The following is a 72,089-nucleotide window of genomic DNA, read 5'->3' as shown; positions in this document are numbered from 1 at the left end:
AGCTCTCTAAATCTTTCAAGTTGAATTCCTCCAAATCAAAGCAAGATTTCATCTTAGGAAATTGAAAACTAGTTAGGAAAGGATTATAGTATTTGGTGCTTGATGTGTGGCTGATTATTGAAGCTTGGAGCTAGGATTTTAGTTGAGTTTTCTGGGCAATAAGGTATGTAATATACTCTATTCTTGTTAATTAAGTTATTCATGGAGAATTCCCTAGTTTAAAGTGAAGGGAATTATGTTATGAAGTCATAGATTAGTTGGCTGATATGGTTGCCTTGAGGGTTGTTTTTTATTGGAACTTTGAGAGATTTCTAGGTGCTTATATTGCTATATGAGGTTGTTGATATTGTTGTTGATGTTGTTGATAAGTTGTTGTTCTTAAATTTGAGAGAATAAAGTGTATAAAGATATTGTATACAAAGCGTATACCAGGCTGTTTTGTGCCGATATTTGGGGCTGTTTTATGTAATTTTGGTGGTTATTTTGTGACTATATTTTGGAGTTGTTTGGTATAATATTTGTGGTTGTTTTGCGATGATATTTTGGGGACTGTTTTATGGTCGTTATGGATTGTTTTGTGGGCTGGAATATCGGAGGATTGGCTGTAGTTGTTGTTGTTATATTATGGATATACGGAAATAAAGAAGTGTATACAAGCATTGGCATCCGAATGCATGTTGGGCTGTTTTGGGAGTAATTTAAGAATGGATTTAATCCTAGTTTGATATGAAATTGTTGGTATTGTTGTTGTTGGTATTTTGATTGATGTTTGGCTAAGTTGGAATTTCGAGGATTGTTAAGTTTACAGGGGAAATGCTGCCCAATTTTCTCTAGAATTTACGACGCGTTCTTATAGTCGATTAACTAATGTTAATACAAATTCTCCCGTGAAGGTAACTACGTGACATTGGGGGAGGGCAAGTGAACGATAACATAGCTAAACGACAAAGGTATGTGAGGCTAGTCCTTTCTTTCTAATGGCATGAATCATATATCCTATAGCATAAGTTCTTTTCCTCTTCATGAGTTCCTATTTTCCGGAAAGCTAGAAGCCTAAGTCCATAAATGTCTATATAAGATAAGAGATAAGAGATATGATATGATGATGCCATATTGATAATGATGCTATTTATTTCTTACACTCACCTTATGTATTAATTCCTTCAAGGTGAGACAGAATGTCAATAATTGCTCCATAATGAAATTGGGGGATCACGACCTTACGCCACCCCGACAGAGTATAGTTGATCTAGAGTCTTATGCATGTACTATGATAAGCATATTATTACAAGTATTTTTGATGAGCATGTCATGATCATATTACACCGCGCCTAGTTGGCCGGGCAGTCACCGCCAAGGCGGGCAGCTATATGGATACACCATGACCTTTTGGCATGGGCAGACACCACTAGTGGGCGGCATGAGATGGTACCCCGGACGCGGGAGGCCTGGACGCGGGCTAATGTTATTGATTATTACACCGTTCCGATATGGACGGGCAGCTTGCATATTATGCATATACGAAATTATGATGAGTATGAGTAAGACAACATGCATTACTTCTTTTATGATTGTCATTCAGATTCAGATTTTTCATATTAATGTTCACATTATATTAATGTCACGACCCAACCCCGTAGGCCGTGACTAGTGCCCGATCTGAGCACCCGAACCCATCTATTAAGTATTATCTCAAATTCCATCAACTCATTCTAGTATATGGCGGAAGCCGACAAGGCTTTATTTCCAATTTAAGTAATTTCCAGAAAAATTTCGGCAGAGTTTCCTTTGTTTTACGGACTATCCAATATACCCTGCACGCAGAAAATACCAACAAAAGCCACACAGGGCTAACCAAGCAAGATATAAACATATGCGGACCGGCCGCCTCGGCGTATAGGATCGCCCAAACAACATATGCGGACCGGCCGCCTCGGCGTATGGGATCACCCAAACGACATGTACATACATCCATACAGAAAGACCCTAACCCACAAACATGTCCACAGACCTCTAAACAGACCGACAGAATCATATGACGGGACAGGGCCCCGCCGTACCCATGAACGAATATATACAAATGCACTAATAAATATATATACCAAAAGTATAAGCTCCGGAAAGAGAGGAGCACTCCGAATAGCAGAAAGGGTGTCCTAAACAGGTGGATCACCAGGCTGTGCGTCTGTACCTGCGGGCATGAAACGCAGCCCCCGGAGAAGGGGGTCAGTACGAAATATGTACTGAGTATGCAAAGCAGAAGGTACAGAAATAAATCTGAATAATAATCGAATCAGATATATAGAAAATAATACATATCAAAATGTTTATTCCCAAAGTATAAATTATGCATAGGGCACTGGAAAATGTGGTCGCCCGCCTGTCGATGGCGCCACAACACAGCATAACACCAGAAAGTTTCAAATCTCCGAATCCCCGTCACACATCACAACACAGCATAACGCCAAACACAGCATAACGCCAAACATAAGTGGAACCCGGCCCTCGAGCAAGGAGCACGGTGAACCATAAACACAGCATAACACCGGAATATATCAAAAAGCGCACGACAACAGAACCGGCCCGGGAACCGGCGAACGATATCATAGTAGGCACGAGCGGAGTAGTGAGGAATCATATGCATAAAATCATTATTATAAATCCGAAGGATAAGTAAAATAGTCATATTTGAAATCGGAGTAATAATTATCACTTTTTGATTCAAAGTTGTCGAATTTACATAAAGGGCGTCGCGGGACCCACGGACGAGTATAGACCCGAACTGAGTCCGCCTATGAAAAACATACCCATTATACATCAAGCAAACTCCTATAAAAATTATTGGAGCGATCCGAGCCTCTATGCGAAAAATATGGCATTCAGAGATTACAAAATTCCTTAAAGCGAACATTTTCTATGCGAATTTCGGAAAGCGATTACTTCAAATACATCATGGTTCATATTTCATAAAAACATACATAAGAGTGCCAAAGAATATATATATATGGATCATAACATGCTCGGATCTCGAATTTGGAATTCCCTTAAAGCTCCAATCTAGCCTATGTGAAACTAAGGCATGCCAAAAGAAGGAAGGTTGCTTTACATACCTCAAACGCTCTCCAATATGATCCAACTCCAGCTAAGTCCAAACTATGATTCGGGCTGCCCAAGGTCTACAAACAAGCCATAAAATGCCAAACATTAGCTAAAGACTTTTTGGGCATTAAATTCCAATTTCGCCCTTAACTCTACGGAAATTTGGGCGGCATTTCCCCTGTAAATAGGCTACCCCGAGAATTTAACTCGGCCATATCAATCAACAACAACAGCAACAACCAACCTAACAACATCAACAACTAATTCGGAAAGCAATACAACAACAATAGCTTTCTTTTTCCACTATTCAACAACTTACATAAATTCAATTCGACAACTTACCTTCAAGCCAAAATCGACGCTTATACATTCACATACTAACCCATGCCCCTACCAACAATATTTAAGGACATTCTAAGCAATTCATACAACATTTCCAATAATCCAAATTTTTCTCCAGCTACCCGAAACAGCCCCCTAACCGAAACAGCCCCTCTAACTTTTTCTTCATTTACAAATTATGGTTTGTATTCACAATTCACCTTCTAACAATACTATCTCGCCCATATACCAATTACATTAAATATACAAAAGCCCCCAAATCAGTCCGCAACATCTACAACCTCAATTTGAACCAATGAACATTCATTTCCAGCATAAAATTCAAAGCGACGACGATTAAAACATTAAGCGATATTCATTCGCTCATTGTCATATAATGTGAACCATTTCAATCAACACTACACATACACATATATGGATGATTCCCAATTGTTCTTCACCTTACAATGATCATAATCAACTAACTAAACATTAATTCATAATTTCAATCACAACACAACAACACCCATCACACGCCCAACCCTCATACATATGGCATCCACTTCACCATTCTTTATTTCATGATTTTTAACCATAATAAGATACTACAACATGAATATAACCATCATAACACAAGAACAAGATCAAATCTTACCTTTTTATCTTCAACTTCCACAAGCCTAGGGTTTCCACAAGATGAGAAATAGTGGATTGATCGCTCCCACAATGCTTCCACGCTACTTAGGGACCTCAATATAGTTGATTTGTGCCAAAGAAATAATTTTTGGAAGGCTAGAATTGATCTTGATTTTTTTTTTCAACTTGGCCGTGAGGTTGGGGGTTTTCTCCTTCAACTTTTAGATATTTTTTTTTTTTTTGTGGGAAGTGAAAAAGATGAATACATGGTCATCTTTTAACTAATATGAAGTGCATTGTTGTCCCTTGGCCCACATTAAATGAGTTGGACCACTTAAAAGATGACACCAAATTGTGTGGGCACCACATGGAATTTGTGGATGACTTTCCACTTCTAATTTTATCACTTTTGGTCCCAAATTTTTCCTAATTGATCCATACCAATAAATTCATGCACAACTTATATCTCAAAATAAAATCGAAGGTCAAGAATCCCGACTTTGTATCCCGAAATAATTTTGTCCCTAACTTATCGTAATTAATCCAGATTATTCCACTGTACAAAAATACGGGTTCTAACAATTAACACTGTCTTTCTTTATTATTTATGCCTCTCGTACTCAGTACAATGTTCGTACTGACGTTCGTTTTCTTTGGACGCTGTGTTCATGCCCACAGGTAGACAGGGAGGTGAGCTTGGTCCAGACCCTTAGTAGCTGTCAGCTGATTAGCTGTCAGCTGATTAGCTGTCAGCTGATTGAGAGCACTCCATTGACCGGAGGTGCTTATGATTCTTCTTTTGGTATATATGCATATTTTGGGCACGACGGAGTCTTGTTTCGTCTATATGTTTAGTATGTCAGTAGAGGCTCGTAGATACGCAGTGTGGGTCAGATGGTCTCACAAGATGTTATTATTATGTATATATTATTTTGATGGCCGAGAGGCAAATGTATATAAGTATTTATGTTTCTATATAAAATATGATTTTCCTACAATTCGTGTATAAAATTGGTAAAAGGGCATTAAATGAGTAAGATGAGTATTAGAACGAGTGGTGCTCGGTGGCTAGCCCCGGGTACCCGTCACGGCCCCTAGTCGGGTCGTGACATTACCAAGCCGGAATGAGTTATGTGAATATTTCACTAACTAGCATATCAATACCTCCAAAGGCATACCATGTCAATACCAGAAAGGACATATATTGTGGGGGTTGACATAATACAATATTGTCAATAAGTCAACATTTTCTGATTCTATCGAAGTTTTATAATTTGTGAAGCAGAAACCATTATCCTTTACTATTAGTGGCATATCCTACGAAAACACGATTAATAGTTTTCGGTCCAATTTTTACCCTATTAGGTTTAGGAACTTACACTTTAGTCAAACACTCCCACACTTTGAAGTAATTCAAGTTGGCCATTTTTATATGGAATAAATTGTGTTTTCTATAGGCACTCGATTGAGTATTTTGGTAATCATAAGGATAGCTTCCCCCCACAAGTTCTACAGAGAAACAAGAACTTATTAACAAGACATTCATTTTATCAATGATTAATTGAATGTCATATTTATCAAACAACAGACAACGGGCAGCCTTTCACCAACATCGATGTCAATACAGATAATTGTATTTCAATAGACATATATTTTTATGAAAAGTCACGACATTTCTAGTGACACCCTTTCATGAAAGAAAATAACTTTTCTGAACAAGTATATAACAAATTATCAATTTGGTACTAGTTAATCTCAATGACCACCATATCAAAAATCCACTAAAGATTTTATTCGTTTGGCGTAATATACAAGAATGCCATCATTTTTCATATTTCTTGTTATTCCAAATTAAACACTCAGTCTAATATTGACTTTATCATAAGTCAGGAAGCCCTCACATTTCAAATAATTAAGTACTCTATTCTTGGCAACTCAAAATTAAAGGGCATATGAAGAATTTCTCTCCATAGCATCAAATCAAAATGCACATTAATGATTCTAAGTCAACATGCATATAAAAATAATGCCCTCAAACATTTTGGCGTTAGAATCTTATTAACCAAACTTCATACTAAGCAATCATTCTTAACTGGTGCCAAACTTTTTTTTTTCTTCAGAAAGCATCACAAAACACCCAACTTTTATTTCCATCAAGCCACTTCAGTTATCCTACAATTATACAAGACAAAGTATGACACAAAACAATTTTCTTATTACCAAACGTGGCTTGTGGTTTTAACAATCCCTTTGAAGTGTCTTATCTCGTGATTGATTTCATTTGCAAGATGATATGCAAGAATGACGTGACAGAGTTCTCCAGTTTCAAATGTCAAAACAACAGCTTGTCAAATTGGAACAATTAAATCAATTGCTAAAAGCATTTAGGCCATCATTTCTTTTTATGGTTCTGCCAACTAGGGCATGAGGCCATCATTTTTTTTTTTCTTCTTTTTTTTATGGTTTTACCAACTATAATTCAACCTTTCTATTTTATCAAATAGATTCAAGAAAATTCTTATATTACCCATATAAAAGTAAGGCAGAAACTTGTTAGAAAGTCACCAAAGTTTGCTAAAAATTGCATGATATATTTTTCATTCGACATGGTCAAAATACCCTTCACATTGACACATTTGGAATAGATAAAAAAGATATTACCCACTATCAGTATACTTAATTGAGATGGTAGCGTTAACATAAGTATGGAACATAATGTCTATTGTCCATTTAGCTTTTAATTGTCGCGGCAATTTTGTCAGACATATTCCATTTTTTCCATCGCGTATCCCTTTCTTCACATGTGATGAAATATTCTATCAATAGATATTCTCACCAACTACAAAGAGAGTGACTTTCTAGGAATCAAAGAAGATTTTTTTTTCTTCATCGTAACTAATAGTTCTGGACAGATTTCAAAATTTTAGCATACACCCAAAACAAAAATAATTTGTTTTACAAAGGATTTCCAGAGAAATTTATTTTGACCCAAAATAATACATACATATTATTTTCTTGATCTCAAGAAATACTTACAAGTATTAATGTAAGCCTAATTCATGTTTTACTCCCTTGAAAATAATATTCCACACACTTCGAGCACGCTACCATATCATATACCAACTAATTAATTTTATGGCACGCAAGTAAAATATACTTTAAGATCGTCAACTAATAAATGTGTATCCTAACATTTATAGAAAATTAAAGAATGAACAAAGTAAAGAAGTAGAACCTTATTTCGCCCTTCCTTCTTGGAAACTGCTTTGTTTTGTTTATTCCAATCTACTTATTGAGATGGAATTGTATTATCCTTATCCCTGGATTTTCTTTTCTTAATAAGCATGGACAGGTGCCTCTCGTTGGTTTAACTTTCAATTGACGCACGTTGAATTCAGATTTAACTATGTCTTTTGTAACAGTGAAATCATTTTACACCAGTAGAAGTGTAGAGCAATATGAGGGCTTCAACTTTTACTCATGTACCCACTCTATGTGTTTAAGTCTTGCTTATATTTTCTTTTCTAGTTGCCACACATAAGATTTTTTTCACTTATATTCTTAGCAACATACACCACAAGCCCAGTCAATTTCCAAGACACATTTTTTCACAAGAATTATACATCCTGAAACTGTAATGACTGAGCAAAACTAATTCCATGACAATAATGGAATGAAAAGGGTGGAAATTTTGTACACAACTTTGTTATCCATGATCCCTCTTCAACGATCGATCATATTTATTCCAAAATCATCAATCAAGAAAAGATTTCTCTCGATACAGATAAATCATGCGAATCTGGCCACTAAGAAATCCTCCTATCTAATATGATTTGTTGTCTTGTCATTGCAGACAACACGATATTGCTTCTAATAAAACGACGAAGTTTTTATATCTTCAAACCGAATACACAAGCAAACTTAATAAGACGGTGAAGTTTTTATATCTTCAAACCGAATAAACAACCAACGAAAATTTTATATCTTCAAGCCAATTAAAAGTTACTAAATCGGTAAAAATTTTATCTTCTTTAAACCGAATAGTAACTTGGAGTAGAAAATCACGCAGATTTTTATCTCCAAACAGGAGAGTAGAAAACCACAAAGGTTTTAGTCTCCAAAAAGAATATTGTTTTATCTTCTGAAAATAGTACTTTTTTTCCCCTCTGAAAATAGTACTTTTTCCTCTTCTGAAAAGAATAACTTTCTTCTTCCTGAAATGAGTAACTTTCTTCTCCAATGTTACCAAGGTTTAGTCGGCAAAACCGGGGTAGAAATCACTGAAAAAATACTTTTAAATCTGAAGGGATACTTTTATAACTCATAAAAGAGTACTTTTATTTCAGAAAAAAATTACTTTCTTCTTGGTCAAAAGAGTAAGATTCTAGTAGATTAACAGAATACAATATATATAAATTACTAATTTCCTGAAGACTGTTGTCAATCTATATTCGGAAAATAATTTAAAACTGAATCTGGAAAGAGAGGAAACAATCTAAAACATAATCTGAAAAGAAAGGAAAATAAATTCGAGCCCACTAAATTCACAGTGTTTCCTTAAGGAAATTATTCCCCTCAAGTACCCGAGGTTATGGAACATATCCTCCCAAGATAGAACGAATTAACTCACCAGCGTAGCGGTACCTCAAACCCCAGTGAACGGCGAACTCACTCGACGGCAGTAAATCATACAAGAATTTCAATGATGTGCAAGAAGAAGAGAGGAGAAATCAGAAAATTCGTAAGTAATATCTGAAGGACTGAACAGATTTATATAGCCATTGGTCTGGTTTAGTGAAAAGATGCAACTCAAAAGTTGCAACTTTTCAGTTTAGTTGCATCTTTTCAGAAATATTTCTCATTCAACTTAACTAAAACCCAACATTGATGCCTCCCAACTAAATCAAAGGTATCGTCTATCCTTAACTAAATCAAAGGTATCGTCTTCAAGTGCCGAATATGAAATTATTTTTATTAGGGAGCGATTTATTTTCACTATAAGACTTTTTTATGCGAATCTAAATTTAATTAGATCTCAATACGAATACCGAACACCAAATTAAAAATCAAAAAGAAAAAAAGGATGGCTTACCAAAATTTACATCAACGTATACACATCCCCTCGCACTGTCCACAACATCCAATCCCAAAAAGAAAAAGAAAAAAAAAACCATCATTCATGTGTTTGCTCTAATAAAATAAGCTTAATTTTGGTCCTTTTTTAATTCAAAGTCCAAAAAAGAACTTGGTGCCCAAGGCAATATGCTGGTCCCAGCAGCGAATTTTATCCCCAAATCCTTCCATTCAAGTTGCGTGCAAACAAAGAGTCTATTTTCATGGAGATGGATTCAGATTTTAATTAGGCCCACTGGGATAATATTTAGTTGAAGTTAAAAATTAAAAATATTAAGTTGAAGTTATTGTATCTAGATATGAATTTTACTATGAAAAAAGTTGAAGTTTGTAAGTGCAAACCATTAACTACTATGAAATATTCGACAAACATATTTTTCAAACTGATTGAAGTTGAAATAACTGATCTCATTCTAACAAACGAGGAAGGCGTTAATTCTTTTTCAAATTCTTCAATGCTCCAAAATATGATATAAACAACTCTCTAAAAAGTTTTTCCCATGTTCGCTTAATTTATGTCTACTAGAAATAGTTTAAGAGAGATAAAAGATAACTTAATTAGTCAAATAATTTTATAATTAATGTTATTAACTAATTTTCTTAATGTGTGTACCCAGTACCAAAACTGTAAAGTACACTTATTTTGACCTGAAAGAATAACTCATGACCAACATTTTTTGTAAGTAGCTATAATTTCAAAGTTAAAGACCATGTTGCAGTGACCAGCTTTATAGAATTCGAGGAGAGATTGATTATTTCTTTTGTCATGTCACTAACGTGTGAGACTCCCGCACCTTTACTGTTGTGGGAACTCTGTCAATTAGGTATTAAATAGACACATTTTAAAGATTAAAGAGTTTGAGGAGATATTGATTCTTTTTGTCATGTTACAACGTGTGAGACTCACACATTTCGTCGTTGTGGCTTCTGAGAGAATGTCAATTAGGCGTTAAATAGGCACATTCTCCATGTATATTAAATGCTCAATAGGTACCTTTTTAATTCGTGTATTTAAATGAAATTTTTTAACAAATTTAAGGAGTATTTAACCAAACTTTAAGGGTATGTTTGGAAAGCCACCTGGTAATTGGAATTGATGTAATTACTAGGTAATTATACAGTATTGTAATTACAATGACCTGTTTGTTTGTCATAATATAATTACAGTGTAATTACAAGCGTATTGTCTGGTTGCACAAGTGTAATTACACAGTTTGTTTAATTTAAAAATAAAATTTAATTATCAAAAATTTAAAATTAATATTGAAAAATATGTGCCTTTATAAATGATATTAAATTAGTTATTTAATAACACATTGTTTCTTGAAAATATATTAATTAATAATCATATATTTGTAACTAATGTTGTAAAAAATAATTGATATATATTTTTCAAATTAATAATATTTTAATTTTAATTTATTATAAAACTTAAAAGAAGACTTTTTTTGTTAGAACATCATGGATGGGATGTTTGACAAAACAAATAATATTTATAAATATAATGCCATAATATTATTCAAATGTTTGGAAAAAAAATCTATCAACTGTAAGTGAAAAATAAACAACATGCAATGTGAAATAACTAGTCAATAGTACTATAAATTAAAATCGAAAATATAACCTAAATTCAAATCCCAAAAACAAAGTTTAACATAATACTCTTATTTCAAATTATAACATTACATAAGTAAGTTCCAACATGACTAAGTAAATATAATTCAAAAGAAAAAAAAAAGTCTATAACCTCATTCATAATGAAATTCTACTTTAATAACATCACTCATTTTATGACAAGTTTGTTAATGACTCATTCTTTCTAATATTAAGAGGTGTAGTTTCAGAAGTTAGAATAATAGCATGGTTATGTTAAATTAATAAAATAAAATAAAAAAGAAAAATGCGAGCAATTACATGGAACCACAAGAAGTAAAGGTTGGGATTGAGAAGAAAGGAAATGAAAAATAAATAATATAAAATAAAAATATATTTTTTTTAAAAAAATAATTAAAAAGTAAAAATAAAAAAATATTTTTTTAAAAAAAATAATTAAAAAGTAAAAATAAAAAAGTAATTAAAATAATAGAAAAAATAAATTAAAATAAAACAAAAAAGAAAGAAACTAAAAATAACTGTGGAATTACATGGTGTAATTACACCAAATTCTCAGCCCCCCCCCCCCCCCCCCCCCTTCAGAATTGGAGAGTGTAATTATAACCTTTCAATTACGCCATTTCTCACCTAACTGTATAATTACTTGGTTAAACAAACAAACCAAACTGTGTAATTACACCCCAATTCCAATTACATGGGTGGCTTTCCAAATAGCCCCTAATGTTCTTCATGGCAACACTCCTTGATGAAATTTTTGCATGGATTCCCTTCAAACACATTGGTATTTAATTTTTGGCCCTCATATATGTGGTTTTTTAGTTTTTTCCCTCACTGCTCATTTAATGAAAATATCTAGACCTGCTTCGCTCTGCATAAGTTTGTAACATTTTTATCTTCGAAAACTGAACTTAAGCCTCGCTCGGCACAAGTTTTGTAGGAATTAAGTTATGCAGCATACGTTGTATAGTATTTTTCAGATTATGTTGAGTGTTGAATAACTTGTGGGATGTTATGATACATATGCGGAAGCTAAATGTAAACTTTGTCGAGCGAAATCTAAACTTTGTCGGTTTTCAGATTGTGTTGATCGAGGGTTGAAAGTTTTGCCTTGTCTAACATAACTTGTGAGATGTTACTATACATATGCAGTAGCTAAATGTAAACTTTGTCGAGCGAAATCTAAATTTTTGCCGCACCAAAAGTGCCGAAAAGCAAAAATTAAAGACCACAAATTTGAGGGGCAAAATCAATGACCACCCCAAACAGGGCATTTGTGCGAATGCCTTCCTTTGAGCATTGTTTCCTCATGGGCTTTATCAACTAAGCCCTTAGAAGAAGACTGGGTCATTTGCATGATTAACCTTCAAAGGCATTGGTCTTTAATTTTTGTTCTTCAAATTAGTGGTCTTTAATTTTTATTCTTCGCTTAATACCATGAGGTTTGAATTCCGGCACAGTAAAAAAAAAATTGCAAGGTAAAGTTTTGTAGCAAAGTTAGGCCTATTCGGGTCAAAGTGGCAGAGTTTTGCATTTAAAATTCTGCCTAAGGTAGAGTTTGTTGCATGCAAACCTCTGTCTTGCGAATCCAAACCTCTGCCTTGCTTCCTTTTTTTTTTTTTTTTAACTGAGCTGAGGTTCGAATCCAGAACTTTGGGGTATTAGGCGAAGGTCAAAAATTAAATACCACCAATTTGAGGGACAAAAATTAAAGACCAGTGCTTTTGAAGGCCAATCCACACAAAAAAATGCAGAGGACTGGACAATGTTTGGCAGTTTAGGCCCAAATGAAAAACATTCCCAACTCTAGCTGCCTGATGAGTGATGACAAATACTCTAGTTATATTCCTTGCTAGTTTGATTAAAGTCATCTTCATCATAGCTCCTAATTTAAAATATCGGACGAGTATTTAGATACCTTCAATAGACTAGGATGAATTATATCCCCTCCCCCAGAGCAATAGAAGAATTCTTCATCTTATTCTGTTGTCCATTGTTGATTATATTTGGCATGATTATAAAGATAACTGTTTAAAAATAAGTTCAGTTGCTCAACATTTTTAATTTGGGAAATTTGAGCCGGAAATTTGAGCCATATTTTAACTGTGTTAAAGAAATCTACATTAAGAAAACATATTATATTAAAGAAAGTAAAATGGTCCTATATTACTTGTTTTTGTAATGTATACTAGTAAAACTTTTTTGTTTATTATGGAAAAGAAAGCCATTGATAGCCAAAAAGAAAATAATGGGATCTCAGAAAAATATTACTAATATGCAGGTAAAAAATAAAAAAACGATAAACGAGCATGTAGACATGGTCAAATATCGGAAACTACTTGGTCTCCCAGTCCTTGCCGTTAAGGTAGACTTGACTCTATACTCTTCTTTAACTCTAATGCATTGGTACCAAAGAAATTATAAATATATGTGACATATAGAATTTAAGTTTTGTACGGTCAGTATACTCTTCTTTAACTCTAATGCATTGGTGCCAAAGAAATTATAAATATATGTGACATATAGAATTTAAGTTTTGTACGATCAGTATAAACAATTAATACTATCAGGTCTTTCGAAAAATATTTATATGTAAGTCTACTTAAAATGTGGATTGTAATCTATAAAGTTCGAAAAATATTTATATGTAAGTCTACTTAAAATGTGGATTGTAATCTATAAAGTAATATAGATTGTCTGCTACAACATATGAAGATGAACTGAACTCATAATGTAAAAATTCCTTATATTGATTGTATATAAAACTTAGAGCGATGATATAATTTCTTCACTTTCTTGAAGACATTGAAGAGTATATTACTGAAATTCATGTAATGCGGAAATTCCACAAGGAGAAGATGACAGAAACCGAAACAAGCAAGAAATAGTGGTTGTTGACTAGGATAAAATATGTTATGTGAGATGTTACTCTTGGTCTCTTGGATATGGAAGAAATTAATTGAAGTCTGGCTATTATTCCGTTATATACGGAGCAAACACACAACATGGGACTACAAATATGCCTAGCCCACACGTCTAATTAACTATTAGAGTTTAAATGATAAAAAAACAAGACAACCAATCATGAGCGCGATAAAGTATAACAAAAACAATTTCCAATATTTTGTTGGGATAAAAGAACTCTAATATTTTCGAAGTTCATCTAATGGGATTCTCTATCGTGAGTACTACTCAATTGGTTCTGTGAGAGAACTTTGAAATTAAGATTGCATCTACCTGACTAATTTTGTTGTCTTTGTGAAGATTGATTTAGATCTAGTCTAATGTAGTTTATATTTAGTCTTAGATGTAACGTTTAGGAAATTTGATGATCTTTGCTAAACTATCATTACCTAGTAGTAATTAAATTCATTTGCTTTTTATTATTAAAAAACACTTGCATAGTACTACTAGCATATTATAATTTTTGTTCCGTTTTAACAATATATGTATAACAATAATATGCATATGAGATACTAGTAACATATTTATCTCAAAAGACACGATTCCAAAATTTACCAAGCTAGTGTAAATTTGGTTAAAATCTGATCACATATTTGATTATTTAATTTGATAAGCTAAAGCAGTTGCTAATAACAGAGACATGAGTTATGCTTTTAAATTTACGAATTTGAATTCTAAAAAAGATAATTTACTGAATTTTAGATATTATTTATACAGATTTAATAATTTTTAAATACAACTATCAGATTTGAATCAAAACTATTGAACTCTATAGAATCCTCTAGCAAAAATTGTAGCTCCAAAAAAGTGTGGTGGTCCTGAGTGTGGTAATTAAGAGGTCTCCCCTTGAAGCAAAGGGCTCTAGAAATAGGCCTGATGAACCCTCACACCGCCATCAAAGGATGTGGTGTAGGAGATGAGGCTGGTTCTCTCTTAATCAGTTATTCGGAATTTGAGTTATGGATATGGAAAATAGGTAGGGAGCGCTTTCCCCATAAATGGGCCCTACCCGATGTGAATCCAAATATAGTCGGGTTCTAATACGGATATCGAACACTTAGTGGAAAATAAAATAAAAATAATAATAATAAATAAAAAAAACCTAACGCTAAAAGGTAAGATGGGGTTCACGCGATAGTTGAGACTTGAGAGTCATGAGATCACGTGAGGAGAAACATGTAAAGTTATAATTGGAGCATGACTCACTCACTGACTATGAATGAAATCTGGAAAATCTTGTCACTCCTTTTATATCCTTTCTCCTCCCCATGTAAGGGTGGTAACCGGTTTGGTCTTACCGGTTTTAACCGGTAACCGGACCGGTTAAACCGGAACCGGAACCGGAACCGGTAGCACCGGTTAACCGGTTCCGGTTAACCGTTTAATGGTTTACCGGTCCGGTTCCAATATTTTGGAAACCGGAACCGGTTAAACCGGTAAAACCGGAACCGGAACCGGTTAAACCGGTTAAACCGGTAAAAAATTAAAAAAAAAAAAAAAAACTAAAGTATATAAGTAAGTATATATAGTATATAGTACATATATATAAGTATATATAGTATATATATTAAGTTATACACATATATAAGTATATATAGTATATAAGTATATATAGTATATATAGTATATATATTAAGTATATATAGTATATAGTACATATTAAGTATATATAGTATATATAGTAGATATGTATATATAGTATATATATTAAGTTATACATATAGTATATATATTAAGTTATACATATATATAAGTATATAGAGTATATAGTACATATATATTAAGTATATACATATATATAAGTATATATATGTATATATAGTATATAGTACATATATATAAGTATGTATAGTATATATATTAAGTTATACATATATATAAGTATATAGAGTATATAGTACATATATATTAAGTATATATAGTATATATAGTAGATATGTATATATATTAAGTATATATAGTATATATAGTAGATATGTATATATATATATAGTATATATATTAAGTTATACATATATATAAGTATATATAGTATATTAAGTTATACATATATATAAGTATATGTAAGTTATACATATATATGTATACGAAAAACACTATTCTGTATTGTTGACTTGCTGTTAGGCTGTTAGTCAGTAAATATTTAAACTTTAATTATAAAGTTGTATAACATATGAAAATATAGCTACAATATACAAATAAATACTATAATATATATATATAATACAAAAAACAAAAAAAAAATAGATTTTAATCACTCCAAACCGGACCGGTTCCGGTTTGAGGTTTAAAACCGGTAAACCGGAACCGGTTAAACCGGAACCGGTTAGGCGGTTCCGGTTTTGGAACCGGAACCGGCCGGTTTCCTAACCGGTTCCATAACCGGTTCCGGTTCCAACCGGTTAACACCCTTATCCCCATGTGCAAAGTTAAACATACATAATACATAATACATTGTTTTCCACTCAAGTATGGAATGGAGGTGACCACTCCTGTACTGTTCCTCATTCATCCTTTTTCTTAGGTATAAAGTATTAGTGGAAATATGGGACAAAAGTTCTACCTATATCTCTAGCTAGCAAGTATATATTAACCACATGAGCTTAGGGTTTATGTACCGATAATATAAAGATCTTTTGCACAACTAAATTAAGTTGACCTACGGGCTATGACATGTAGTAACTTTTTCCTTATTAAGGCCGATAGATATAAGAAAATAGATTTTTAACCTGTTGTAACCGATTCAACTATATTAATCTATCCTGTAAAAATTCTTTGCACTATCAATTTATTTGAACTTTAGTGTTTGAGTCAATTTACGTGGGCTTTGACCAATTGTACAGAATGTTATCTTATATCAATACAAGTACTGAGTATTCTATCTATTAAAACTTGAACAGATAAAAAGAGACCACTTACAATTTTGCCTCTGTTAGAAAAATACTGTCAATATAGATTAGTTAGATTTCAATCACATAGCGACATGAAATTCAAATTGTTAGCCCCACAGTGGTGACTTTCTCACTTCCCAAATTTGTCCCATCTATTCGTCCTCAACTCCACTATTTATTACTCAAAGGAAAAAAATAAAAAATTGAATATATTACGTGAAATCCTCCTTTAAGACAAGGTTGTAGGAAGTCTTACAAATCTCTTCTTATCAACCATTCATCACGATTCACGAAGCATTTGAACAAAAAAAAAAAAAAAAACTGCGAAAATTTCACTGTTGAAGGTGTAGGAATGGGTAAAAAAATTGGATAATATTTGTAATGTCCATTCATTAATAAAAAATTATTTAATTAAACGGACTTTTTCTCTTAACAGGTTTTTCTATACAGCTAGATCTCTGTAATTCTTACTATGTCGCAATAGAAAAATCCTCAAAAACCGAAATGCAAGTTGGATAATACTTATAGTATTATCGTTCACCAATATATGGTAGAAGAAATTGGGACCCTAAAAGAGGGAAAACAAATATTAAAAGTACACTAAAATTCGGGTAACATGTTTTGGCAAAAAGCATATATCATCTAACTAGAGCCCAAGTTCATTATTGTTTGAAATAAACTTTTCTCTTCTGTTTTAATTGGTTAGTCGTTTCCTAAAAGATCATAGTTACATAAGAAAAGGTTTCATCAATAATACTTAAACATGACTTTTGTCATCTAAATGTTACTGCACTGTTAAACCACAACACAATAAGCAAATGGAAATTAATTAGGATAATGATGGTCTAAAATCATGTAAATAAACCGCGACTAATATTCTCCACCGAGCTTAGGTAAAAACTTATCCACACACGTTTTATACCAATTAAGTCAATAAATGCATGACATGTATTTGAATATAGATTTTTATAGCACTTAATCATGACTAATTAACATGCATTCTCACCTTATTAAGTAACCTAATAGTAAATTTATAAGGTAATTATCTGATGCAGGTAAATATTTACCCTTAACCAATATAGGTCTCTTACACCCATCAGATCCTCTTAATGCCTAAATTGGATATTGAAGCGTAAGTTTGACAATTATGTTGGATTAAGAAAATTAACCTTATTGGAAATGAGCTCTGAAGTCAGTGATGAATATGCCAGTGTTGACAGCGAAAGTCTCCATGATAATGAAAACGCATCCAGTGATGAGCATGCCAATATTTTAGTGGAATCTTTTTGCTCCCAAACACTGGTAGATGTGGATATTACAGACTTTGACAACGTAATTGACAAAATTCACCTATCTCCCAGAGGTAGAGGCAGAGGTAGAGGTAGAGGCAGAAGCAACAACAGAGGTGGTAGACAAAGCACAAGAGGAAGAGGTGGCAGGGGCACCTATCAAATACCTGTGGATAATACACAGGAAATGAATTTATCCAATTAGTTATGATGTTTAAGTCATTATTCTGGAATATCAGAAGCATTAGTTCTAATGGTGCTTTTGAGAGACTTCAACAAATTATTAGACTTCAAAATCCTCCTTTCATAGCTATCAGTGAGCCTTTCCACAAGGCTGATCAAATTGAAAAATACAAAAGACTTTTGGGCTACACTAATGCCTATGCCAACTGTAATAGCCAAATATGGCTACTTTGGAATGATCTGATTGATTGTAGAGTGGTGGAAGAAACCGATCAACAGGCTACTTGCTTGATCAACTGGATGGGTAATAATGTTCTTATCACTATTGTTTATGCTAAATGTGATGCTAATATTAGAGAAGCCTTATGGGAAAGCCTGAGAGCTTTATCCGTGAATTATAATTTACCTTGGTTAATTGCCGGTGATTTTAACTGCATTACTGATCCTGCTGAAAAACAAGGCGGTACTCCACACAGAATGTCTAAGAGTTTACCCTTTCTACAATGCATCATGGATTGTGATTTGATTGACCCTGGATATTCAGGATCTAATTTTACTTGGTGCAATGGATGGGCACCTGATAAGAGAGTATGGCAAAGACTCGACAGAGTGTTGATCAATCAGGAATGGTCAAACCTCTTTGAATCGACTAATGTCGATCATCTAATAAGGACAGGGTCAGATCACTCACCCCTTCTCACCATGGCTATTTCTAATCAGAGAAACTATGTCAAATACTTTAGATTTCTTGACCTGTGGACTGAAGAGCAGGACTTTAAAGAGACAGTGAGTCAAGCATGGAATATTGAGGTGCAAGGTTCCCCTATGTGGAGGTTTCACCTTAAGTTGAAAAATACGTGCAAGAAACTTTCTGAATGGTCCAAAAATTCGGTGGGTAATATTTTTGAACAAGTTATTGATATGGAGAAGAAAGTGGCTGAGATGGAGGATAAAACGCTCAATGATAATTCTGAATCTAATAGGGCTGATTTGAATCATGCCAATGCTCTTCTTATCCAAGCATACAAGAAGGAAGAAGCTTATTGGAAACAAAAAGCGGGTATCCAATGGTTTGTAGAGGGTGAAATCAATTCTAAATTCTTTCACTCTTTTGTAAAAGGCATGAAAAAAAGGCTATCCCTTAAGAAGATGAGGAAGGATGATGGAAGATGGATAGAGGGGGATGAAGACATTGCTAATGAGGCTATATCCTTTTTTAAGAATCAATTCTCTAAAGAGTATTCTATTAAAGATTTTTCCATTCTTAATTGCATTCCTAAAGTGATCAATGATGATGATAATGAACATCTTACATCTAATCCAACTATGGATGAGCTGAAAGATGTTGTCTTTTCCATGAGCTGTCATAGTGCCCCAGGACCTGATGGAATATCTGGGAAATTTTATCATAGTTGTTGGGACATTATTAAAGATGATCTTCTACTAATGATTCTTGATTTTTTTGCAGGTAATCAGATTCCTAAAGCAATCACTCACACTTGTCTCATCCTCATTCCCAAAGTAGACAACCCCCAAACTTTTACTGAACTAAGACCAATTAGTCTTAGTAACTTCTCAGTAAAAATCATTTCTAAGCTTGTTAACCAAAGACTTAGCTGCTTGATGCACAAGATTGTATCCCCTAACCAAACAGGCTTTATCAAAGGCAGATCAATCACTGATAATATCATGCTTACTCAAGAAATTGTCCATAACATAAACAGAACCTCTCCAGCTGGTAATGTGGTTTTAAAATTGGACATGACTAAAGCCTATGACAGGGTATCATGGGAATACCTTTGTAAGGTCCTTAGACAGTTTGGCTTTGCTGAAAGGTGGATTGATAGTGTTTGGAGATTAATTACAAATATCTGGTACTCTGTCAATATTAATGGGACCAGACATGGCTTCTTCAACTCCACAAGGGGTATCAAACAGGGAGACCCTCTTTCCCCTTCTCTTTTTATCATAGGAGCTGAATTATTTACTATAATGATGGAAACACTAAATCAATCTAAATTTATTCCATTTTCTATGGATAAAAATGGCCCTAATATCTCTCATTTGTGTTATGCAGATGATACTATTCTTTTCTCCTCATGTGATTCTCATTCCCTGGGTCTCCTAATGAGTAGATTGGGGGAGTATGAAGGTGTCTCTGGACAACTTATCAATAGAAACAAATCTGTTTTTTATGTAACCTTTAAAGAGGACGATCCTAGAATCAACTTGATAAAATGGATTACTGGTTTCAACCATTGCCAATTCCCTATGATCTATCTTGGATGCCCTATTTACGTTGGGAGAAAAAAAATTGTCTATTTCAACACCATGGTGGCTAAAGTAGCCAGAATACTACAGGGATGGCAGGGCAAACTACTATCCTATGGTGGTAAGGCTGTCCTTATCAAATCAGTGCTTCAGGCTCTTCCTTTACACCTTCTATCTGCTGTTCACCCCCCTAAGACTGCCCTAGATCAAATTGAAATGATTATAGCTAATTTTTTCTGGGGTATGGATGGTGATAGAAAAAAGAAACATTGGAGTTCTTGGAATGATATGAGCTATCCAGTTAGTGAGGGAGGAGCAGGATTCAGATCTTTGAAGGACATCTGCAACTCCTTCTCTGCTAAACTTTGGTGGAAATTCAGAACTCAAAATTCTCTACTGAGATCTTTCTTAGAAGCTAAATACTGCAAGAGATTTCACCCAGTTGCTAAGAAATGGGTTTATGGCCAATCCCATATTTGGAAGAGGCTTATGGATAGCAATAAAATGATTGAACCTATTATTCTCTGGAAGATTGGCAATGGAGAAGCATCATTTTGGTGGGATAATTGGACTGAACTTGGTCCTCTTGCTAGACTGATTCAGAACCAGAGAACCCCCAAAAATACTATGGTAAAAGATTTCTATTCTGGCAATCATTGGAATATTATGAAACTGAGAAGGATTCTACCACAGAATATCATTAATTATATTATTTCTATTGAGTATAACCTTGCTAGAAAAGATATTCCGATCTGGACTTCTGATCCGTCAGGGAAATTCATTAGCAAATCTGCTTGGCATATTGTTCGAAGGAGAAAAGGCACTACTCTGGCTAGTTCCAAAATTTGGCACAAGAAAATGCCTTTTAGGATTTGCTTTTTCATGTGGAGAGCTCTTCAAAACAAGATCCCATCTGATGATGCTGTGAAGAGATTTGGAATTTACCTTCCATCTATTTGCAATTGTTGTCCTATTCATAAAATAGAAACTTCTCAACATCTGCTCAGTGAAAGCAAAATTGCTACACAAGTCTGGGAATATTTTTGCAACACTTGTGGTATAGATCATGTACATGGGCAACTCAGAATGTCCACCATGAAATGGTGGATGGCTAAAGGTAAGAATTTAGTTCATACTTGTATTTTACAGTGCTTACCAGTTGCTATTTGTTGGGAGATTTGGAAAAACAGGTGTAGGGCCAGATTTGAAGACAAGAAGATGTCAACTTGGTTCATCATACAACAAATAAATAAGCTCATATCTCTGGTTCTAAAGGCTCAATTCCCAGACGTACATATGCCCAGCTCTTGGTTGGACAAGTGCAATAAAATGGAGAATCTCAGGCCTATAACTCATTCTCTAGCAGTATATTGGCACAAACCGAGCCCTAACTGGGTTAAACTCAACGTGGATGGTTGTAGCAAAGGCAATCCAGGATCAGCAGGAGGAGGCGGAATCATCAGAGATCACACAGGCAAAATGATCAAGGCATTTGTAGAATTCTATGGCCAATGCAACAACAATGTGGCGGAAGCAAAGGCAATCTGGAAAGGAGTTAACATCTGTAAAGATTTTGGACTGACCAGAGTTGTGGTGGAATCCGATTCTCTACTAATTATTAATATACTCAATGGGAAATTAAAACCTCCATGGCAAATCAGAGAGATCATGAGTAAGATTATAAGAGACACTAGCCATGGTGAATTTGTCTTTATTCATATTTATAGAGAAGGGAACTCAACTGCGGACATGCTTGCCAATTGGGGAGAAGATTCAAAAATCTCTTCTAGCTTCACTGAAGCTACTTCCCTACCTTCCAAGGTTAGAGCTTCAATGCAACTAGAACTTGATGGGTTCCCAAATTTCAGATTCAGAAGTAAAAGAAACCAATTCACTATTGATGATAGTTGAATTAACTACTTACTTTTTGGTACTCTCACAGATGTGTATTGTGTCCTTCTATTGCTCCTTGTTCAACAAGAGAAGGATTACTCATCTCTCTATGCTCAAGTATAGGAATCAAAATTTCATCTTGATGATTATTTCTAATCTTCACAATGTAAATGAGGCTAAGGTCTATGTCCTCCTCCGTGTAATTAAGATTTTTGGTAAATACAGGTTGGAGTCATGCCTAACTCCCCCATCATAAGGATGGATCTTTAAAAAAAAAAAAAAAAAAAACCTTAATTGGATCGAACTAAACTACATAAGCTAGTTCCCGAAATTGGAGTCCTCCAAAATAATAAAAAAGGAATTACAAATCATGCCTTCTAACCAACGTGGTGGTCACTAACAAAATGTGTAGTACATTTAAGCTAACTCTTAAAACTGTATAATGATTTCTTGAGAAATCTTTGCTTAGACATGATTATATATTCCACCCGTGTGGAGTTGGTGTTGGGTTAAGTACGTTTGCATCTCCCATAATTTGTTGTAATTACATAGATCTCTGATTAGTTTTAATATTTATGCTTCTTTCTCATACCATCAATTTATTTAAAGTACTAAATATGCTCTTAGGACTTTCTCCTATTATGTCAAATTCCAATTGTATTCTACAAACACCAGACAAATTAAAGTGACAAATAATATTAGAGTGTCATGAATACTGTTGGTTAGACTTTTAATAGTGCCAAGTAGTTCATAATTAAAGAACGCATCTCCGATAATCAACCAGAATTAAAAAAGAAAAACATTACTGGATTATATCCCTCCATAGTATTTAAAGGGCTTGATGAATATATGATTCTTGATTAATCAAGCTCGGATGTATATTTCAATAGTCCAATTGTCGTTATTAGGTTTTCCTTTTTTGAAGATTAAGAAATGATCAAATCAGATCTTAGTTGTGTCTGGCTGTCTGCTGAAAGTGTAAAAATACAAGCAACCTCAATTAAACTACCAACTCTTGCAAGACCATATGTAAACCATAAATTAATAATTTGATCACGTGCCAATAGTATATAGGCCTAAAGTTGCCCATTACTTGAAATATATATACAAGATGTTCTTTCTTCCATTTTTGGTGTTTCCTAAATCAAATGAATTTACATAAGATAGGTTTTAACCTTACAACAAGTTTAAAGACACGTTAATTACTTTCGATATCCAAATGAACTACCCCTTTTTAGATAGCGGCGGAGTCATAATTTTTTTAATATATTGCTTCTGGACCATAAATTTTTTATTTATAGTTTCTGGCCATTTACACACCCACATACCCTATGACTGTACTATGAAAATCTTATACAAATATAATGATATTATTCCTATTTTCTTAAATAAATACACCAAGATCTTTCCCGAGAGACTAATATCAACATTTCTCACCAATTAGAGACTATGATGCAACTATAAATTAAATAGGCAAATCAGAAACTAGGGTTAGTGGCTCCCAAGTAGATATGATAACTATTATCATTATCATTTTTATTTAGGTTATACGTGAACAAAAGTCGAGCAAAAAATAATAAATTCCGTTAGATCCAGCCATTGAGTATAAGAAAGTTGATCATTCGTAACCAAAAAAAAAAAAAGTTGAACATTATGCACATTAATTTGACTCTTTTTCCTAGTGTCCACATTTCTTTTGGAAGATTATTTTTTTTTTTCATCCTTTTGAAAGATTAATTAAGCAAGGATTATAAAGTAATCTGTCTGTGTCTGAAACTAAACATTACAAGCAACCTCTCAAAGAGCACTATTATCAATTATAAAGACATATCAACTTCTTGAATGACCCTATATATTTAATTATTTGTCAACTAATATCATCACACCTATTTTATGGAGGACCATATATTAGAATTCAATTCAAATCTCCATGTGTTTTCTATTTACTTGAGTTAGATATTTTGTTCAATTTTAAGGAAAAACATGGTACAATCAATAACGGAGTCAGAATTTTCATTAAGGGGTGTCAAAATATATAGAAGTAAACTCACGAAAAAAAGTCAAGAGGCATCAATACATAGTAGTATACACACATAAAAAAGGTTTTATTTACCTAAATACGGAGCGTAATTTTTTTGACAAAAAGAGTGTCAATTAATACCCCTTAAATACATATGGCTCCTTCACTCGGTACAACTATGTTGTTGTCTTATCCTAAGATCACACTGCATTAATGTTTCAAGGTTAGAAAAATATTGGATAACACAAAAACAAGCTTCACAATTGAGCAAAATACAAAAAACAAAAGAATTGTCAGGTAGTTTAAACTACCCTATTAATTGAAATATATATTTCTCAGGGAAGACGATTTTATATATAGATTTTAAACTGTTAGAATCAAATGAATATAATCTTTGATAGCAACTCTTAAAGACCCTGATATTAAAGATTTTCTTTTTAAAGGGAATGTAAATGGAACTAGGAGATACATCAAAACATGTAGTAATTTCTCTAATGAAATTAGAATAACCAAATCACATTACGTGTGAAATTGAACAGAAATAAGTTAATAATCACTGTAAGCCAGATTTTCACTTACACGTTTCTGCATTACTAAAACTTGAGCACAATTCTTAATTGTAATTGTCAAATTCAATGAGTTTTTATGGAGAAGATTCATCACATATTATCTAAACTAGTTTAAGAATTTTCAACAATTTCTTCCCTTTTAATCTGAGTTGATAGAAGTATTATAGTCAATCTTAGACTTTGTTTTTTAACCATATCTGTATATCATAAAATGGAAAGTGAATAAAATACTATTTTCTCTGCCTCAATTTACGTGATACGTTTTTCTTTTAAACTTTCTATATTAGAAACAACTTAATTTAAAAAAAATTATTTTACACTTAATGAAATGATTTATAATCATAAAAATGTCTTAAGTTTGTTTTAAGACCACAAATCTATTTTTTTCCTTTATATTTTAAAATATTGTGTCAAGTCAAACGGTGCCACATAAAATAAAACAGCAGGGAGTACAAAATTATAATAGTATTACCGTACTATGATAATGAACGGTCAATGTCGAACTCCCTTTTATTTCCTTTTTTGTTTTTGGTTCTGTCTACTCCAATTAGAGCAAACAAAAAAAGAAAAAAGTGCCAGAGTGATGGTGTCAAGGTCAACAAAGGGTAATTTGGTACTTTCACATACTTTAATTTTTCAGACAAAGCAGTACAGTAGTTATAAAGAGAGTATCTATATAATTAAGATGAATCAATCTAAGATTAATTTAGGCTTTGGCGGGACATCTCTTTCTTTAATCTTAAACCCCCTTATTTTTCATTATATTTCAAATTTCAACCCCACCATTGTCTGCCTGCTCATTTCAATGGTGAAAAATTAAACCAACTTAAACCCCCATATTTTACTGCTATTTTACGCTAAAGCCATTGTCTTTTCGGTCTTCACTTTCTCTTCTTTCTAAAGATTCTCAAGGTTTTTTCTTGCTTTCTAAGTCCCCCCAGATCTTACAATTAGGTAACAAACAACCCAATTACCTCCTTTTCACACTTATCTAACACCACTATATTTCAAGATTCTTTTTTTTCTTTTTCTTTTTCTTGAAAATGGGTGTTTTTTGTTTTTTTTTTTAATTTTCTGAATGTGATGTTTGAGCTTTTGAATACTCAAAACATGTTACTGTTTATGAAGGTGACGTGTGGTTTCTCTGCTGTGACTGTGAAGTGTTTGTTTCTTGCTATTCGAGGAAAAACAGTTGTCTACTAATACTTCACTGTTTTCATTTTATCTATTTGTAGCTTTATTTTCTTGGACTTTTGGGAGTTTACTGTTAATAGAGGTTGTCTGATAGATTCTCATTTTCTTATTCTTGCTTTCTTGTTGAGATTTGAAAAAGATCTCATTTTTCTTACTGTTGGGGAATATCTTAAGGTTTTGTTTGCCTGGGTCCAGGAATATCTTGGTTGCACTTTGTGGGGTTAAAAGTTTGGGTATTTAAATTCACATTGTTTAAAGTTTAGGGGTTTGGATCAGAAGAAGTTGCTGGATCTTTAAGTTGCTGTTCAAAACTGGAAGAGGTATTTCTTGGTTTTAGCTCAATCTTCAGCTTTGTGTACTTTGGTTTATGCGTTTCCAGCTGCAAATTTCAAGATCTGATCTTTTTTTTTTTTTTTTTTGGATTTCTTCTTAGCTTGAGACTTCTTCAGTTTTTAATTGACTGCCTGCTTTGATCAATGCTAGTGCGTTAAAGTTGAGTATGTTGTAATTAAGATGGTGAATGTGTTCTTTAATACCTTAATCAGCTTAATGTTTTCAGTCTAACTTCTTCCCAGCCTAATTTTTTACTTCCAATTCAGAAAGACTTGTCGGAAATCGCCTGTTGGGTTGGTCTGACCAAGAAAGGCATGGGGCTCTAGGGCCGAGCTAGGCTACTTAGTAATTTACGACCACCATTCTATCTAGCCTAAGGAATTTGCCATCCTCGTTTTTTTTCCCGATGTTGTACCTTGGTATGCTGAACACTTACCTAATCTTGAATCTTGAAAATTGAGTTTCTTTTTCAATCAAGTGGCATACCTTTGGGCACTAGCTTCTTCGCTGCCTGCACTGTGCTATAACGGGAAATGTTCACATGCTTTATTTTCCTTACTTTTTGTAGCATGAATGTAATTGGTGGCTTTAAGTGGGTAGCTTGGTTTTAATATCAGAAGTTATATGGAGTTTTTCAAACGTCATAGCTTCTCGATTCCAGTACAAATATGTTTTAAAAAATTATGGGAGTAGAAGTTAGACTGTAATATTTTTTCTATAATCAGGAGGATCATGTGTATCATATGTTCCGAAGCAATTCCAAGGTCTAATTGGTTTACTTATAATTCATTTATCTTCTTTCTGTGAATTATTGATTATGCTTTCTTTTCTGATATCTCTACTTTTTGTCGCAAATCATTCAGGGAAACTGAGATTGGTATTGTCAGGACTTTGGGGGAAATGGTGGTTTGTAGCTGATGCTAAACTGGATATGCAACAATGTCGAGGATCACTAAGTGGAAACTTGAGAAGAATAAAGTGAAAGTGGTCTTTCGGCTTCAATTTAATGCTACTCATGTAAGATTGAACTCTTTTTCTTTTAAATTAGTAATACCTGGTGGACAGATGTACCTCTTAGTATAAAATGTGATTATTGTTTCAGTAGCTGGTAAGTAGTTTGCTTTATTCTTGGCGGCTAAATGCTTGCTAAAGACAAGATAAAATCAAATTTCAATAATGCTTAAAGAGTCTCTTATCATGATAGAGGCATATACTGCAACATGCAACTCCTAGACGTTTACCTATTTCTTAGGATTATAACAATAACAACATGATTGTTCCGGTATTCTACTCTATGTATAAGTTTGGCCTAATCTTGTGCTAATGCAGAACTTCCAAAATCCTTTCTATCATTGCCTTTTCAGTAACTAGTATCAGTTACCTAGTTGACGGTACAAAAGCATATGCTAGAAAAAATGTTTATATTTAATACGTATAGAGAAAAATGTAACCATCGGGGAACCCAATTAGTTGATGCAAAGTTCACTCTACTGTCTTGTACTTTTGGTGATGGATTTGGTTAAAACCATGGAGCAAGCATTGACTAAAAATCGCCTTTTGGTGTTACAGATACCACAAACGGGATGGGACAAGTTATTCATATCTTTTATCCCTGCTGATTCTGGAAAAACAATTGCAAAGACAACCAAAGCCACTGTAAGAAATGGAACATGCAAATGGGGTGATCCAATTTATGAAACAACAAGGCTTCTTCAAGATGTCAAAAACAAACAATTTGATGAGAAGCTGTACAAACTTGTGGTTGCCATGGTATATTTTCTTTCTTTTTAGCTTCTATATTGCATTACCTAATTACCAAAAGTGAAACAAAAGAGCTTCTACATAGCTGGGTGGATTAAACCTATCTCTTGGTACTGAGTGGATTAATTTTTCTCTTTGATGCTGTTAATAGTTTTCTCTTTGAATCTGATAATACTCTTAGGGTTCTTCACGGTCTAGTATCCTGGGTGAGGCAACAATTAACCTTGCTGATTATGCTGAAGCTTCGAAGCCTTCTGCTGTGGCTTTACCTCTTCAGGGATGCAACGCGGGAACAGTATTACATGTGAGGCAAATATTGCTCTTTCTGGCACTTCTACTTGATCACCTTCAGCATATGTCTAGATTTGTGTTTTAAGTCATAATGATGTTGTATGACAAATTGTTTTTGGTTGATGTAAGAAAAGTATTCTCAATTGACATGTTAACTACCTGAATTAATAGTCACTCTTAATTGTGTTAGTTGCAGTGACATCCTTTTTTTTTTTTTTCACCAGTTCCCATCTTCTAGAATTCAAGAACTGCTCTTAGGCAAAACCAATGCCACTCATGCAGCTGCAGTTATATAACGTTTAGTAGCGTACTCCACCTAAACACCTGCTTGGAACTATATATTGAGTTTCTGCTATAAGTACATTTCTGCTTTTGGATTCCTATACACTTCCTCCGTCCCAATTTATGTTTGCACCGTTCGGATTTCGAGAGTCAAATGAGTTTTTCTTTGACCACGATTTTTTCAATCCCTTTTAAATATTTTGAATTGTTAATTGTCGTGAGTTATAATACTTCTTACGTAGTTTCCAAATATGTAAATTTTATTTTGAAAAACTTAGAGATTCTATGTCTGAATTCACAGTCAAAATTAAGAAATTTGACTCTCGAAATCTGAATCGGACAGAGGGAGTACCATTTTACATGAGCAACTTGGGTACTCATGGAACTCGATAGGGATCTCTGGATCAGTATCCTTTACTTCTTCTTTCTTGCTGAACCAGTAACTTACCTAAGAGAATTCCTATCATCAGCTATGTCAAGCTAGTGAAGCTTAATCTTCATTAGTTTGACACTCATTAGTCAAGCAACTTGAACATTATTAGATTAGGATAATATTATATCAGCACGAATGTAGGATATCTGATCTACCAGTCAATCCTTGTCCCACACAAATCTATTTGATGATTACTTTTCTGTCCATATTAGTCTGAATTTATAGTTATTCTTTTATATGTATTCTGTTATTTATTTTTCTCACTGCTGTTTAATTGCATGTTGTTGCTGCAGGTTACAGTTCAGTTGCTAACATCTAAAACAGGATTCAGGTAGCACATCTTAACATCTAAAGCCACATGATTTTTCTTATGAGCAAGTGACAGAAAGTGCATTTGCTTGCAGAGAATTTGAGCAGCAAAGGGAACATAGGGAGAGAGGATTGCAGTCAGGATATGAGAACAAGCATGATGACTCTGTTACCGGGAAAGTGATATTTTCAGGAGAGACTGGTCATGATCACATTGATAAGGTCTGATTATGATGGATTCTCCCTTCATTTGGTGATCTAGAGTTTCAATTGTAGTTATAGATTAGGTAGTTATCAGCAGCCTAGCATGAAAATATGATTGAGTTTTTGATCTTTCAAACTGAAATATAAATGTTATGAAGGTTTCTGAATCACCAAAGTGTTAGGTCCTAATACATTGTTGTTGGTCAAATGAGCATCTGCGACTTCCTAGATGATCTTATTGTTTCCTTTCCTTTGATTGTTGCCATGAATTTCTGTACAGTTGCCGAACTCCTGAATCGCAAGTACCAGCTTCATTTAATCTGTTACGTGAACATGCCAATTTGACGATTTGAACAAATGTTGTAGAGAAAAATAGAATAAATTGACCGGTCATTCATGACAGTGAGAAATTAGATCTTTTTGCTCTTTGTTCAATTTGAAAATTTCTTGATTTGCTTCTTTTCTCATTTCCTGATTCTGGTTCCGTTTGTTCTAATGTAGGTTAGTTCAAGGGTCAGATTCAGACCAGACGCTAAAGAACTCTCTTCTGTTGAGGAGGAAGTGGAACGAAACGAGGAATATGCTGACTTAACAGCTGGATTTGATGGTTCTTCCAATACTTCAGAGAGTCTTTATGCCGAAAAGCATGATTCATCAAGTGCACATGAAACTGATAGTCAAGGCCTGCAGTCAGAAAAAGGTAATAAATCTGACAATCAAGCAATGGCGCAGAGTAGCAGTTCAGTTCATGGATGGGCGTCAGACTGCTCAATGGATAATGAATTGGCAATTGCTTATGAGGAGAATAATAGACTTAGAGCGAGCCTGGAATTGGCAGAATCATCAATTTTTGACCTTAAGCTTGAGGTAAGCGCTCTGCAAAGTCAAGCTAATGAATTCGGCTCTGAAACAGAAAAGTTTTCTCAGCTACTTACTGCTGAGATATCCTCTAGTGAGGAGTTGGCGAAAGAGGTTTCTGTTCTTAAATCAGAATGTTCAAATTTCAAAGATTCTATTGAAAGACTAAGAACTTTGAAATCAAGTTGTCAAAATGATGGTGGTGAAAGTTGTGTTGCTGATTCTGGCAGCTTAGTTCAAGATTTACAGCTAAGATGGATGAAAGGAATTTCAGTGGTTGAAGATAGAATCAAAGAACTTCAAAATAAAGTTTGTCTTGGATTCTATGAAAGAGACTACAGGTTTCTTCATTCGGAATTGGAGGCATTGCTTCAAATTGTACAGGAGGTTAAACTAGGAGCAAGGGATGAGATGTCATTGCTAAATAAAGTAACATCAGTGGATGTAAAGGAGACTAGAGTGACAGAATTACCCAATATCAATCTGCCTTTGCCAGGGCTTGGGTTGGAATTGGATCTTTGTACACCAGAAAATTTGCTTCATCATATTGGCATACCCCCACTGGTTTCTCAAGGGAATGATTGCACTGTTGCTGTTGATGCAATGAAAGCCAAGATTTTTGATCTGGTAAGAGAAGTGGACGAGGCGAAGGTTGAAAGGGAAACTCTGGTGAGAAAAATGGATCAGATGGAGTGTTACTACGAAGCTCTTGTTCAAGAACTCGAGGAAAATCAGAAGCAAATGCTGGCAGAATTGCAGAATCTTAGGAATGAGCATTCGACATGCCTTTATACCATCTCGAGTAGCAAAGCTGAAACGGAATTAATGCGACAAGATATGAGTCAACGTCTGTTACAGCTTGCTGATGAGAGACGGGATTTGGATACACTTAATAAGGAGCTCGAGAGAAGAGCTGCTACTTCAGAAGCAGCTCTGAAAAGAGCCCGCTTGAATTATTCTATTGCAGTAGATAAGCTGCAAAAAGATTTGGAGCTTCTTTCCTCACAGGTGGTGTCCATGTTCGAGACTAATGAGAACCTCATCAAGCAAGCAATTCCAGAACCTTCACAATCACAATTCCTTGGGTATTCAGATGTAGTTCAGAATTTAGAAGAATTTGATAATATAGAGCAGTTGCCGTCTCAGGATCAACATGTGACTGCAAGGAAACTAACACTCAGTGGAGATGTCCTTACCGATGACTTGAAAAGATCACTCTGCTTGCAGGAGGAGCTTTACAGGAAGGTTGAAGAAGAACTTGGTGATATGCATTCAGTTAACTTGCACTTGGATATTTTCTCCAGGGTTTTACTTGAAACTGTGATTGAAGCTAATGCTAGTGCTGGAATGATGAAGAGAGGTATGAATGAACTTGCTCAGCAGTTGGAGGCTTTGAATCTCAACAAGGAGCAGATGGTGATAAGATTGCGGGCTGCTTTGGAAGATGTTCACATTTTGCACAAGGAGAAAGAAAGTTGCATCCTCAGATGCAGCGATCTTGTTCTGCATAATCAATCTTTGGAAGCTGAACTTGCGATTCTTTCAAAGGAAAACTGTATCCTCACTGAGAAGGTCATGGATTTGGAAGCAATCAAGGTGCAACATACAGAAACTCAGAATAGATATGAAGCTTGTGTGGAAGAAAATGTAGCACTCTCCACTTCACTGAAGCAGGAATTGACGAACAACAGTATGCTTCAAGATGAGATTTCACTTCTGAAGGATGATTTGCTAACTGCCAAAGCCAACTCAGAGGACTTGGCTTCCTCAAATGAAAATCTTCACGAAGACATTAGCTTTGTGCAGGGTAAGTTGACTGGTATGTTGGTATCTTATGAGAAGGAACTATCTCTTCTATGCGATTCCTCTTGCCATGAGTTGGAGTTCAGGGATATAAGAGGTCTCACCATGCAACTGGAAGAGGTGCAGTATAGTGTGTGTAGCAAGATTCTTCAACTTATGCAGGAGAAGCAAAATCTAGAACGTGAAAAATCAGTTGCCGAGATGTCCTTGAATGCTAGTAGATCAGAAATAATTTCCGTGAAGCAAAAGTGTAAAAATGATATACAAAGTATGGTAGCTAAATTTGATGTGTCAACTGCCCTTGTGGAGAAACTTCAGGTTGAGCTTGAATCTGTGACCAATAAACTTCACCTTAACTCTGAAGTTGAAGAAAAATATGCACAACAGAACAGAGAGCTTCTGGATGATCTTGCTTCCTTTGAAGTGGAGCTACAAAATTTAGTCTCGAAGAATGGGCATATTTCTCAAGAGATCCTGGGCTTGGACTCTATAGCCAACGAGCTTGAGCAGAATGACTCGGAATTTGCCAAGCTTACATCAGAAGTTAGTCTTCTGAGAGACAATTTGAGAACTCTGCAAGATAAATTGCAACTTGAGAGAGATCTTAAGGATAAACTAGAGGGTTCAGTACAAAATCTTACTTTGCAGTTGAATGAAAAGGGTGACAGGATAGTGGATTTGGAAAAGCAAATTGCTGAAATGGTGCATTTCAGGCAACTGGCATCAGATTTAGAGAGTGAGAAATATAGACTTAGCCATCTTTTGCAGCAGCGTGATGGGCATGCAGCAAAGCTTCAGGAAGAGTTATCCTGTGTGTCTGGTCTAGAGGGCTCTGTAAGAGATCTTGCTTCTCAATTGAATGAGAAGCATGACAGGTTACTGGATTTGGAAAAGCAAAATGCTGAAATGGTGCATTTCAGGCAACTGGCATCAGATTTAGAAGTGGAAAATTCTAGACTTGATCAGCTTTTGCAGCAGCGCGATGAACGTGTGATAAAGCTTCAGGAAGAGATGTCCTATCTTTCTGGTTTAGAGGAATCAGTGAAAGGACTTACTTCTCAACTGGACGAGAAGAATGATAGGTTAGTGGATTTGGAAAAGCAAAATGCTGAGCTGGGGCATTTCATGCAGCTGGCATCAGAGTTAGGAGTGGAGAAATCTAGAGTTGATCAGCTTTTGCTGCAGCGCGATGAGCATGTGGCAAAGCTTCAGGAAGAGATGTCCCGTCTTTCTGGTTTGGAGGACTTAGTGCAAGGTCTTACTTCTCAACTGAGTGAGAAGCATGAAAGGTTACTGGATTTGGAAAAGCAAAATGCTGAGCTGGAGCATTTCAGGCAGCTGGCATCAGAGTTAGGAGTGGAGAAATCTAGAGTTGATCAGCTTTTGCAGCAGCGTGATGAGCATGTGACAAAGCTTCAGGAAGAGTTGTCCTGTATTTCTGGTTTAGAGGGCTCAGTGCAAGAACTTACCGCTCAACTGAATGAAAAGAATGAGAGGTTACTGAATTTGGAAAAACAAAATGCTGAGCTGGTGCATTTCAGGCAGCTGGCATCAGAGTTAGGAGTGGAGAAATCTAGAGTTGATCAGCTTTTGCAGCAGCGTGATGAGCATGTGGCGAAGCTTCAGGAAGAGTTGTCCTGTGTATCTGGTTTAGAGTGCTCAGTTAGAGATCTTACTTCTCAATTGAATGAGAAGCATGACAGGTTACTGGACTTGGAAAAGCAAAATGCTGAACTGGTGAATTTCAAGCAGCTGGCAGCAGATTTTGAGATGGAGAAATGTAAACTTGACCTACTTGTGCAGCAGCGTGATGAGCATGTGGCTAAGCTTCAGGAAGATTTGTCCTGTGTTTCTGGTTTAGAGAGCTCAGTGCGAGATCTTACTTCTCAACTGAATGAGAAGAATGACAGGTTACTGGATTTGGAAAAGAAAAATGCTGATCTGGTGCATTTCAGGCAGCTTGCATCAGATTTAGGAATGGAGAAATCTAGACTTGACCATCATTTGCAGCAGCGTAATAAGAAAATGGAAAAACTTCAGCAAGAGTTGCTAGAAATACAAGAGTATGCCATAGCTTCTGATGTTAAGTTCACAGTTGCCATGAGCCGCTGTGAAACACTGGATCTGGAACCTGTGCGGCAGCTTAAATCGTCGGGTGGTTCCACTGCCGAGCTTCAGAATAGATGTCATGATTTGCAGGCCAAGTTGAATCAATGCCTTGCAAGAGAGGCTTCTTCAATTAAAGAAAACAAGGAGTTGGAAAGATCTCTTTGTGCTGTTAGATCTGATTTAGAAGCTTCTATTGCTCAAAATAATGTTCTTTCAGATGCCAAGTATGTTAACACAGTGAAACTTGAGGAATACAAGAAGGAGATAGCAATATTGGAGGATTCTCTCCTCAAAACCAATAATTGTCATGCTCTTGAGGTGGAGAAGTTGAACAACGTGCTGGCAACCACCGAAGAAGAACTTAATTACTTGTTACTTTCCAAGGAGGAACTGGAGATCATGGTGATTGTGCTCCGAGGTAAAGTAGATGAACTGCACCCCTACACGATTTTACAGGAGAAAAAAAAAGATGAAATGATCACCTTGCAGTTACAGTGTAATGAGCTCACCCACAGGTGTAATAAGCTTACTCACAAGCTCTCTGAGCAGGCCTTGAAGACGGAAGAATTCAAAAACTTATCCATCCATTTGAAGGAGCTCAAGGATAAGGCTGATGCAGAATGTCTCCGGGCTCGTGAGAAAAGAGAATCTGAAGGACCACCAGTTGCTATGCAAGAATCCTTGCGAATAGTCTTTATTAAAGAGCAATATGAATCAAAGTTCCAAGACTTGAGGCAACAAGTTTCTATGTCCAAAAAGCACGGAGAAGATATGCTTTTGAAGTTACAGGATGCATTAGATGAGATCGAAAGCAGGAAGAGATCTGAAGCTTTGCACTTGAAGAAGAACGAAGACCTAGCTTTCAAAATCTTGGCTTTGGAATCTGAATTACAGTCCCTGCTTTCTGATAAGCGTGAAATAAACAACGATCATGACAGAATAAAGGCAGAATTGGAGTGTGCTGTGCTAAGTCTAGAGTGTTGCAAGGAAGAAAAGGAAAAACTCGAAATAACTTTGCGAGAACGTGCGAGGGAATACTCCCGAATTGCTGCTGAACTTACTTCGACTAGAGAGCAGCTGATGAATGTCACATCTTCTATTGTATCTAAGAGAGAAAATGGCCAGATGGGCAAAGTTGAACTTGCGCCTAATGAGATAAATGCAAATCCTTCTCCTGATGCCACACCTCAAAAAGATTCATCTGATGCCTGGAATGTGAAGGAAACAACCTTATTTATGGATGATAGAAGTGAAAAATCAAGCTCACCACTGAAACTTCTACTCACTCCGGTAAGCTCTCTGACAAGAACTAGAATTAATGTGGTAGTGATGTAGAATTTTTCTTGAAGACCTTATTTGAATATTCTTTTTTGGGCCACACAGCAGAAAGCTACGGAGCTCGCATGATGAAATGTAGTAATATACGTACCTATCTGTCTACACACCAAATATGAATTAGTAAATAAACCCACTAACATGTGTGTGTGACTGTATAAAAGCCAGTATTATTTATGTTAATATGTCATGAACAATTTTATTCATGTTATAAACGAATAATTATTTCAGAAGAAATAACATAAAGGCTTTTTCTAACTGAGTGAATAACCGACCTTGTCATGTTTTCAATCTCAGATTCCTTTGAAGCTTAAGCTACCTCTTTAAATAGTCAAGCTACTCTCAAACACTTAGAACTTAACCCATGGCCACTGCTTGAGTTGTGGCTGAAATCAGCTACTAACCTGTAATGGTTTCTAGACTTACAAGTGGATTTGAGCTACCACTCTTAGGAAACACAGTAGCTTTCCTTCCTCTCCTCGATCACCTTGCTGCACCATCTCAAAGGATAATTTATCCTGTTCTTATTACTGCATCAAGAGATGTGGTTATGAAATAAATTCTAAATCACAACTATCTTTACTGTCATAATGATTCACTTCTTCTACATTGAGATTTTGGCCTGTATGAGTCAGTCTCCTATTGAGTTGCATAAACAAGGAATAGTTGGTCTGCAATTAATTTAAAGTTCAGTTGAAGAGAACAAGTTCGTATCCCTATAGAAGCAATTTTTGTTTGATAATGGGTTTCTAAAGAAAAGGAAGAAACAACAATCATTTTTACAGTCTTCAACAGCTACCCCACGTATGTGAGACTTATCCTCAACTTTGCTGGAATACCGTCGGGGATTTTGCTTGGTATAAAAGCATAACCAACATGTCGAGGAATAAAAAGCATTAGGACATGAAGAGCACTAGCTAGCGCCTCGGGTACTTGGAAGGGAATAGAAAGAGTTAGTAGCATGAGATAAAACTTGTAATCTGAATATAACACAGAAGTAACAGTTTTCTTTCCACATGTTTGAAAGTCGACCCCAACTTGTCTGGGACTGAAGCATCGTTGTTGTTGTTTTGTTTACAAGTCACTTAACTCATTGTTTTGTTTAGAAGTCACTTAACTCATCTTTCCTGGTCATACAAAAATTGTAATCAAAGGAAAAAGAGAAGGAAAGAAAGATAAAAGACCTGATATTTTTATATTTGGGTTTAGGTGTATATGTTGGTGACCGGACAAGTTATGTACCTGTTAGATTTCTAGTTTTAATCTGGTGATCTACACTTCCCAAGTTGACTGATTTCAGTGGTTAAAATGACGTTTCTGATTCCGCAGATCCTTTGGTTTTTGAAGTACTTAGTTTCTCCCCTCTTTTTTCATCATTTACCAGGATGCTGCATCAGTAACTGAAGGTTACTCACCACCAAGCAATGGAAGGCATATTGATTTCAGCAGTGAACAGTTTGGAAGCAGGAATTTGAGATCCAGCATGGAACAATTACATGAAGAGGTATTTGTTGATCTTATAAATTTGTTGATCCAACTTCGATGTCAACAATCAGATTACAACTGAGTTATTTGGTGGTGCCATAGCAATTTTTTTCTTTTACTTGACTTGCAGTTGGAAAGGATGAAACGTGAAAACTCTCTCATTCCTGAGGAACACTATTCTGATCCAGATTTTGAAGTTCTTCAGAGCGAACTCGTGCAATTACACAAGGTATACTGAAGTGACTTGTATATAATGTAGTTGAATATGTCAGCCGCTGATCACTGTTTATCATGGTTTTTAATCTGGAAGGCAAATGAAGAACTCCGAAGCATGTTCCCAACATTCAAGGATATAGCTAGCACTGGTAATGCATTAGAGAGGGTACTTGCCCTGGAAATTGAGCTTGCTGAAGCATTGAAGGCAAAAAATAAACCGAGTATGTTCCAGAGGTAGGATGTTGCTACTACTTCTTCATCTTTGCCTGCTTAATTAGCCCTGGCCGATACTTCATTCTTCCATTGTAAATCTCTTTATTTGCAATTTCATACTGCTCAGTCAATATTCTCAATAACATTGGTCAGCCTGCTTAGTTTGCACGTTGCTAAGTTGAGTCTTTGAGTGCTAACAATTGATACTACTGTTTACGTTAGATCTGTTGGGGGTAATTCTATGCTAACATCAGTCGTTCCTGTGTTTCATTAGGAAGCTTTCTAGAGAAGTAACTACTTAGAAGTGTTTTGATGTTATTGTCTTGCACAGTGAAAATGTGTTGTTTTCTTGGTGTTCAATGCTCCATGTGATGATGATATTCACTGTGAGGATAAAATACTATAGAAGTGACAAAGTAATTTATTTATATTTCAGTTCGTTTCTGAAACAACATTGTGATGACGAAGCAATCTTCAAAAGCTTCAGAGACATCAACGAATTGATCAAGGAAATGTTGGAAATCAAAGAAAAGCATGTAGCTAAGGAGAATGAACTGAGGGAAATGCATGATCGGTACTCTCAGCTAAGCCTCCAGTTTGCTGAGGTTGAAGGCGAGAGACAGAAACTGAAGATGACACTCAAGAATGTCAGATCATCTAGGACGAAGCTCATGCAACTAAATCACTCCTCATCCTCCATTGTGGACAGTCCTTCATAAGGCACTCTTTCAATCCATTTCTTGATTTGCCTCCATTTCTTGATTTGCTCGTTTTACTAAGAGTGCCAATGTGCTCTAGAAGTTGGTTCAGTTTTATGGACAAGTATGCCAAGATAAGCTCCAAGTATGGAGGAACCAATCCTGCAAGCTGCCTTGCTTCTTGTAAATGTTAAAATGTGGCTGTCAGATTTTGTAACCCATTTAAATTATGTGTAGATCTAGATATCCCATATATTATAGCCTCATTCCCTCATTTTTCAGTTGTATACAATTTGGCTGTAATATTATGTATAGAAATTAGATTATCCTGTAATTAACTCTGCTTCTCTTTTTTTAAGCCTCGCAAGAGGCATAAAAGTTTGGTATTGTCAGCTGCTATGCCTATAAGTTTTGCCATTGTTAAGAGTTCCCTTTCAATTTGGTTGCCTCCCAGTGGTACAACTTTCACATGTATTGTAAGCTGGAATTTGACTTGCATCTTATGTTATATCCTACTTGGAAAATAACATAAACAATATAAATTGGTATGGTGAATGTGATGCCATAGATATTGGAGCATCAATAACAGAAGAAAGTTCTTCATAGTAACTATAGGATTGCAAATGAAACGAAATCAAACCAACTATAATCTTCAACAATTCTTTTGTTCTTCTTGTTCCCTTGTTTAACCCCAATGCACCCACCCTAAAAAGAAAGAAATTTTCATACTTTCCAAAGAAGTTCCCTACACAACAATGCACCAATCCTTTTTTGCCTTAGAGAAAGCTTACAAAGCTGAAATCTAAAAGTAAAAGCAAAGACCTTGAATGATAATTGAACTTCCAAATTTTGTCATTTCATATCTTCTTGGACTCCACTAACGTTCAATATACTTCTTCAAGCAACCAACGATCCGCTACTGAAAAATCCATGAGCTATGGGATATTACTAAACTGGAGTAATTCTGTTATCTGGTCAGACAGATTACAAAATTGTGCATGCACACCCGTCTTTCCTTAGGGAATCGTCCTGCTGTTTAGCTGTAACAAATAAATGGCAACTTCATTCAGCAGAAGGCTTCAGTAAGGACAATTAAAAGAAAGCTCAAAAAAAAAATATCATCGACAGAAATGCAGAGTCCGTCAAATATTTTCTGACGGTACAAGCTTCATGTACATTGCATGTTGGACTGACCCCTATAACAAGGAATCACTATACAGTAAATTTGTTAACAGATTATACGGAGATGTCATGGATATCTTTAACAGCGGTCAATATATAAATTTCGCTTTGCAATTCTGAACACTTTTTGAACAGCACAAGTTACAATCATAACCAAAAAGAAAGAAAAGAGACCAATCCTCCCCTATAGGTTGGCCATGGGAGGGAGAAAGTGTATCAAGGCTGTGAAGTTGAATTGGAGTTGTCATCCAACACTTGAACAAGCTAAAAAAATTTAATACCTAATAATTAGATTACACCTTCCCCCCCCCACAAAAAAAAAAAAAAATACCGGTGCACCAAACAATTTGTTTTTGTATCAACTAGAACCTACAACAAGTTCCATCAAGGAATGTTGAAAACAGGAGAAGGTAATCTCAGCAGTTCTACTAATTGATACTTTCGTTACGTGTAAATATCCAATACGAGCTACCGGGCCGTCCTATTATTGTCATGTGCCTCAAATACGACTACATGCCACATTAAAACAACTATCTAGTACACGTTTACCATGATCTGAGTTTCTATGATCACAAAAAATTGTAACTTACCACGGGCTTTCTCATTCATAGGTGGGCGTACAACAACATGCATAGTGATGACACCTCCTGCAACTTCAGCAACTGGGAGTCTAGATTCATCAAGTGTTTTATTGTTCTCAAGTATCCTTCCAGCATTAATAAGCTTCACATCATTTATTGTCTTCGGCCCAGAATCTTTATCTGCCACAAAAAGATCTTCTTTCAGCAAAGAGGATTATAGTTGACTAAAAGAGTAGCTAAACTAAGAGCAGCACATTCGTGATTGCAGATTCAATTCTTCTAGAACAAAATATATGAGCAACAGACCAAAAATCACAGAGACCACTAAAAGCAAATGGAGAAGGAGAAGACACCTATTACGTGCTCCTGTTGTAGCTTTTTGAGATAGGTCTTAAAATTAAGGGTATAACAGTAACAGATTGACAAATGATAACGTCCAACTTTACTGTTATCAGAGCCTTGTCATTAGTCTGATAACAAAAATAAAATACTTTTTATTTGGTTTCAAAGAAAAAAGAAGGATGACCGGAGGATATCCCTCAACTTTCATCGATTTGCAATTATTGGCCAACAGTAATGAAATAAAAATGATCAAGAAGCCAAAGAGAATCAAATTCTAGAGCTAATGTTCTCATAGGAAAGATTTAGACCTTGAAGTTGTTTTTTTCTTAGCAAGTGTATTCACATAGATGTTGTTAAAGAAGGTCCCGCCTTGGGTGAGTCTGGTGCATATATGTTCAAAGGTTCACCAGTGAGACGCAGAAATCCGTGCAGTATGTGGGAGAGATGGTGGCTGTTTTTTTTAAAAACTCGTGTGAGAGCTCTTGAGTTGCAGAACTCAGAGCTGCCGACTAATTTACCAGTGAAAGGAAAAAAAGAATCTGTCTGAATTGTATCACATGAAGGACCAGAGGCTGGAGAAGATGTTTAGCAGCTCGACCAACCAACTAATCCAACTGAAAAGGGAGTTGCAGTGAAAAGGCCTCTGCAGAGACCTTTTCTAAATGGAAAGAAGGCCAAAATGGAGTTACCAGTTTTTGATGGAAAGCACAATCCAACAATATTTGCTGATTGGCTATCAGCTATGGAGGAATATTTTGACTGGTATGACTTGTCCGATGAGCAAAGGGTTGGATTTGTTAAAATGAAGCTAACTGTTCTTGCAAAAGAGGTGGTGAAGTCCACAACTAAGAGTTCTACTGTAATGTAAAACCATCTAAGCTTAATTTACCAATATTGTGCATGAACTAAGATTTCCTTTCAATTATTCAACTATAATTGGCAGTGATCAAACTTAGCACATTCTTACAAATAAACAAAAGTGACAAAATCAAGCACTAAGGCAGACACCACAATCTTGTAGAATTAGCTACAAGTGAATTTAACAGGTTAAGACGAATATTCACAAAACATGGCACATCGAACGAAGGGATATCTAAAATCAATCAGGAGATGTTCTTGGGGCCGTGGGACAATTGCCTCTGCTATAAATATTGAAGATCTTATACATGTGTATAATCAACACGCAGTAGGCTTGTACTAGTGCATTGTTCTCCACAAAACATTGACCATCCATCCATTCTATTAAGGTTGTGGTGGCCAAAGGATGAAAAGAGTAATCAAACACACGGGCTTTATTCTTTCTCTATGCAACATGCACCAATGTTACTAAAATGGTACCTTTCCTTGTTTACAATCTTTCATTATGATTGAAAAGACAAGCCCTATAACCTCACTTTAATGGATAGATTCATAAGGCAGAAACTCCAGTCCATACAACAATCAACTGCACCCATTCCAGAAACTCACAAAGTAATCATCCAAGTCTATACCACTACCCTTCCACCCCTTGTGGTCCAAAGAGAGAACAGCAAGAAAATACATGAACAATTTTCAATATGTTCACTCTGAAATGGAATGACTAAATTTCAAATCCAAACTCTATCTCAAACACCTAAATACCCAACAAACAAACAAATTATACACCCAAAGAAGAGCTGAATTCAAAATAAAAAGTATCCTTAAAGTCAATCAAACTACTCTGAATTCAAAGTTAGAGAAAATTAAAACCTTTAGGCCACTGTGCAATTATCTTTTCTTTAAGAGTAGCCACTGTGGTGCTTGCCATATACTTGTTGGGTCCAATATCACTTCCATCAGCAAGCCTGAATTTGATCTCAATCAACTCTTTTAAAGCCATTTAAACAATACAACCTCTCACAATGATTAATCCAACTTCAAACTCTCATTAATCCACCACAACACAAATCAAATTCCCACTTCAAAGAACAATCAACAGATCAAATGCTTTAGATGAATAAAAGACTCAATTTTTCCAAGACCCAAATCCAAGAAAATCTCAAAAAATAGACTTTTTTGATTCACTGCCTTTTTTCAACAGTAACCCAAATCAAGAAAAAAACCCAAATAACAAGAAAACAAAGTGATTGGTTTCATAAATGGATCATATCTTTTTGTGGAAATTTATAAGAAAAGTTTCAAGAAATGGAATAATGTTAAAATAAAGAATCAAAGTTAAGGAAAAGATGAATCAAACAAAAAAAACTAAGGCGTCAGCTAAAAGAGGAAGAAACTTGTTTGATTTCTTGGGTGCTATAAATTAGTTGATGTTGAAAGAAAGAAAAAAAAATGAAAAAGAATCAATTTGGAAAGTTTAACGTGAATATTACATGAGAAAAATCTAATGATTTGGAAAGTGATATTTCTTACTTCATATACCTCATGCAGTAAAATTTACTACAAGTCGACGCATCCCAGAAAGTTGGTTAATTACACTTACACCCTTTAGGTTTTAGATTTTGCAATACCACCCCTCGAGTGGCTTCAAAGAATTCTTACATTTTGCTAACAAAGAAGAAAAGAATTTAAATAGGAGATCTGATACTTCACCCGTCTCAATTTATGTCACGCCGCTTAACTAGGCACAAAGTTTAATAAATAAATAAAGTTTTTTGAAATTTCTGGTGTGCCAAATTTAGATATTTTTTGTGTGATCGTAAATCTTTTCTTTAAGATTAAAATGAGAATTTTAAAGTTAAGTTATTTCTAATTATAGAAAATGATATTTTTTTGGGAGACTAGAAAGTGTGTCACATAAGTTGGGTAGAAGGAGTATTATTTAGTTACTAGTAAGTAGTAACATTTAGTAAGAGACCATACATATTATTGACAATGTCAATGTTGTACCACAAAAAATTGCAAAAATAATTTTTCATTATATTTCAAGCATTATATTTAACTTGACAATATTTTTAAAGTAATTGAGCAAGTCAAATATTTTTTTTTGTTTTTAATATAAAATAGCAAGTCATGATAGGTCCCTTTTTTATTAAATCTTTTTAGTTGTTACTTACAATGAATGATGGAATCATTATCCGTAGTGTGCTTAATCAATGTATTATGTTTAACATCTCGTAACTCTTCGTCGGTCAGATTTTGACATCAGAACAAACATTAGTAGTAAAACAAAAATAAATAAAAAAAAAAATCTCATCATTAACATTTTAGTAAAAGAACATGCATTGTGCTATTAGCATCCACAAAAAAATTCACTCACCTTACCCAACTCTGTTTCATATTAATTCTGAGTAATTATTTTGGTATCTGAATTAGGTGGAAGATCTCCAATAATTTTCTAGAAAGAGTCCCTTACTTCACAGATAGACTAAAAAAGGTCAATTCAAATGTGGAATGTGACTCGATATTAAAGTCCTAACGCGTGAAAAGTAGATAAAATTCGTTGATCTGGATCCAGCTTAAATCTAGAAAATATGGAAAAATGATTGTACTTTATAATAGTCGTAATAAACCAATAGAATCTAATAATCAATTTTGGAATGTTGTAGGAAGTATTGTATTCGTTAGATTGTGCAAATAAAAGGAAAAAGAGTGTATATATATATATATATATATATATATATATATATATATATATATATATACTCTTTTTCTTTTAGATTGTTTAAGCAAGGATAATTTCTTTTAAATTTGAAAACAATTTTAACTAAAATTTTGTTTTACCTAGGCAAATTTCTATAGATACACAAATGTTATGATACGTTTAACACCACAAGTTTCAAAAGCTTGATAGTCACACAAACGTTGGCATATTTAATATCACAAATTTAAAAAATTGCATGCCAAATTAAATAAGTTCACATGAATGTAAATGAATGAAAAATAGCTCTTGATCGGTGAGCATGGATAACAAACTTGACCTGCTTCTGAAGTGGCTTCAATATAACATAAACTCATATTTTTCCGTTTATTTTCTCTTAAATTCATGAAAAAATTTATTGAATTATTTTCGTTCCACCCGTGATAATAAGCTTTAATAGTCATACAAATATTATGACATATTTAACACTATAAACTTTATTTTTTTCCTTAAATGGAGAAAGCACCTCGAATAAAGTCATAACCACTTCAAAATATGAATATTGGCACTCTCAATATATATAATTGTGTTTGACTTTCTTTTAATTTATTTACAATAGTTTTGTTTCTGTTGTTATTGTTGTTGTTGCAAGTTTATAATTTCAGTATTCTAATTTTACTCTTATTAAAACTCCTCTTTAGAAATAAGATGCCACATTTGTTACATCATGTTATTGATTAAGTTTTGAGTAAGAAGTTGAGTGTCTCTTATATTCTATTGAGGAAACGTGACCTTGCCAATGTTTTATATTATTATGTAATATAAGATTGTGTTTAGTTATAAATAAACAGAAATCAAGTTGAAAATTTAAAAATGTCAAACGCAAGCTACCATTTAGAAAAGTAAACTAATTATGTTTGCTAACGCGTCGACAACTTTTGAATTCAGTGGCGTACGCAGGATTTTTCATAAGCAGTGTCACCATGCATGTAAAAGAGTGAACAACTGAATAAATCACTATAATGATATCATATTATAAAAAGACAACTCAAACCATATTAATAAAACTCATTCCAAATACATTATTACAATTCTCCTCGACGAGATTTCATCTTTTGAAAGGTATCCATAATATCCTCATTAGAAATAGTACTAAATACTTCTTTTTCTATATAAGACACCAAACAATCACTCAAAAGCTCATCATCCATTCGATTTCGTAAGTCAGTCTTAATCAACTTCATTGCAGAGAAAGCTCTTTCAACTGTAGCAGTAGCAACTGGCAAAAGTAAAACAAATTTCACTAGTCGGAACACGAGAGAATAAGTTCCATGTTTCTTTGTCTCAACTAGTTTCTTCGCAAAATCACAAAGTCCCTTAAGATCGGAAAACCTTTTATCATGGTCACGAACATCAACAATATAATTCTCAAGCTGAAAACGGAGGTCAATCCTAGCATGTTTATCAAAATCATTAGGATACAACTCAGCTTATCTCAATATTTTTTCAATGTTAAAGCTTGAAAAAGAGTCAGCTGGGTTCAAGCAAGCAATTCCAAGAAGCAAATTAGTTGTCTCCTCATCAAAGCGATTATTGAGTTCTTGATGTTGCCAATCAATAATTTTATAAAATATTGCAACTTGGTAGTGATGTAAAACAGTATACTCAGTAACTCTCCGACGTGATCATCCTAGGATAACATAAAAATCATCAAATTTAGGTATTGAAATATCATACTTGATACAAAATTTTGATACCTCATCAATAAGTGAATCCCAACCTTCTTCTCTTAGTTTTTGCAGTCGCTCCTTTGCCATTTCAACAAGTAGCATGGCATTTGCAATGTCTTGCTCTTTCTTTTGAAAAACTGCATTAAGCTCATTTGTGATTGCTAAAACAGTGCGCATGAAGTGCAACATGAAGACAACCTCAAATGTTAAACATGCTTTAAGATATCCCTTTGCCCTACACTTTTCTTCAAAACGGGCATTAACAGCAATAGCATCATGTACATCAATGATAGGGCCAAACATAAGAATAATTTTTTTAAAAGATTTGTAGTGAGATCCCCATCTAGTATCACCGGCTCTAGCAAGACCTAGTTCTTGATTCAAGCCCCTACCAGTTTCAAGCTCGCCTTTACATAATGCTTCTTCAATTTCTTTTGCTTGAGATTCACGAAGTTCATCTCTACGCTTGAAAGAAGCTCTAACCATATTTAATATATCAGAAACCAACGATAAAAGTTCCTGCACTTCATCACATCTTCTAGAAATCGCAACAAGAGTTAACTTGAGTTGATGAGCAAAACATTGAATAGAATGAGCACCTTTACTTTCTTTTTGTATCAAGATTTTAAGCCCATTTAAATCTCCTTGCATATTGCTTGCTCCATCATAACATTGTCCACGCATATAAGATGGGCTTAAAGAATGTTGAGCAAGTAAACCAACAATTTCATTTCTTAGGGACAAAGCACTAGTATCACGAACATGAACAATACCAATAAATCGCTCCATTACACTCCCCCTTCTATCAACATACCTCAAAAAAATAGCCCTTTGCTCCTTACATGACACATCACGAGATTCATCAACTAATATGGAACAGTAATCATCATTTAAATCCTTAATGATATACCTAATTGTTTCCATCTTACATGCAGTGATAATATCCCTTTGAATGTATGGAGAAGTCAACTGATTATTCTTTGGAGCTTTTTTAAATGCATCAGCAATATTATCACATCGTTTAGTATACCATCTAAGAAGTTTAATATAGTTACCTTTATTAAAAGATGATTCGTCTTCACGATGCCCCCGAAATGATAATCCTTGGTTCAAAAGATATCTTATGACATCAATTGCAACTTCTAAACGAGTTTGGTATTCTAACTTTTGTTGATCAGACTGTTTAGCAAGTACACTTTGAATGGATTGTTTTTGTCTCATCAAATCTTCAGCATTTCTTCTTGACTGATTATGAACACTGTTTGGTCCGCCAATATGCTCATTAAAACTTTTCTTCTAATTCCAACTTGTAAAACCTATACTTGAAAATACCTCTCCTCCCCCTTGATTGATGTTTTCATCTTGAAACAAATAGCAGTAAAAACAAAAAAGCTGCATCTTTTGTTACACTATATTCCAACCAATCATACTCATCAAGCCATTTAGAATTAAAACGACGCACTTACCATACATATATCTCTTAGGAAACAAGTGCTTTTGAGGTTGGAAGGGACCTTGATGAATATACGATCTCCTTATTGCATCATGTTCATTTGGATGATATTTTCGAATAGCTAATCTTTCCCCAGGATTAGTTGGTAAGGAACTTAAATCAATTCCTTCATTTTGTCGATGTTGTTCCGACTCATTAATTTTTTCTCCCAAGTCAATTGAATCTGGAGTTGTTGAACTTGGCTTTGGACACTTGGAAGAAGATACTTTACGATAATACCGCTTCATTGAAATTTAGGCTAATGTGATGTAATCTGCACAATTAGTAATTAAGGATCAAATATTTATTTAGAGATAGAATGATCTGATAGATTTTTTTTTATAACTTATAAGACATAAAAAGTTTGTAAGCATTTTCCCTTTAATAATCTGGACTTTTTCTCATTTTTAATTCTAAAATTCGACAGGATTCACGTACTATACATAAATAAGATATAACATTGATTAGTTCAGTAACTACAAAATATAATTGCATTAAATATGTGTTATGGATGGCTTCAGAAAATAAAATCGAACTCTGTTCTCAAATTGAAATTTTAACCATCTCGATACTAGCAAGACGTAAAATAAAAAGTTCATGTCGATAACTCTTATGAGGATTAAAAACTGTAAACAAACAATGAAAAAATTGCAAGCACTTAATAAAATATTATGGTGAAGAAAGTGCTAACCTGATGTGCCAATCGGGATAAAGAACGAGAAGAACTTATATTCTAATTTGAAAGATGGGCAACCATCAATTATATTCTAATTGATAAAAGAATTTTTAAGGTTATGACTTATGAGTTCTTTTTAGGGTTTTAGCTTTTAAGTTACTTGACCGACCAATTTGGTATAGAATTAGAGTAGGAAAAGGCTAAGTTATTTTATTAATTTTAAGATTATATTTATTGGTTTTACCTTGCTTTCAAGATAGAGCTCTTTACCAACATACCAACACACGCCTTTGTGCCGAAGCAGTATCACATTTTCTTTTTTATCTTTTACTCTTTTGTTCCATTTATTTTTTATATATGTTTATTTTAGTAAAATTAGTATTTACTTTTCAAGATACAATTAGTATTTGGAGGTTCAATAAAAATAAAACCAAAGCTATACTTTGTTCTTCACAGTTCTGTAAAGGCATATGAATCCTGTCATCGATTAGGATGACACGATAGACAACAACTTGACAGTTGCATGATGGCGTTAGCAAAAGGGTATATTAGTCAAGGTGGCCAAATGTTTGTACCACAGCTACAGTAAATCACTTTATAGGCCAATAGTACTTTAACAAAAATATCGTCCGGGCCCACAGTCAAAAGGTCGGATAGCGTTGGCTTTTCGTCATTTCCAATTAACAATACAGCATTAAAGGCAATAGTATAAGCAAATATGGACACAAGTTAACTGAAATGACAGAATTACCCTTAGAATGATGCCGACGATCCTGCTTCAAACCCGTGCTTCTATAATAGATAATAGATAGAAATATTGGTTTCTCTTTAAAATATCAAAACCAACACAAGTGAACTAACTAATCAGGAATATTCAAATGAAAGTGATGATGACATAATGTTGATATTATACTTGGACGGTATTTGAAAGCTTCCAAATTAATTCAATAACTCAATGAAAAGTTTTTTGGTAGATATAAATAGTACAATTAGATAATTACTAGTTCGTAGTACCTTGAACAAGTTGTTTTTAAGGTCCCAACCTCCAACTTTGTCCCACTTTTGCCAGCAGCCTTTGAATTTTGTAGCGGTAAATATTTGAATGTGGTTTACCTCATGTCTGCGGAATGATGCGATTGAGTATAATTTAGCTTAAATATATATTGACAGTATAAATGATTTTGTATCGTTAAATAATTTAATTTATCATAATATGTCACTTATCTTATTTTAAGTTACCACGCATTTAATTAATAATTACTATGTTAGTACTTGTTAATTCATTTTTTTGGTATCCGATTTTTATTGGTTCTGATAGACTATGTAATAGTCTATGTAAATATTGTAAATATTTTCTTCCTTATGTATAGTAATTAGGTCCTATAATTTAGCCGAGTATCATTCTGATAGGGAGATACCTACTTTGTATATAATGACTTTCATACATCAATACAAATCACGAATTGATTTCCTACATGGTATCAGACTAGGTTTCTCCTAAAAACCCTAGCTTCCTAAACCCTAGCCGTCCACCTCCCTCTTCTCTCCTAACCCTAGCCGTAGCCGCCACCCCTTCCTCCTCCCTCTTCTCTCTTCAATGGCTGACAACAAAAATTTCCATTCTGCTTTAACCGTCACGAATGTGAAATCTTTAACCTCAATCACTCTAGACATGGAAACCGACCATTATCACGAATGGGCGACACTATTCAAATTTCTAGCCCGCGTCCACTCCGTACTTGAACACATCATACCACCAACTGACACTACTGAACTCACCGCGTACAACGCAACAAAGGCGGCTAACCTTCCGCTCTGGAAACGGCTAGATGCGGTGGTCCTTCAATGGATATACGCCACCGTATCCCATGATATTCTTACCTCTATTCTCGTGGCGGATGATGTTGCAGAGAAGGCTTGGAATCGAGTTGCTCAACTTTTCCAAGATAACAAGCACTCAAGGGCAGCGTACCTTGAAACTGAATTCACCACCACAAAAATGGCCGACTTCGGCTCAGTTATGGCCTATTATAATAGGCTCAAGTCTCTCGCGGATCAGCTTGCCAACGTGGGGTCGCCCGTGTCCGACCAACGTTTGGTCTTACGCCTCCTTGCAGGCTTACCCGAGACATATGCACACTTTGTCACCACCATCCAGCAGAAGGATGTGCTGCCCTCTTTCTCTGAAGTGTGCTCCAGACTCAAGCTCGAAAACGCAGCTGCCAAGGAACGTGCTCGCGATTCCAGTCCCGCGGCTCTACTTGTTGATAATGATACTCCCTCCCCGCCACCTGGCGGTAACAATAATTCAACTAACCGTCGTGATAATAATCGTGGCAGGAATTCTAACAGGAACAAGGGAAAGGGGAACAACAACAACAACCGCGGGAAATCCGGCCGCAGCGGCGGCCGACAGACCAGCAACGGCCAGTGACCGACGGGACAGCCACCGGCAAGGGGCTGCTACTGGCCTGCCTGGCTGCCCCAGCAGTGGCCAATGTCCCCCTGCCCATATCCGACGAGACAGTGGCAGCAGCGTCCCACCACACCGCGGCCCGGCAGCGGCATTCTCGGTGCGGGTCCACGACTTCAGCAGGCCTATTCCATGCATGGTCCGACCTATTCTGGGTACACTCCGACAGACGTGGAAGCAGCCATGCACACTCTGTCCATGCATCAACCGGATGATAATTGGTACATGGACGCCGGAGCGACTTCCCACATGACTGCCAACTCAGGTACTCTCACGTCTTATTTTAATTTGAGCAATATTCTGGAATCATTGTTGGTAATGGTAGCACTATTCCAATTCGAGGCTATGGTCATGCATCCCTACCCTACCTAATTCTCAATTACGTCTCCAAAATGTCTTGCATGCTCCAAAACTCATCAAAAACCTTATTTCCGTACGTAAATTCACTAAGGACAATAATGTTTCTGTTGAGTTTGATCCTCTTGGGTTTTCTGTGAAGGATTTACCGACGGGGAGTCGCCTAATGAGATGTGAGAGCACCGGGGAATTGTATCCTATCATTGCCACAAAATGGACCACTCTGCCATCCACCTTCATTGCCGCATCACCTAGCTTGTGGCATTCCCGACTCGACCATCCGGGAAATGCTATCCTTAGTTCTCTTCGTAGTAATGCCTTAATTGAATGTAATAGGGCTCGAACTTCTTTTTGTACCTCTTGTCCTTTGGGGAAACATGTTAAATTGCCATTTTATGATTCATTGTCATTTACTACTATGCCGTTTGATATCATTCATAGTGATTTATGGACATCTCCTGTTTTAAGTTCTAATGGGCACCGCTATTATGTTTTCTTTCTTGATGATTATAGTAATTTTCTTTGGACTTTTCCAATCTCTAACAAGTCCCAAGTCTATTCCACTTTTCTATCTTTTAAGGCATTAATACGAACTCAATTCGAAAGAGACATTAAAAACATTCAATGTGATAATGGGCGGGAGTTCGCCAATGGGCATTTTCAATCTTTTTGCGCCTCAAATGGTTTAAATTTCCGATTTTCTTGCCCCCATACCTCTCCTCAAAACGGCAAAGCGGAAAGAAAAATTAAATCCATTAACAACATAGTGCGCACTCTCCTTGTCCACTCTTCCATGCCCCCCTCTTTTTGGCATCATGCTCTCCAAATGGCCACATACATCCTTAATGTACTTCCCACCAAAGTCCTTGGGTATAAATCACCAACGCAATTTCTCTATCAACGAACCCCCTCCTATTCTCATCTCCGAATTTTCGGGTGTCTATGCTATCCACTTTTCCCATCTACAACTATTCATAAGTTACAAGCAAGATCCACCCCGTGTGTATTTTTGGGCTATCCGTTGAATCATAGAGGATATAAATGTTATGATTTATCCACCAACAAAATCATCATCTCAAGGCATGACATCTTTGAGGAAACTCAATTTCCCTTCTCCAAATTGCACTCACCAACCCCAACTTCTTATGATTTTTTGGACCATGGAATTCTCCATATACCCTGCATTTACTGTCACAGCCTCCTCCACCCGTTGTTCCCTCGGTCCAGCCCCTCCCCCCACTGCCGAGCAGCCCCTCCCCCCCGCTGCTCCACCCGTGACTGCCCAGCAGCCCTCCCCCTCCACTGCCCAGCAGTCCAACCCCACGGTCACTGCCCCACAGCCCCTACCCCCCACTGCCCCACCCGTGACTGCCCAGCAGCCCACCCGCATGGTCACTAGAAGCCAACATGGGATTTTTAAGCCCAAACAACCGTTCAACTTAAATACTTCTAGCACTCCCTCCATCTCGCCTATCCCACGAAATCCTGTCAGTGCTCTAAATGACCACAATTGGAAAGCTGCCATGATTGATGAATATAATGCTCTAATTAGTAATAAGACGTGGGAGTTGGTTCCACGTCCCACTGATGTGAATCTTATTCGTTCTATGTGGATTTTTCGTCATAAAAAGAAATCTGATGGTTCTTTTGAGAGGCACAAAGCCCGTCTTGTCTGTGATGGCAGGTCTCAACAGGTTGGAGTTGACTGCGACGAGACTTTCAGTCCGGTTGTCAAACCGGCTACTATTCGCGCTGTCTTGAGCATTGCACTTGCACACTCTTGGCTCATTCATCAGTTGGACGTCAAGAATTCTTTCCTACACGGTAATCTTAATGAGACTGTTTATATGCATCAGCCTATTGGGTTTAAGGATCCAAAGCATCCACATCATGTCTGTCTCTTGAAGAAATCGTTGTACGGACTTAAGCAAGCTCCCCGTGCATGGTTCCAACGCTTTGCAGACTATGTCTCCACTATTGGTTTTTCACATAGCCGATCTAATCACTCTCTCTTTATTTATTGTCGAGGTTCTGACATTGCTCACATTTTGCTATATGTTGATGATATTATTCTCACAGCTTCCTCAGATGCTCTCAGAAAATCCATCATGTCTCTGCTTAGTGCCGAATTTGCTATGAAGGATTTGGGCCCTCTAAGCTATTTTCTGGGTATCGCCGTTACCCGGACTTCACACGGCATGTTTCTCTCTCAGAAAAATTATGCAGCAGATATTATAGAGCGTGCGGGCATGACTGCCTGTAAGCCAAGTCAGACACCGGTCGACACCAAAGCCAAACTTGGTGCCACGGCCGGGCCTCCTTGCGATGATCCCACCCAATATCGTAAGTTGGCCGGCGCGTTGCAGTACCTTACATTCACAAGACCAGACATTATCTATGCGGTTCAACAAGTATGCCTTCACATGCATGATCCAAAGGTTGCACATATGCATGCTCTTAAACGCATAGTCCGATACATTCAAGGTACTATTGAGTTTGGTCTCCATCTGTACAAATCCTCCATTGCCTCTCTTGTTTCTTATACAGATGCAGATTGGGGTAGTTGTCCAGACACTCGCCGATCCACATCAGGTTACTGTGTCTTCTTTGGAGATAATCTCCTCTCATGGTCATCCAAACGGAAACCTACTATGTCTAAGTCGAGTGTCGAGGCCGAATACCGTGGCGTCGCTAATGTCGTCTCTGAGTCCTGTTGGCTTCGCAACCTTCTCTTGGAGCTCCGTTGTCCCATCCGAACAGCTACATTGGTTTATTGTGATAATGTTAGTGCCATATACGTATCAGGTAATCCAGTTCAGCACCAACGCACTAAACATATTGAGATGGACATACATTTCGTACGTGAGAAAGTTGCCCGTGGAGAAGTTCGTGTTCTTCACGTCCCATCCCGTTACCAGATCGCAGATATCTTCACTAAAGGTCTTCCGCACGTGCTCTTTGATGATTTCAGGGACAGTCTAAGCGTACGACAACCTTCCGCTTCGACTGCAGGGGTGTGATAGACTATATAATAGTTTATGTAAATATTGTAAATATTCTCTTCCTTATGTATAGTAATTAGGTCCTATAATTTAGCCGAGTATCATTCTGATAGGGAGATACCTACTTTGTATATAATGACTTTCATACATCAATACAAATCACGGATTGATTTCCTACAGGTTCGACTAATTTAATTAGTTTTGTGCCGCGTATGACCAATTTAAGGTGAAGCTTTCTCCCGGATTCTTTTTCATTCTAAAGGCTCGAGCCCGAAATCTCTGATTAAGGGTGGAGGAATCTCATTCATCCTACCACATCATTTGGTGGTTAATACCTGTTACGTGAACGTACTGATATAACACAAAATTATTTATTTTTAGTGTATATTAATTAAACGGTAGGTAATTAACGAGCATGGGTTTTGAGATAGTGTAGCCATCCCAGAATGTTTATTTTGAGTCGCAAGTTGCTATAGTAGGGTTTAGATCTTAAAATATTTACTATGAAAGAAGTATACCTTTGTTAAAGAAACAATTAGAGAATTCGTAAAAGCTCAACTTGTACCAAATGACCCATCAAATTTTATACATCGTGCAACATATCTTATCTTTCAGATTGAACTTTTTGTTGCATCTGTTTTCTGTTTTATGATATATCTTGATCTTTTCTGTTGTAAGTTGAACTTTTTTAATTGATCAGCACACCATGTTGCTGTATGATGGTGACATCAGACCAATTCATTAGTGACCAGAAATTGTATTATTATGCATGTTGCACTGATTCCCTACCACTAAAGCACTTGTTATTTTATGCCTTGATAAGCTTCCTTTTCTTAATCTTTTTTTTTTTTTTTTTTAATCTGTACGACTTTCACTTCGAGGACATGATTGGCCAGTTTTATTAATGTAAAAGGGGAGAAGGCATTGATTCTGCAGCTATTTGCTCATAATTTAATTTTACAACGACAGATTTGGGAATATTAAAACGTACTTTGGTGTGAGTTGCCAACTAGACCTTCAGCTTTCTCCTTACCAAAATTATTGGAACCAAATCAAAACCATTGATAGAGATTAGTATCAGATTGTAATAAATCGCCTATCTTTGTTTTGGCAGGCAGCCAATTTTACAGGGGAAAAAACAAGTTCTTTAAGGGAAAATAACATTGTATGTCTATTTGAAAAAAATATTTATCTGAATGGTTGATTTTTCTATTTTTACCTGAAATGACCCAATTTGTACCCTCACTTTCAAATGTTACATCATTTCATTTGACTCTCATTTCTACTTCATTCAGCGTTCATTTCAACATCATTTCATTTCAATTTTAATTGCAATGCATTTTAATTTCTACTTCCCTGTTTTCTCTCTGTCTTCTCACTCACCTCCATGTTGTACTGCTGGATAGGTCGTCTCCAGTCAAAGGCTCATCGGGAACGACATCGTCAGAGGAGTTCTTCTTCTTCTTTTTCTTCTTCTTACTCTATCCACCGGAGAGGTCGTCTCCATCATCCTCTCCCCTGTATCACTAGATCTCCACCGGATCTCCATTATTATAAAATTTTATACAATGTAGAAGTGTGTATAAACACCTTTTATGTATAAATTTGTATAATATTATATATCAGTGTAAAAATATGTATAAACACCTTTATACATTATTATACACCTTTATACAAGGTTGATACATTATCTATAGTAGGTAAATAAAGTTGTATAATATTGTATACGTGAAAAAGCGGCTATGGGGGTGTAATTTAAAATATGTCTACGCAAATGTAATTTTGTATGCCGGATTGTTCATTATTCAAATTTCCCCTTATTTTAATTGAAGAATCCGTATGTTTGATCAACTTCTCAAACAAAAATTTGTGGTTTATAAGTTTTACGATTCAATTTTTCACACAGAGACGCCTAATACTAACAACTTTACAGATACTTTGTTTATTTTCTGAATTTTCAGTTTTCTTCCTTTCTCTCTTTCGTCTAACACATAATTATTACTCTTTTTATTTCTATTTTATATAATAATTTTATTTATCCACCGAAAAAATATATTGATATCTTTCTATATTTAATATTGTTTAATCGCACATTCTTATTTATCTTTAATAACAAGCTTTTATAAAAATAATAGCTAACATGCAATATATGACACGATACAAATTATACTTTTGCGTCATGTCAAAAAAACCTTTTTCTTTTTGGTTACTAAAATTGGTGTATGGCAAATATCGTTAAATAAAATGACATGAAGGGACTATTTGGTTATTGGCTTAATCAATATTTCGTCATACTTTTGTTGAGCAGTGATAATAATTTCGGAGAACAATATCCTCCTATGATTATTAATGTTGAGAATATTTTCTCAAGATTTAGCATACAACTATAATCATCATAAGAAATTAAAGTCTTACGATCAATTTTCATTTTCAAGAGTTAACGCAATTACCATATTCTTAAATCGAATTTTACAAAGTGTAGCGTCTGATTTTTTTTTATTTTTTTTTTTAAACAGAAAGAAAATTAAACTTTATGATTATTTTTCTCCACTTGTTGGATTTATTATTTATGACAAATGACATTTGCCAAACTGTCAAATGATAAGAGGTATCACAAAGAATGATTGATTAATTGGTTAATTTAGCACGAGAATGATTAAAGTTATGAGCCGTCATTAGCAAACCAATTCCTTTTAAACTTTTCCAAGTCATATACCCTTGTGAGTTGTGACTTGTGGCTAACAAAAAATAAGCCAAATAAAGTGATTAAAAGGTATTCCAAGTAGCATAATGAAGAGAATAGCATGTAATGATAGAATAAGGAGAAATATTCTCCCAATTGTAATAGATAATCTTCATTCTTTTGCTCTGCGTAGATGACATTCAAGTTACTCCCTCCCTTCCAAAATAAGTGTCCTTTTAGAGTTTTTATTTTGTTCCAAAATAAGTGATGCTTTAGGATTTCAAGAAGAAATTAATCCTATTCTTCCAAACTTACCCTTATTTGTAATCAAGAATCATTAAATAACTTTTTTTTTCTAAGCATTAATTAGGGGTAAGTTGGTAAAAACGCTTCTAATTTTCTAGGAATGAGCAATTTCTTAAGGGGTGTGAATGAACTAAAAGAGACACTTATTTTGGAATGGAGAGAGTATATACTTTTATTAAGTGCCTTTTAAATATATTAGACGACACAAGAATGATTCCATCAAAAGCAACTATCAACAAACACCCAATAAAATTTATATAGGTGAGATGAAACTTTTGCTCTTTCTTTTCGTAATTACGGTAGGAGCAATAATATTCTCATATTAGATTTTAAACAGTGAGAACTCAAATCAATCGACTCGAATTTGCAAATACTGAATTCTAACTAGTAAATGATAAGCATTTATACGCCTATAATATATTTTAGGAATTTTTACATCTTGCAACACTGTAAAAAAGTCTACAACCAGATGTAACCTTAATCTTTATTTTTTACAAATTTTAGCAAGTATAATTTGTGTATAATCAGCGTGTATATACTATACACATATTATACACACGTTATATACTAAATATACATCGATAATGGGTACAAAATATTATAGTTAGGCGGGTTTTTGGGCCACATTTAATAATTTTGCAACCAAGTCTATTTACTGAATGAGATGTACACAAGGGTTTGGGCTATTCCAGGAAATAAAGCCCATTGAGCAGAGTTTGCCTAGCTACTTGCCTTTGAGTTCTGTTTGTATGAACTCTCAAGAAAAAAAAAAAAGGGGGGGTACTCCACTAATGTTGCTCATTCCAGGTTATATTTCTTATTTCAATTTTAATGACACTTTATTTTTTATTATTACATTTCAAAATGTTTGATATTTAGTCTAATATTTTATTCCCTCCGGTCAAAATACGTGTTCAGTTACTCTTTTGCACACCCGTTAAGAAATACTAACTCGTAATTATTATTTTTAGGTATTTTGACTAAACTATCCTTAATTAAATACTACCTAATTAATATAGTTTCTTGATTACATAAATACTCACTTATCTAAATAGAGGTATTTGACAGAACATAATTAATTATTATGTAAGTGGATACTTATTTTAAACCAAAAACAAAGAAAAGTTAAGGATGTGTTTGGTATGGAGGAAAACATTTTCCAGAAAGTGACTTTTATTTTTTTGATGTTTGGTTGGTCAAAATATTTTGGAAAATATTGTCTTTAGGAAAACAAGTTCCTTAAAAATGAGGAAAATGACTTCCCTAATAAAAGTAGGGAAAACAAATTTCATAAGTTATATTCTAAATTCATCGTCTCCACTCCACCCACCCAACTCCCCTAGCCCCCACCCCTTGACCATCCCAACCCACCAGCCCCGTACCCCAATTCACCCACCTCATGCCACCCCCATTGTGTTTTGTTTAGATTACATATAAATGCTATTAGAATAGTATCTTTTTGTTTAATTGTTTACCAAACAGTAAAAAATAAGTAAAAAATCCACTTGTTTTTTAGAAATAAGAAATTTATTTATTTTCCAAAAAAATATTTTCATGAAAAACATTTTACTTCATACCAAACATACCCCAAGTGAACACTTATTAGGAACCGGAGGGAGTACCACTTAATTTTCAATTATAGCATAATGATTGTTAATCAAATTACATTTTTTGGAACCTAGAAGACTTAGAAGTACGAGTATCTTGGTAGACTAGTAGTGGATGGGTAAAATTTGGGCGTACTCGCTAGCTAAGCCTAGCTTGGGCATAGGATTTTGTGCCAAAAATAGATTGAGAAACTGACAAGGGCTTAGGCAGATCTAAAGAGTCTATTTGGGATGCCAAAAACCTGAGCCCAATCATGGGTTCTGACATAAATCAGAAATGAGAATTAAGAGACTAAAGAGTAGCTGTACAGCATAAAAGTACACTAGTTTTTAACTCTTTCTTCCAATTTATTTGTCTTGATTCGGAGTGTGAGGTATTTGGTTTGAATTTGAATATAAAATTTTTATTTTTATAAAATAAAATTTATAGATATAATAAATGCATAAAAAGATACTGTAAATCACAATAGTTAATAATTTAAAATATTTAAAAAATACTTCATCCGTTTCAATTTATGTGAACTCATTTGACTGAGTACGATATTTAAGAAAGAGTGAAGACTTTTGAAACTTGTGATTCAAAATAAATCTTTGAGTATTTATGTGGCTGTAAATCATTTCATAAAGTGAATTTATTTCTAAATTAGGAAAGAAGTCATTCATTTTAGCACGAATTAAAAAAGAAGTAGATTCACATAAATTATAACAGAGGGAGTATATAAAAATATTTTTATTAAAGAAAATGTTGAAATAGTAAATGCGACAAATAAATTGAAATGGGAGGCAGAAGAGAATTGAAACAACACCAACTAGTTCTGTCTTGCTGACTCTGCTTTCTTGCTAACACCACACCTACTTCCTCGGTACTTGTTTCCAAATAGGAGTATTCAATTATCTCTTCCAAGAAAAAAGGCAATTTCATTATCAGCCAAGATTTTAACTAAGAGAGTTAAAAAATATAAATAAATAGACAAACAAAGAAGTCAACGCGTTCAATATCTACTATGTGGCGCTTCAATAACTACTATGTATACATAAAAAATAATTTTCTTCTTGTATATATAGTGTATTTTTCGCCGAAGAGGGTTCGGATGAACCCCCTTGGCCCTTACTGACTCCGCCATTGTTCACTATGTTTTCATTAATATTAAGCACACATTGTGTAATTGTAAATTATCTATCATATACTCCCTCCGGATCAAAAAAAGAGTTCACTTAGCCTTTTTTTCTTGGATAAAAAAAAGAGTCCACTTAGCAAATCAAGAAAGAATTAACCTTGTTTTTTCATATTTGCCCCTATTAAGTGTTATATGATCAAATCCCAATGCCTATTTAATTAGGAGTAGTTTAGTCAAATTACCTATTTTTGTCTAGGAGTTAGTATTTTCTTAAGGAGTGTGCAAATGGCTAAGTGGACTCTTTTTTTGATTCGGAGGGAGTAGTTTTTAAGGCATTTTGGCAATATTTTATTGAAATAGAACCAAGAAAAATATTTGAAATTAAGAATATTTAGAAATTGAGTTGTGTTCAATATAAATTTTACTTATGGTAAAACTCGAAATGTTAATAAACTTAATTATAATGAACAGTAATTGTGATAGAGTTAAATTTTTCACTAAAAAAAAACTAAAATTTGAAATCAAAAAGTAATATATGAAGAAGTCAGGAAATTTAACATCATATCTATATAAATAAATAAAATTAATCTTATATAAAGTAATTTTCTAATAAAGGGAATATGAATGAACCCCTCACGCTCTTTAACTCCCAACTCGATAAAAAAAAAACACAGCTAGAGAAGGAACTCGCGAGGAACATTGCGCAACCATGAACTATTAGTTGACGGCAATGGAAGTTATCCTCTTATTAACTTTTTAATGCACCAACCTAATCTTTTTTCTGATTAATCTAATGTAAGTCATATATGGCGAATAGGAAAATTCTTCGGAAAAGAAAATCGTGATGTGACACTAACGAGAATCATTCATCTTATTTTTGCTATCATTGTATCTTATAATCGTGCACTTGCGATAATGTCCAAAAGTAAATGTATTGAGTTTTTCATGTTTATGGTGCCCCTGGATACTTGTGACAAGCTCGCTAAACAGCGGAGGCGCATCGAGGGTCGAAGTTCTTTTTTTATTATTGATTTAAGTAATATACGCTGACAATATAAGAAAATTACATTATTAATATATAGTATAATTGATTAGTTAGTACAATAAGGTGGAGGCGCATCGAGGGTCGAAGTTCGTTTTTTATTATTGATTTAAATAATATACGCTGACAATATAAGAAAATTACATTATTAATATATAGTATAATTGATTAGTTAGTACAATAAGGTGCAAACAAGACTTAAAGGTAAGTTCTGCAGAGTTGTCGTTAGACCGACACTTTTGTATAGAGCGGAGTATTGGTCAGTCAAGAACTCTCATGTCCAAAAGATGAAATTTGCGAAAACGAGAATGTTGAGATGGATGTGTGGGTTTACTAGGAAAGATATGATCAGAAATGAAGACATTCGGGACAAGACCGGGATGGCCTCCATGCTAACAAGATGCGGGAGGCGAAACTGAGATAGTTCGAACATGTTCAGAGGAGAGGTACAGACGCTTCGGTGAGGATTGGAGGTGTGCCGAAGAAGTATTGGGAGAAGTGATCAGGCAGGACATGACAAGTCTTCAGCTTACCGAGGACATGAACCTAGATAGGAGAGTGTGGAGGTCGAGGATTAGGGTAGAAGGCAAGTAGTAGGATTAGTAGTATTTTCCTTACCAGTAAAATTAATTATTTTCGTCATTTTTAATATTTTAGTATTCCCGTATTTCTTATTCTTAGTTTGCTTCTGCTTTAGTTTTCTTACTTTTCTGATGTTGTTACTGCGTATGTTTTCATATTTTCTCTGTTTCTGCTTTACTTGCCTCTCTACCTGTCAAGGTAGGAGTAAGGTCTGTGCCTCTCTAAGTTGTTGTTGTTGGTTAGTTAGTACTATTAGTTTTTCATGTCATCAATCAATACTATATAAAGATATAGTTAGACGTTATAATTTTTTAATTATTTGATGTGTAAATATTTTTGCAATGCCATAGAAGTAAATTCATTAGTTATTCTTCATAAACTTAATTATGGACTACGGGGAGCCCAATTCTGATAAACAATATCTTTATTACTAGTATCATTTAGAGTGAATGCAGGAGGCCAGGAGCTTATTGCTAGCTGGCGGGCGACAGTTATTGTGCAGGTAATTTCCTCATCCAAATGTCTACTTGATTTATCCTTAGCGTATACGCCTCAACATTGTGACCGCAGATCATGAGTAAAAGTTTATCCACACTCAGTATTTATATTAAATCAATGAATGTATGACATATTTTTGGAACATGATGCATACCATTACTAAAGACACAAAATGCATAACACTGCTAAAGACACAAATTTCCGATGGCATTCGTTGGAAATTGGCTCTCGGAACTCCCATATTTCCGACGGCGTATCAATAGAAACGTCCGTCGCATCACATATTTTGCAGTGTATACTCTTATTACTAAATTATGTTTAATTAATATAGTACTATATATTTTCACCTCTGTAACTTTGTCATTATTTGGTGTAAGCACCGAATACCAATAACTTTTACCTGAGACATCACACTACCGTTAACTTTGTAAATAACAAGAAGGCCTAATTGGATGTAGCAGCTGTAGATATATATGAAATGACTACTACGTGAAGTCTGGTTTCTCATTTAAATCGAAGGTTTGCAATTACCATAGATATTGAGCTGTCAAGCAACAAGAAAATTGTATGGCTAAGGTGGCGAATAACTGCATGCTAGTAATATTTCAAACTACATTTACTCCGATCCTTTTATTTCTTGAAAAATTACGTGCAGGTGTAGGATATACAGCCAGGATGAGTTCATTTGGACATACATATATTTATGTGAATGCATCCCAAACCAGGCAGGGAGACACGTGTTTCTTGTTTTCTTCCTCATTTAATTTAATTGTTTTCTCGACCAAAAAGGGAAACAAAGGAAAAATGAACAAGAATTTTTTTGGATAACTAGTTTGGATAAGATGAAATATTTCATATCCGCAATCTTATGTAAGCAATGATCTGGGAAAAACATCAAATTGATGAAAAGGGGATATGTTGATCTTTGGCTTTGATCCGTTTCTGTGAATGTAACCAAAACAACTGATTTTTTTCCTTCATACGTTAACTGTTAAGACTGTCTTTTTAGTTGTTGTTAGACTTCAAATAAATGGAGACCAACGGTGTCTCACATCGAATACGAAATTCTTACTTTGCTAGATTTCTTTTAATTGATGAATAAAGAAATTGCAAAATTATCCTACCATAACGGACAGGGATGTCAAAATTAACTTATGAAAATATGATCTGTTTAATCCGCCGGTCAATGATCCATCCATTTATGAGGTTATCCATATTTCCCAAATTCAGCTCATCTAAAAATTCGGCTTATTTGGGCCAAGTATGTAACCCATAACCTTGTTAAAATATTCAAATAATTTATTTTTGTTTGATATATTACATAATAAAAAAAAATAGTTAGTTTTATTTGGTAATTAAATAAGTTACAGAAACAAAATGAAGGAATTAAAATTTGGTATTATTTAGGCTGGTCGAACTATGACTCATCATTAGCGCATCTTGACTCAACTCATTTCAAGCCAAATAACTTTTAACGGAGTTGAACAATGACCTCTTTACTGATTGAGTCCACATTGCTAGGGGGATGCAACTTTAAATTATTGATTCAGCTGAACACAATACTTTCTACTCAAAGCATAATATATATTTATAAGTTCATTATAAATGTAACAAATAGTAGATATAAATTTATTACTTTAAAAATATCATGAATCAATACTGAAAACCTTATAAGTTATAGCCATAAGATTAAATCCTAAGCCGTATTTGAATTTTATCCTAGAATTCAGCTCAAACCAACGATTTGCCACACTAATTATAACGGACAATACTTTACAGATGTATAAGAGATACAGCCGAATCAATTAGTTAAGAGCCAGAAGCCAACAATAAAATGTCAACTTCATTAATCAACTACCTATGTCATTGATAAGGTTGAACGTAGGAGTGGATCGAATAGCAATTCTGGTTTCGTCATAGATTGCATGCCCTGGTTTGTAACGGCTTTTATATTTTTCCAATTCTTTTCTTCTTTTATTCCCCTTCTCTTATATAAATAATTCTGTTACATTTATACTCTCTGAAAAAAAAAAAAAAAAAAAAACGTAAGTGAATATCTTGTAATGGTTCGTCTATGTCTACTACAATATAGCAGCCAGAATAATGCAAAAATGGATATTTAGTGATTTTGGGCCTAACTCAACTCCAAAAGCTAACTCATAAAGAGAGGATTGCCCAGGTCCATATAAGGATATCATCTTTCTCATTAATCACCGATGTGGTAACTTTTGCGTTCTTCAACAAACATGTTGTAATATCCTGTTTTACAAGTTATGATGTGACGAGTCACCCTTCAAAAGTTTTTTTGTAGTATATGGGAGTAGCAAAATTTTATAAATGGAAAATTTTACTTTGCAGATAGTTGCACTGCATGGAGCTTTTGTAAAGGAAATGTCTGTCAATTCCTATTGAAGAGCTAAAGTCATTTTATCCTCTTTTCGTGTATTTAGCAATATGCAGATGATATTATGTGAAACCTCCACTATATTCAAACTACTTAATAGAAAGATCGGAGTTTAATTTCTATTCACTTACATTAACAAAACGAATTTGGAATTCATTTGATAGTTGGAAAATGCATTGTTGATCAATTTGGATAGCCCTCTTAATTACACTTTGCGGAAATTGACTACATTCAAAGAGAAGCTTATGTTTCGGGGAATTGTAAGTCTATATAGTTAGAAAGGTTATCCACAATTCGATTAATTTGCTTCAACATAACAATTAATGCTGATCTTGATGATGTCTTGCATTATTCTTCTATCTAGCTGTCTTATACATTCTTTGATCCCTACGAATGTGAATAACAATGATTAATTTATGCAAAGCGATATCTATTACATTCAAAGTTTTAAATTACGAAAAGAAACCTTTAATTATTGGGAGAAAATTTCTTACATTTCTTTCTATATTCTTACGTGTAGTTTATTTGAGTATTAATATTCTTTTAATTATGTCCAACGATCTCGACTAATTATGTGGAACTTCACCTGAACACAATTTGAGATGTGATGTGGACAGGGGCGGACCCACGTTGTTGCAAGTGGGTTCAGCTGAACCCACTTCGTCCGGGAAAAATATTATTTTTACATATTAATTTGGCTGTCAAAACAAAATATTGTATATGTAATGAAAATGAATCCACTTACAGGAAGCGGAAGTTGTGTGCAGCGGTACAAGTGGGATCAAACTCTACTTTAGGTTGGTCGCGTGTTCGATCCCACTTGTACCGCGTGTTCGATCCCACTTGTACCTCTGATTGTGAAATTACTTTTGGTATACTCTTACAGTTGTACTGCATTACTTTACTCATGGATGTCTTAGTAAGATTAGTAATTCGTAAGTATTTTACATTTGTGATTCTATTAAGTTGAGAAGTCTTATATTTAGTTATTGTGTTTCGTTAGCCTAATAGGCTGTTTTTATTAAAAAATAAAATAAAAAAGGCCAGGATACTTCTTGTTTCAAAATTGATTATTCATTATTATTATTTTAATTTTGTGCTTTAATTTGTTAAATTTTTTGATTAATCAAATACAATACTATTAAATTATAAATCTCAGAATTGAACACTTAAAATAAAATATAAAAATTGAAGATGCATAATGACTGAAACTTAATGAATTTTTAAACATGTTAGAACTTTAAGAGAAATTTTCTAAAGGATATTATATACATGGTTTATTAAATTATTTATGTATTTAGAGAATATATGCATTGTAAAACCATTTAAACTAATAATTCAGCTTAAGAAGTTTAAAACTAGTAACGTGCATTTTTCTTTTTTGAAAAGTGGTGTCATATCTTTGTCGCTTTGTTGAACTGTTAAAAGTATAGGGATAACCTAAAAGTTACATTGATTAATCTTTTTTCCCCCAAAAAAAAAAACATTGATTAGTTTTTCTTTGACCAAAAAAAAAAAAAAACTACATTGGTATTAGACAACACTGTAAACCAATATGATTATTAGAATAAAAATTAGAAGCACAATTAGTGTCGTAATAGTGCTCTTTTATAGAGTCTAAGGTCGCTGTTAGTATCAACTATTGGTTCAATTTTGTCACTGTTGAATCCGCTTGTTCAAATTTATGGGTCCGCCACTGGATGTGGATCAGAAGAGCCATTTGTAACTATTAATACTGAATTTAAGTTTTTTTTTTTTTTTTGGGTCATTGTTAATGAATATTTCCCTTGGAGAAAAGATTCTTACTATTATTAGAAAACTGTACATTAGCGAATTATTTAATCAAGAAAAATAAACATATATGTCATACCAAGCATAGCCACTAAAATAAAAATAAAAAGAGTAGGCTATGCACTAATTAAATTTAGCCATTTGTTAATTGTATTACTAAAATGTTCCTTTCGGTAGGATAATCATATTCATTGAATTCAAAAACTACTAATAACAATTACTGTAGTATTCCACAAAGTAGGCTATGCCCTAATTAAATCTAAACTAAAACCGGAGGAGTAATTCTAGAAAAGCTATAGACATCTTAGTGGGACTCCATCACTTATAAATTCAAAATTTAAATGCATATTATAAGGAGATTTACTCAAGTCACATAATCAGATTTATCAAGGTCAATATATTGAGATTGAACAAAGAAATACTACACAATTACAGGTATGACAGCCATGCATGAGTAGGAAAGAATTAATCAGCTTAAGTTTGATTACTTCTCAAGTTCACATTTTTTTGCTGACATTCTAATGTATGTTAAACACTACTTACAAGAAAGACAATAAAGAATTTAAGATATCTATGATAATTTTTTGTCTTGATTAAGCTCCCTTTTCATATATTTAGGTTAGTAATAAGATAGGCTGATGTCAGTGATCGCATTGTTTCGAAATTATTTTCTCAATGCCAGAAAATATTTTTCGAGAAAATTCTGATTTTTGGTCTGTAATAAAATAACATAAAAGAAAACATTAATAATAAATCCAGCCAATCAAATATTATTTGACGAGATTTTTAAATGTTAAATATTGATAATAATTTCTAAGTGTTAGTCGGTGTCATCTTTCACTTTTATGTAAAATCTTTTCCTAAAAGTCTAGTACTAGTCTTTTTCAACAAGGTAAAACAGTTATTTTCTGAAAATATCTCCGGCACATCAAACACGCCTTATATATAATTTAATCAGTCGCCTTGAGAAAAACATTAAAAATGCAGCAAAACGGGACCATTAAACAACAAACTTGAAAATTTTAAAAAAAGAATAAGATTTAATAAAATCCAACAAAATTTTTGTTCCTCTTGTACTAAACAAAACAATAATTTAAACACCCATCAATTTCTCATAAAAGATAGGTCAACTTGTTTATGTATGAACTGGCCTTATCGCCGGCACAGCCACACCAAACGTACATAAACTCGAACACTTTATTCCACCATTCATCAATGCCGATCCATTCTCCACAGCCGTCTGATCAACTTTCCCTTGATCACAACCATCCGTTTCATCTTCATCATCATCACCATCGGAATCCGACACGTCATCATTTAACGGAACAAGATTCAACATTAACCGTCCATCAATACGGTGAGCCTCAAAATACTCAAACCTTTTAACTTTCTCTTCTTTGATAATTAATCTGCCATCAGGTGTATGATATCTCTTCATCACCCACGGCATTTGCGAGGACGGAATATTTTCCGTCCTCGCAAGACAGGGTAGCGGCGGCGGATATATTCTCTCTTTTTTTTCCTTTTTTTTCTCTTTCTTTAATACCAGACCACCGCCGCCGCTACTGCAGTTAAACCACTTATAAGGTGCCAATTTTAAATCAACATGGCTCTCAACACCTACGTAATCAGCCATATCTAGTCAAGAATTTTTGTCTTTTGATGATGATGTATGCATAGTAGAAAATTGGGAGTTTTTTGGAGTGTTTTGGAGGTGTTTGCATGGCATGGGGGAATGGAGAAGTTGTGTTGAAGAAGGGGGTATATATAGAGAGGGGTTGGGGTGGGGTAGGGGGGAGAAGAGAGAATATATTGAAGAAAGGGAAAACAGAGATTTTAATTTGGCAGTGACAGCTAATACTTTGCTCATACAATCTCCGGGGATTGGGTTATTCATTTATGGGATTTGTGGGGTTACAGTAAATTTTTGGAATTACGATATCTGTAAAAAAGTTTTTTTTTTTCAGACGGTAAAAAGTAAAAACTAAAACCTATCCCGTAATTCATTGAGGGTAAATAACAATGTTACTATTTAAAGGGTTAAGATAATGAACCAAAAGTTTAATATGCCTTTTTAAGAAAAAAGATACAAAGGCACTAGTCTTGTAAATTTTTTTTTTTTTACTCAGTTACCAAAATAATAAATATATGGCATATACTCTTATGTTTGTGTTACTGTCACTTAGTCATAATTAGTTAATGCATCTATTCACTCTAATTAATTACTTACCATGGACGATTTATGTGATAAAATTTTGTCACTATAAATAATTGTTATTTACCATCCTACTGTACTCATTTAACAGATAAGGATGCCTGAAATCGTAAAGTTATTGAGTTACTTGAGAACTGAAATTAAAGGAAGTTACTGATAAGGTAAGTAATCTATTTTTCTGCCACTGCCCTCAAGTCGTAGAATTTCAATGGGACGTGTGGAGCAGGGAAGCTTTTCCCTCCAATATTCATTCATGGGAAAAATTGACTTATTTACACTTGATATTTCATATTTGTATTAAATCAAATGATATATTTTAGCCATAGATTAAAATTAAAAAAAAAAAACTGAATATGTATATATTCATTAATCATACCTACGTGATAATAGGAGTTTATTACAAACATACATAACATACATTTGTAAATTTGATGGTAACACAATTGCAACCAGTTTCAATCATGTTCCACTTAAGTTTCGTACACTTACAAGCTACGACCTCCTCTAACTTTTACCTACCCTGTAATGTGAAGTTTTTCTATTTCTTTCTGAAATTAAAAGAAGAAAAAACAGTTCATATATCTTTCTAGGGCAAATAGCATTTTTAGTCCGTGTTATTGCACTATTCCTCTTTTAGTCTTTGTGGAATGTAACTAAACATATTTAACTTTCAATTAACTAATGTGTGTGATTTTAGTCCTTTTACTGACAGAAACCAAACAAATTAACGGACTGTTAAAAATTAAGTGGGTCAAATTTGAAAATCTTCACTGTGTAGTACAGTACTCCATGAATTCTCAACCTGCATCTAGAGAACCACCACCTGAAAAGAGATACCAACAACCTTCTTCTTTTTTATACTATCTTCCTTATTACTCTCTCCCGCTAAGACATAATTATGTTTCTAATTATTGTCTCTTGAAAGATGACTTAGCAATCGAAAACCAAAAATAGGATCTTCATTTCGTTCAGCATCCCACAGAAAAAACAGCACGGAAGTAAACGAAGACTCGTCTTTTGAAATGAAAGTTACGTCGAAGATGCGTCTTTTCAACGTCAATTCCTGTATTTGGTTAATACCAACAAATATATAAAACAAGAAAATAAAAAGTAAGTCATGAATGCTTAATTCTCTACGTACTATCTAAAAATATACGTTGAATCACTCCAACCTAATTAGAAAAGCAAAGTGCTAACTGCCGGTGAGCAACCTAACTCAAAGCTGAAAGGGAATTCTTGGAGTAGAGGAAATGGATAAATATTTGAGAGACAAGTCTTAGAACTATGGAAATGGAAAACGAAAATTAGAATATCAAAAAAGAAACTGAGAGAGAGAGAGAAGGGAGAAGGTTTTAGCAGAGAGAGGACATGGAGGAAATATTGTTTCAGAGGTTGACCATTTGAAGGGAGAAGATGGTAAAAGTTTGGGGTTCCCTTTACCGAATTGCCCTTTTTTGAGTTAACATTCTGTTTATTTATTTAATTTATGTTAGTATAAGGACTAAAAACACACATTACTTAATTCAAGGTTGAAATGTGCTCAGCTATATATCATAAGAATTAACTAAAATAGGAATAATGCAATAACTTAGGAACTAAAAATGCTGTTTGTCCATCTTTCTAACCATTTAGTAAATCTTACACTTATTTGATGGCGAGAACTCTCTTCACAACTTATTTATGGATATAACCTTTGGTATGAATAATTTGTCGATTGGGGCATGATCCCTTGATGTCGAACTACTATCCTCTTCATCCCGCTCCTCCGTATTAAGTTTTAATCAAATTGATGTACATGTCTAGTCATTTTTTCTTAATCCGTTATGGGTTCCATTGAACCTGATATTTAAAAGCGGAACATATTGAACCTGATATTTAAAAGCGGAACACATATAGAGATATATATATATATAAGGAATTTTTAGTAGCTCAGTTGATTGGCGATTTGAAATTTCACTTTATCGGTGAGTGTTCGATTCTTCGTCTTGTAATCTCCTCCCCATTTCCCTTTTTCCTACCCCCAATTTAAAAACAAAAAGATATATTTACAAAATTGACCAGAATTTCGGCTAATTTAAGAATCTTAAATAAAAATTCATCAAGTTTAATTTCTTGACCGTCTCCGCTATGGTTCACCTCATTGGCCCCTTCACAGTCACCCCTAGTAAACATCCCTCAAATTTTTTAAATAAGATAGAAATAAGTTAAAACTGCCAATAAATCTTATAAAATGATTTCTTAATCCAAAAATCTCAACTTGCATAGTCCTTAATGCTAAAAATGTACTGAAGGAAGAGAAGCCTCTGAATTTAAAAATGTACACTTGGATATTTGACTCACCATATAGTCCAATAATAAATAGTAAAATACCGGGAGTTTTAGCCAAACAATCTAAATGTCATTAGAAAAAGGTGGGAAAATATCTCAGAAATGCTTAACTTTAACTTGTATAATGAGATGTCAATGATTGATCATAGTGTAGTTCTAGCATGGTGCTACTTTAGTACAATTATTATTATATTTTTTAAGATAGAAGAAGGAAGACGGGGGGTTTGGACTTTGGAGTAGTTTTGTTGTATGCAAATTAAAGGCAGACAGAGGAACCTTAATTTATATGGTTTTATATATTTGGCAGAATGGGCTGATTAGGTGGCATGGAGAGCATGTCCAGTGTACACCTAGCCATGTAAGTTTACACGTGGTTGGCACGTGTTCAAGCACCTTCATGGCCTCATAGTAGGACCCCAATGGTTCTACTATTCATAACATCATCTCTGCCAGTTATTTTTTTTTGTTTCCGATCATAAAATCGACACCAGCCTTAAAGGTTGAATCTTGATTAACTCAAATTAAAAAAAAAAATCTATTGTGAGAGAGAAGGCTTCTTGTTAAAAAATTACATCATTCTCAAAGCTCGAATTCTATTATAATTTTACTGTAGTAGAGAATATAGACCCCTAATATCATTCAACATCGCTTCGTTGAAAATACTTATTAAACATATGCATCAATCATACAATCAAGTCTCTATGTAATGGAGTTGTTTGTCCGGATATTTTTCGACTATTATAGCTAAATGTTGTTATTGAGAATATATAACATAACACAACAGGAAAACTGTTCCAGAAAAGAAAATGATCATTATAGTAATGTATTGTTATAGAGAATAGTTGTTAAAGAGCACTACTAGAAACAGAGGTTTTTTCCCCCAACATTCAGTGGGAAATTTGTGTTATAAAACATGATTTTCCCATCTCATTCCCACTGAGCAGCTCACTAGGAAAATGCATGGTGGGAAACAAATTTTCGTTGAAACGTTGAGAACCTTTCTAATTTGTTTCGTGTCAAAACACTACTATTTAGATTTTTCTCACCGTCATTCAGTGGCAAATAGCCATTGAATATTTTGCAATGAGAAGTTAAAGGTTTTTAAGTAGTGGAATAACTGTTATAGAGATGTCTGACTATGTTTAAAAAATAAGAATTATTTACATATATAATAGACAGCTAAAGTTTTAAAATGCTGCAAAACAAATATTAATTCGAGACAAAAAATTAAGTTTTACAATTTCTTAATTCGATCTCAAATTCAACCCCATGTACACACAACCTGAATGATGATAAAAAGAATTGTCAAAAACCTGCAGAGCTACTGAATATCTGATGCTCTGAAAGGTTTTGGTCGTGCACGCATAGATGGCAACTTCAAAATCACTATTATTCTGAAGGAAATGGAAAACATAGATTTGTTTGTATATATTTCTCAGAGAGCGTGTAACATCATGAAATTACCCTTTTAATTTAATTGTTGAAAATAAAAAATACTATAGTTGAAACGAAGTAAAATGAAAAGGGTAAATAATAGTATTAAGAGTTTAAATAATGTATGTCAGTATCGATATAATTACATACTATGGCATGTAATAAAAATATATTTACTAAATAATTTCGTCATTCTTTGATTACGATATTATAAACCCCATTTTTAATCTCAATTTAACTTATTCACAGACAACACAACCCCTTATGTCAGTCTTTAATTTAATTA

The 72,089-nt window shown here is 34.5% G+C and overlaps 3 protein-coding genes across 5 annotated transcripts; 1 reads left to right on the top strand and 2 right to left on the bottom strand.

The window, feature by feature from the left end:
* The first annotated feature begins 25,586 nt into the window (after window positions 1-25,586).
* Window positions 25,587-38,821, top strand: LOC132627474 (uncharacterized). 3 transcript variants are annotated; one of them, XM_060342839.1, is made up of 12 exons: window positions 25,587-25,834; window positions 26,338-26,394; window positions 27,271-27,424; window positions 27,977-28,177; window positions 28,350-28,472; window positions 29,468-29,505; window positions 29,579-29,705; window positions 30,189-35,747; window positions 37,177-37,296; window positions 37,408-37,506; window positions 37,588-37,727; window positions 38,143-38,821. In XM_060342839.1, exons 3-12 carry the CDS (start codon window positions 27,347-27,349, stop codon window positions 38,423-38,425), a joined length of 6,768 nt encoding a protein of 2,255 aa, XP_060198822.1. In that variant the 5' UTR covers window positions 25,587-25,834; window positions 26,338-26,394; window positions 27,271-27,346; the 3' UTR covers window positions 38,426-38,821. The 3 variants fall into 3 exon arrangements, with proteins under 3 accessions (XP_060198822.1, XP_060198823.1, XP_060198820.1); XM_060342840.1 differs by having other exon boundaries at window positions 26,333-26,394; XM_060342837.1 differs by having other exon boundaries at window positions 26,270-26,394.
* Window positions 38,822-38,987: 166 nt separating this feature from the next.
* LOC132627475 (membrane-anchored ubiquitin-fold protein 3-like) lies at window positions 38,988-42,806 on the bottom strand. Its single transcript, XM_060342841.1, has 3 exons — window positions 42,238-42,806; window positions 40,177-40,347; window positions 38,988-39,444 (listed from the first exon to the last, which is right to left on the bottom strand). The coding sequence occupies exons 1-3, from the start codon at window positions 42,365-42,367 to the stop codon at window positions 39,389-39,391; spliced, it is 357 nt and encodes a 118-aa protein (XP_060198824.1). The 5' UTR covers window positions 42,368-42,806; the 3' UTR covers window positions 38,988-39,388.
* Window positions 42,807-45,150: 2,344 nt separating this feature from the next.
* Window positions 45,151-67,276, bottom strand: LOC132628978 (uncharacterized). Its single transcript, XM_060344730.1, has 4 exons — window positions 67,009-67,276; window positions 47,128-47,156; window positions 45,823-47,040; window positions 45,151-45,498 (listed from the first exon to the last, which is right to left on the bottom strand). The coding sequence occupies exons 1-4, from the start codon at window positions 67,274-67,276 to the stop codon at window positions 45,151-45,153; spliced, it is 1,863 nt and encodes a 620-aa protein (XP_060200713.1).
* Between the last annotated feature and the right edge of the window lie 4,813 nt (window positions 67,277-72,089).

Source organism: Lycium barbarum, chromosome 2, assembly GCF_019175385.1.
Source record: "Lycium barbarum isolate Lr01 chromosome 2, ASM1917538v2, whole genome shotgun sequence".
NCBI classification, from domain to species: Eukaryota; Viridiplantae; Streptophyta; class Magnoliopsida; order Solanales; family Solanaceae; genus Lycium; species Lycium barbarum.
The sequence above is the reverse complement of the archived record's forward strand: the minus strand, read 5'-3'. Positions and strand labels throughout refer to the sequence as shown.

Excerpts from the sequence above, each read along its gene's own strand:
- LOC132627474 (XM_060342839.1), top strand. The coding sequence starts at position 27,347 with ATGTCGAGGATCACTAAGTGGAAACTTGAGAAGAATAAAGTGAAAGTG. Across the intron at positions 29,506-29,578 it reads ACATCTAAAACAGGATTCAG|AGAATTTGAGCAGCAAAGGG; the intron begins GTAGCACATCTT and ends ATTTGCTTGCAG. Across the intron at positions 37,297-37,407 it reads TGGAACAATTACATGAAGAG|TTGGAAAGGATGAAACGTGA; the intron begins GTATTTGTTGAT and ends CTTGACTTGCAG.
- LOC132627475 (XM_060342841.1), bottom strand. The coding sequence starts at position 42,367 with ATGGCTTTAAAAGAGTTGATTGAGATCAAATTCAGGCTTGCTGATGGA. Across the intron at positions 40,348-42,237 it reads AATTGCACAGTGGCCTAAAG|ATAAAGATTCTGGGCCGAAG; the intron begins GTTTTAATTTTC and ends TTTTTGTGGCAG. Across the intron at positions 39,445-40,176 it reads TATGAATGAGAAAGCCCGTG|CTAAACAGCAGGACGATTCC; the intron begins GTAAGTTACAAT and ends TATTTGTTACAG.
- LOC132628978 (XM_060344730.1), bottom strand. The coding sequence starts at position 67,276 with ATGCCGTGGGTGATGAAGAGATATCATACACCTGATGGCAGATTAATT. Across the intron at positions 47,041-47,127 it reads TCAATCAAGGGGGAGGAGAG|TCAAGAAGAAATGCTGAAGA; the intron begins GTATTTTCAAGT and ends GTTCATAATCAG. Across the intron at positions 45,499-45,822 it reads GGGATTCACTTATTGATGAG|CTTGAGAATTATATTGTTGA; the intron begins GTATCAAAATTT and ends CTCCGTTTTCAG.